The following is a 72,089-nucleotide window of genomic DNA, read 5'->3' as shown; positions in this document are numbered from 1 at the left end:
AATCTCCATGGCTGTTTCAGTGGTGCAACGGAAAGTGACTTTGCTAGTTCACAACTCCTTAAGTGTCACAGCAGCAGCTGTGGCTCCATTTCATAGTGGCAGCCTTTAAGGGCCTGCAACTGTATAGTCAGGATACTTCACAACTCTGCTTGTGATACCTCACTTTCCACATCTGCAAAATCATCTGACAGACAATAAGGGCTTCCTGTTAGCATTTTAAATGGTAATGCTTTTTCTGACACAATTTGCAAGGGCGTTGCCAGTTGCAGCAAAACACCGAAGAATTTTGTAGCCCTTGTAAAACTAAATATGTTATGTGACAGAATTTTCTATAAATCGGGACAGTTATGGTGCCCGGTCTTTTCTTCTGTGCAAGTTTTCTCATGTTAAAAGGGGGCAGGAAGCAGCCATGATAGGCTGCTGCATCAAAAGTGTAAAGTGACTTTTGGTATCTTAAAGCTTATGGCTGCATTTCATCTGGTTGAAGAGAATTCACTGTATTTTACAAGCCAAGGAAGCAGAAGAAACAGGCAGGTTTAGAGGTTCTTATTATGCAGAAATTGCCAACTGATTTCGCTGCTCCTCCTCATCCCCTTGAGCTTTTCATTTACTTTGGTCTGAATCCTGAACAGCAACCTTCCACAATTGTATTTTCCAAAATCACTTTGGGGCTTCATGCAGCCTAGAGGCATCCTTGGAAATAAAGACAACAGATGTCTTTATGTATGTTTGCCCCCGTGTAATTATTTTTAATTAAAATAATGTAATATTAATAAATCAGGCGAAGAGTCTTGGGTGGCTCAGTGGTAGCCAGCAGAATTGCAGCCAAAACTCTCCCCACGACCCAAGTTCGATCCCAGCGGCTGCTGGATTCTCGGGTAGCCGGCTCAGGTCGACTCAGCCTCCCATCCTTCCAAGGTCAGTAAAAGGAGCACCCGGCTTGCTGGGGAAGGTGGAGACTGGGGAAGGCAATGGCAGACCACCCCGCTATGGTCTGCCAAGAAAACATTGAGAAAGCGGCATCCCTCCAAAGGGTCAGACATGACTCAGTGCTTGCACAGGGGACCTTTCACTTCACACAATAAATCAGGCAGACAGGACAGGGGTCCTGGAGGATGTTGTGCATTATTATGAAGTATATAAGGAATGCAAGATGTAAAAGGTGGTATGTAATCCCCATCTTGTGTGGAATATCAGAAGGTACCTTACAAAGTCTATTCTACTTTGCCTGGATCAACTGGCAGCAATAGTCGGGAGCATTTCTATTTGTACCAGGATTGATGAAGTCAGGAGTTTTTGCAGGCAAAACAGAGGCCATATCCCCAAGATTAGCCCTCGGTTTTGCAGACCCTGGTATGACTGTCAGTACTGCACTCCTAATCCATCTGGGGAGATGCAGGTGCAGGGAGACAATTCAGTGTCTGCACTTGATTTAAGTCAATGTAAGATTGGCTTGCAATAAAATTGGATGTGGTTTTATGTACGTTGTGCTGCCTCATCTCTTGGTTTAAAAAAATGCTTGGCTTCAGTGGGATTGGAAACCAGTTTGCTAGCCAGAGTCTCAGGATGGAGAAGTAGGAAGAAACAACTGTCCAGCTTTCTTAGTGGGAATGCGAGGGAGACACAAATGTTTTCTCTGCTAGATACATGCATGGATAGCCAATTAATGCCACTGAACAAGGAATAAGGTAGGTGATTGTCAACTGATTAGCGCCATCTCCTGCTGGAATTTCTGAACTGCAAGGAGTTGATATCAGGATTGCCCCTCCTGATCTGATCCTAACAAAGGGGTTGAAGAGGTAAAAGGAAATGAGCCCCAACGGGGGTTTAGGCTACAACAGAGAGAAACTGGAGCAGAGTTTCTGCATACTCAATTTCAAGAAAGCCAATTTTAAAAAGCTTCAAGAAATTAGGTGGGATCCCACGCAGACCGTTCTGATAATAGAAGTACAATTGCACAACATTCTAATGGGGAAAATGTATGATACCTTAGAACACCATTGTGGGTGTCTAGGGAACTTAGGTCATCCAAGAGCAGAGAATTAAAAGGGGCATGCATAAGAAATGGAAGATGGGCGTAATCACCAAGCAGGCTTAGTGAGGAAAAGGAATGTTGGCTCACAACGGAAGCTAAAAGGAATAAAAAGGAAGTGGTGGCCCACTGCTTGGAGAACATGATAGGGCATTAACAGGTGATGGGAAGAAGGCAGAATTCTATCTCAAGTCTTCTCTCCAAAAGGAGCTGTGCTCAATAGACCTAAGTAGAACAACTGATAAAAAGAAGGAACAGCAACCCCAAGTAAGTAAAGTGATAATTAGGGAGCCCCTGGCTACCATGAATGAGTTTAAGTCTCCAGGACCAAATCCACTACATTTGAAAGAAGCTTGCAGGTGTAATTTCAAACTCCCCTTCTGTGATCCTTGAAAAATAATGGAGGACAGACATATTTCCAAAGGATTGGAGAAGGATAAATACTGTTCCTATCTTCAAAGGGGAAAAAAGAGGACCTAGGTAACCACAGACCTAGCAGCCTAAGATCAGTTCTAGGCAAAACTCTAGAAACTATGATTAAGTGGTTGGTTTGTGAATATTTTCAAAAAAAAATGCATGGTGTGGTAAAAACCAGCATGTGTATCAATACTAAATCATGTCAAACCAGTCTGATTTTTTTTATAGTGACCAGTTAGCAGGAATTTCCAGCTTTCCATTATATTTGCCATGTTACTGTCTTCATTGTACTTTTGAATGCTATAATGAGAACAATCATTCTCCCTTCTTTACAAAGCACCGAACACTTGTCATCTGCTCTTGGCATGTCCCAACCTCACTACGTTGTGGCACCTTTGTTGCCTCCCATTTGATGGGCAGTGCTGGGTCTGGGTTCCTAGACACCAAGACTGCAACTTGGTAATATTTAGAACTGGGAACACTGTTGTTCTTTGTGTCCTATTTCACTTGTCCTTTGAATTGTTCTATGATTTTAGATTATTCTGTTAAAGTAGAACTGCCTGCTGTCTCTTTTAAGAAAAAAGACTTGAAATAACATTACCTTATCTGTCCCCTTTTCATAAAGAAGCAACAGGACTGGGCAGGGTTCTGTTTGCAGGTATTTTAAAGCGGAAGAGCTAGTACTGAGGAACAACCTCAAGGAGAGGAGGATAAGGAAACAGAACTAGAACCAGCCATTCTTGATGAAGAAGTCAAGTGGGCAATGAACCAACTGCCAACAACAAGGCCCCAGGAGTCGACAACATCCCTGCAGAATTGCTAAGGCCAGTACCAGCTGCAATTATCAGAGCTTTGTGCCAGGAAGTTTGGGAAACCAACACAAGGCCACATAACTGGAAACAATCAGTGTTTCTTCCATTGCCAAAAAAGGGGGATTCAAAGGAGTGTTCCAAGTACCACACCGTTGCTCTCGTATCTCACACTAGCAAGATTCTACTGAAAATCACACAATAACGCCTGGCTCCAGTCGTTGAAAGGGAACTGCCAGATGTCCAAGCTGGTTTCCGACAGGGTCGTGGCACCTGTGATCACACTGCAAATGTTCGATGGATAATGGGAAAATGTCATGAATATTAAAAGAACATTTTTACATGCTTCATCAGCTACAGGAAAGCTTTTGATTGTGTTGACCATGACAAACTATGGAGAGCCTGAGCAGACCTTGGGGTGCCACTACATTTGGTGAAGCTGGTGAAATCACTGTATGCAAATCAGGAAGCCACTGTAGGAACTCAATATGGAGACACTGATTGGTTCAAGATCGAAAAAGGTGTGCGACAAGGTTGCATTCTGTCACCTTTCTTATTCAACTTGTATGCTGGAGATCATATTGTTGGAGAAAGACGTTACGCTTGGAATGGTCAGTGGCAAAAGACAACGACACCAAAGAATGTACTGGTTGGATGTAATCAAAGCAGACACAGGGCAAAATATAAAGCAACTGAAAGAAGCTGTACAAAATTGGAAATCATGGAGAGAGCTGGCTTATGGAATCACCAAGGGTTGGATACGGCTGAATGGATAATTCTCTTCAATTCGATTTTAAAGTGAAATTATTGTCATTCCTGGCAAAGAAGCACAGTAAAATCAAGGTTAACATAGTAAATCAAAAAGACAAACTATTGAGAGCCTGTCTGGTGGCAAATTGCTTTAAGAGATTATCAGCTTTAGCAAAGGCACTGAATAAAGAATTTAATACAGTATGTTGTTGTTTATTCGTTCAGTCGCTTCCGACTCTTCGTGACTATATGGACCAGCCCACACCAGAGCTTCCTGTCGGTCGTCACCACCCCAGCTCCCCCAAGGTCAAGTCCATCACCTCTAGAATGTCATCCATCCATCTTGCCCTTGGTCGGCCCCTCTGCCTTTTGCCTTCCACTTTCCCTAGCATCAGCATCTTCTCCAGGGTATTAATACAGTATAAAGATCTTGTATTTTCTGATTCTGCTCAAGTATCAGGGCTGACTTGATTATCATGACTCCACAGCACATCAGCCTGTTGGACTAGAGTGGCAAATTATAATAGTAAGTATCATATTATAAATAAATTTGGGGTGGGGAAGAAGGCATTCATTATGGTCAGATCTCAGCAATTGGAAGTTCCTCCACTGGAAGAACCCCATCAGTCCCTAACACAATGTGGTGGATATGATGTACCTTGACTTCAGCAACGTTTCCCATAAGATTCTAGCATGAAAGATGGCAAAATGTGGGCTGGACTATCTGAGAGAGCAAGTTGAACATCATACCCCCAAAGTGTACATTAACAGCTCTATATCAAGCTGGAGGGAAGTACTGAGTGGCACATCATGGAGCTCTTTCTGATAAATACTTATAAGTGATGGATGAGGGAACAGAAAATACAGTTTTCAAATGTGCAGACAACACAAAGATAGAGGGGATAGCAAACACCCTAAGGAATAGTATCAAGATTCAGGAGGATCTTGACAAGCTGGAACAATGGGCAAAAGTCAAAAATATTAATTTCAGCAGAGACAAATGTGTTTTGCTATATTTGGTTAGGAAAATCAAAGGCATGAGGATAGAAAGGGCATCTCTTAAAACATGGGAATAGCACAGATGGAGTGGCCAGGGTGCTCCACATGCTCTAGATAAACCCAATAAAATTAGCATAACAATATAATTAAAGCCACATGTAAAAAATTGAGAAAGTCTTGGGAAGGAGAGCACTCTTTGCCATGTATGGTCATTGTATGGGCATCTTGAAAGAAGATGGCAACTTTCCCAAGGGGCTTCCCTTCTCTAAGGATTGTGCCCATCGATAGCCTCATCTTAGACAACTCAAAGCTAAGTAATTGTCCTCCCCTCCATCCTTCCTTGTCCAACTAGGCATGCTTTAGATGTGGTTGATCACAGCTTCCATTTTCCTCATTTAATATTGCTAGGGTGATGGGAATCATACAGTCCAATACAATTGGGGCTGTTTAAAAATTTCTCTTTCTTCTCTGCCGTACCTAACTATGCTTTCTTCTCCTTATGAAAATAATACCACTTTGAGTGAAAAGAGCCTTTCCTGGAAAGAAAATCTTTACTAATAATTCTGGCTTACCTTAAAACAGATTTACTTGGTTACCTGCTCCTTAATTGGAGGATAGCATCTTGTTTTGTTCTTCCCAGAAGGAAGGAGATTTTTTTTCTGGGCCACCTGTCTCAAACTGGGACCCAGCTTAAATCCTGTTCTTCATATTCATCATGATAGCTAAATGGAATCTCCACATCCAGAGGTAATATATAAGGTTGCACTTATTTTTTAAACTTTATGAGATTACCAAGAAGACTCATCTACTTTTAACTGTTAAAAAGCTTGGCAAACTGTATTGACTTCTTGGAGATGAATCTTTGATGGTGCTTCCTGGAATGAATCTGTGATTGTGCTGTGTTGCCTGATCACTTTGTCAATCCCAGAAATTCTGGGGAAGGAGCCTTTCCTCTTAGAAGAGTCTACATTAAAATAAATGATTTGGATTTTAATACTTCCTTTAAAAAAATCTAGGATAGACTCTTCACCATCAGATCAGTTTTAGAATGTAAATGCAGCCTCCCTCTGATCCCAGGGTAGGTTTTTCTAGAGAAAATTTAACGCTAGGCAGATTTTATTCCAGGTCTGCCCTGCCATGAAAGTGCCATGTATCAGCTGCAACACAATTCCGAAATTACTTTTCACTCAGATCTCTGGGGGAATGCTTTTTATCCCTACTCATTGCCTCTTCTGTACCTTCACACAATCTGGAACTTCAGTCCAGCATATAATCCTCCATTCTGTACTTCGCAGTTATTCAGTAATGCAACAGATTGTTGTAGACAGTAAGTTCTTCTATTAAGTGTTTAACCCAAAGAACAAATATCTTGCTTCTTTTTGCCAGAGGAAAAAAGTTATGCCACTCTAAAGAAATGAAGACAGTCTGTCAACCTCCACACTCTGATAGCCCCCAATTACAACTCTCATCATCCTTGGCCAGCTAGACCAATAGTGGGGGTCTGCAGAAAATTCATCTATTTGGGGCCTGCAGAGATGGTGGAAAGAGGTCATAAAAGCACATCCTGTACCATCCTGACAGCAACAGTCTGAATTGTAAGAATGTTCTGGTTTACAAGAAGTTTTCTGCTCCAATGGCATCCCATTGATGGGGGAGGCAGCCATAGGCCTTCCCCATGAAGAAACCAATCCAAAATATGGTTTTACATGTGAAATTAGTAGCTAGATCAATTGAAGGCATAAACCCAATAAGTTTAAATATAGTCCCCAAAGTATTTAAATGTATTGGGTTTCCTTCCCTATTTGCTGGACCAGTGGCAATGAGAACTGTGGTGCTCAGAGTAGTATTTTGCCCACTGTGCTCTCCAAAGAGATCCTACATGTCACAGATTCTTCATCATGGCACCCCAAAATCTACTTGTGACAAGAGCTCCCTTTGCCAAACTGCAGGTAGAACTAGAGAGCTAATATGAATGTATGCATTGGGAACATACTTTCGAGGTCATCTAAGTCCAACCCACTGCTTACTGCAGGAACCCACTAAACAATTCATAGTAGCCATTCAGCCCCTCCCCCTTTGAAAACCTCTAGCAGAAAGAAGTCTGTCATTATTCTAAGACAGTTTCACTGCTTTAACCATCATAAAATTCCTCCTGGTTTCTCTTTTACATTCTCCCCATTGTTCTGATTTCATTTTCAACAGATAACAGATCTGCCTCTATTTTTACTATTAAACTAATTAACAAAAGAAAAAGATAGACTCATGCAAGAGTAATATATTTGAACATTACATTGAAAGGGGAAAGGGCCTTCAAAATTTCTAATAATATTGCTCAAAATTCTTCCTGGGTCCTTTTGGAAAAACAAAACAAAGCATGACCCATCTAACTCAAATGCTGATAAATCTTCCACAAATTAGGTTTATTTCTCCTTCTGGAACTGATAGCAATTCTTTGGGCCTGAATTTTCTCTTCAGCTCTTTCAGCTTGAGAAATGCTGATCATGTTTTTCCCCTTTGATTTTCTAACTCTAGGTCTCTGCATATTACATCATAATATTTTTCCTTATCTTTTCAAGCTGCCCTTTGAAATTTTCTATTTAGCTCTCTTACTTCATTCTTTCTTCCATTAGCTTTAGCTACTCAGTGTTTAAAAGCAAGTTCCAGAGTCTCATCTGACATTCACTTGGATCTTTCACTTTCTTCACATATTATGTTGTTAATGTCTTCCCACAACTCTTCTGGTCTTTGGTCATCAGTGTTTAGTGCATCAAATCTAATTTTGAAAATGGTGATACCCGTGGTTCAAAATTGGAAAAGGTGTGTGGCAAGGTTGTATACTTTCGCCCTACTTATTCAATGTGTACACTGAACAAATAATTCGAGAAGTGGATTGTTTGAAGAAGAACGGGGTATCAGAATTGGTGGAAGACCCATTAACAACCTGAGATATGCAGATGATACAATTTTGCTTGCTGGAAGTGAAGAAGACTTGAAGTATTTGCTGATGAAGATCAAAGATTGTAGTCAGTAAAACATTCACCTGAATGTGAAGATGAAGATACTCAGATGGACCAATAAACAATGTCACAATAAATGGAGAAGAAATTGAAGTTGTCAACAATTTCAGTCTACTCAGATCAATGATCAATGCCAAGGGAAGTAGTAATCAAGAAATCAAACGATGTATCGCGCTGGGAAAATCTGCCATCAAAGACCTATCTAGTTTTCAGAAGTAAAAATGTCAGTTTAAAAACAAAGTTGCGTCTGACTCATGCCATGGTCTTCTCAATTGCCACATATTCCTGTGAAAGTTGGACATTAAAAAAGGAAGATAGAAGAAGAATTGATGCATTTGAATTGTGGTGTTGGCAAAGATTATTGAAAATACCATGGACTGCCAGAAGAACAAACAAATCAGTTTTAGAGGAAATACAACCAGATATACTAACTTCTGGAAAATCAGAGACTAATATTAAATAGCCCTATAACGGAAGTGGAAATTTTAGAAGTTATAAAGAAACGTAAATTAGGAAAAATACCAGGACCTGATGGATTTTCAGTAAAATATTATAAATGTATTAGTGAATAGATTATTGGACCTTTTAAGGAATTAATGAATTCAGTTCTTACAGGATCACCTATACCAGATACATGGAAAGAAGCAAATATTAGTCTTATATTAAAAGGACAGGACCCCACCTTGACTAGAAACTATAGACCAATATCATTGCTAAATGGTGATTATAAAATATTTGCATCAGTACTAGCAGAAAGGCTAAAAATAATTTTGCAGGATGTTATTCATCAGGACCAAAGTGGATTTTTACCCGAAAGACAAATAAAAGATAATGTAAGAATCATGATAGACACTATAGAATATGTACAATACCATAATGGGTGTCAAATGGCCCTTATATTTTTAGATGCTGAGAAAGCATTTCATAATTTAAATTGGATTTTTATGTTTAAAGTATTGGAGAATATGGAATTTGGAGCAGCATTTATAAAGGGAATTAGATCAATATACACGTCACAAAGACCAAAAATAATTGTGAATGAGGAAATGACAGAAGACTGCACGATTGAAAAAGGAACTAGACAGGGTTGTCCATTATCACCCCTGCTCTTTATTTTAATTTTGGAGGTTCTTAATAGGGATATTAGAGGTGATGATCAAATAAAAGGATTAAAAAGGAGGTTTTCAAGTTAAGGGCTTTCGCTGATGATCTAGTTTTACTAATACAGGACCCAGTGAAATCAGCAGAATATCTGATGAAAAAATTAAAGGAGTATGGATCCCTGGCAGGATTTAAAGTGAATAAACAAAAAATGAAAATGTTAACTAAAAATATGACAATTAATAATCAAGAATTGCTGATGAGAAAAATGGGATTTAAGATTGAGAAAAAGATAAAATATCTGGGAGTAGTTCTGACTTCTAAAAATATTGAATTGTTTCAAAATAACTAATAAAATTTGGAATGAAGTGAAAAAAGATTTTACCAGATGGAAGAATCTACATCTATCCCTCTTGGGGAGGATTTCTGTAATTAAAATAAATGTATTACCGAGAATGTTATTTCTCTTTCAAACAATACCAAATTTCTGCAGATGTGATCTTCAGACAATGGCAAAAAGATATTTGAAATTTTATTTGGCAGGGTAAAAAACCTAGAATTAAATTTAAACTATTACAGGACACAAAAGAACGAGGAGGTTTGGGGTTTCCAGATCTAAAATAATATTTTGAGGCATGCTGTTTCATGTGGATTAAAGACTGGATAATGCTAAAAAATAAAAAAAATGCTACAATTGGAGGGGCATGAGCTAAGATTCAGATGGCATGCATGCCAATGGTACGATAAAGCTAAGATAAATAAGGAATTTAAAAATAATTATATTAGAAAAGCTTTATTAAGGGTCTGGGATAAATACGAATTAAGATTGTTACCTAATGTTCCAATGTGGTTATCTCCTCAAGAGGCATTCGCAAGGCGAGGAGAAGAAAAATGGCTTAGGTATAAAGACCTAGTAATTTTCCAGGAGGGAAAACCAGTATTGAGGACAAGAGAAAAACTGGAAACAGAGGGATACGTACCGTATGTCATTGGTTTAGCTATAGGCAATTGTTTCAACGCTTTAAGCTAGACAAAAAGAACACTAGATTCATAAATGAAGTATCGATTCTGGAGAAACAGCTATATATGAATAATCAACATACAATAACTAAAACGTATAAATTATTACTACAAATGAATCAGGAAGATGAACAAGTTAAGGAGTGCATGGTAAAGTGGGCTAGAAATTTTGGGTACAATATCAGGTTGAATCAATGGGAAAAAATGTAGTCAGAAGGATTAAAATTTACATTAAGTTATAATTTAAAAGAAAACTTCTATAAAATGACATTCCGTTGGTATTTAACACCTGATAAACTGTCAAAAATATTCAACAATGTATCAGATCTGTCCTGGAAATGCTCTCAGGGGGTGGGAACATTTTACCATCTCTGGTGGACTTGTAGAAAAGAGAAAATGTTTTGGAATCAGATTCATACTGTAATTCAGAAAATATTAAAAATCAGGATAACAAAGAAATCAGAACTGTTCCTATTAGGTATTATGGATGAAGAACTGGAGAAAAATCATGGAAACCTGCTCCTATACGTGATCACGGCCTCCAGAATGCTGTATGCTCAGTGTTGGAAAGATCCACGAATACCATCAATAGAAGATTGGATCATTAAATTATTGGATTTAGCCCAAATGGCTAAATTAATGGATTTGATAAGAGACAAAAATACTGTTAGCTTTATAGAATCTTGGCAACCATTTGTGGATTACTTGTTAGAGACTGAAAAAGATGAAGTAATGACTATGGGTTTTTCATAATAAGGACTATATGGAATAGAAATAACGGAAGATCGATGCTTTTGAACTGTGGTGTTGGAGGAAAATTCTGAGAGTGCCTTGGACTGCAAGAAGATCAAACCAGTCCATCCTCCAGGAAATAAAGCCAGACTGCTCACTTGAGGGAATGATATTAAAGGCAAAACTGAAATACTTTGGCCACATGAGAAGACAGGACATCCTGGAGAAGATGATGATGCTAGGGAGAGTGGAGGGCAAAAGGAAGAGGGGCTGACCAAGGGCAAGATGGATGGATGATATTCTAGAGGGGATGGACTCGACCTTGGGGGTGCTGGGGGTGTTGGCGACCAACAGGAAGCTCTGGCGTGGGCTGGTCCTTGAAGTCACGAAGAGTCGGAAGCAACTGAATGAATAAACAACAACAAAAACCTACTAGTAGGGGTCCTTGGGCAAAGACCCCCTAACGCTTCACCTGCCTACCTCAAATATGAGAGGGACACAAACTAAGAGAGTCATGCCAGCTCAGACGTCACCCAGATTAACAAGGTCCACGTCAGATATTGGGAAACCAGGACAATCTGACAATAAATGGACTACTGAACAAACCATACATTGACAAGACAAGAGAATCTGGAATTGATGGAATGCTACTACAACAATAGACCTAATGAGAGGGGAGATATGAAACGCATGAGGGGACTATGGATGGACAGAAGACCTGCATCCACACTGAGAAACAGCTTCAAAATAGTGAAGAGGAAGCTGCTCTCACAACTTGAGACAGACCAACTACACATCATACCCCAGACTCAAGAAGACCCAGAAGAACAACTGGAGGTGCAGCCAACACCTGAAGCTGAAATGTCACTGCCACCCGCTCCATTAGAGTACAACAACTGATATGAGGCAAATAAAAAAAATTCCCTTCTCACCCCTATGAGTGGTATGTGTCTTCCTCAACCTCAGGTCCTCTACCAGAGGCCTGGGAGTTTGCGGGTTCTGCGCAGTATCTTAGCTGTTCCTAGCACCGCACTCTTCTGGACAGAGAGCTCTGATGTTGTTCCTGGGATCTTTTGGAGCCACTCTCCCAGCTTGGGAGTCACAGCTTCAGGTGACCCTACCACCACTGGGACCACTTTGGCCTTCACTTTCCACATCCTCTCTAGTTCCTCCTTCAGGCCCTGGTACTTCTCCAGCTTCTCCTTCCTCCTGATGTTGCCGTCACTTGGCACCACTACATCTATCACTACCACTGTCTTCTGGTCCTTGTCTACTACCACAATGTCTGGTTGACTGGCCAGTACCTGCCTGTCTCTCTGGATCTGGAAGTCCCAGAGGATCTTAGCCCTGTCATTCTCTGCGACCGTCTGTGGAATCTCCCATCTGGACTTGGGAGGGTCTAGCCTACATACTGTGCAGATATTCCTGTACACAATGCCAGCTACTTGGTTGTGCTGTTCAGTGTATGCTGTTCCTGCCTGCATCTTACCCCCTGCTACTATGTGTTGGACTGTCTCTGAGGCCTCTCTGCACAGTCTTCACCTTCCTGTCTAGTGTGGTAGACCCCTGCTTCTGTGGATCTGGTGCTTAGTGCCTGTTCTTGTGCTGCTATGATCTGTGCCTCAGTGCTGTCTTTTAGTCTAGCCCTTTCCAGCCACTGGTAGGATTTCCCAATGTCAGACACCTCAGCTATCTGTCAATGGTACATCCCATCCAGGGTCTTGTCTTGCCATGGCACTTCCTCTGCTTGATCTTCCTTCTTTGTCTGCTGCTGCCTCAGGCAGTCTCTCAACAGCTCATCTTTAGGAACCATCTTACTGATGAACTCCTGGATGCTCTGGGTCTCATCCAGGACAGTGGCTTGGACACTCACCAGACCCCGCCCGCCCTCTTTCTGCCTGGTGTACAATCTCTGGTGTTGGACTTGGGGTGGAAGCCTCTGTACATTGTAAGGAGATTCCAGGTCTTCACCTTGGCAGCCTCCATGTCCTCCTTTGGCCAGCTCACTATACCAGCAGGGTATCTGATAACTGTCAGGGCATACATGTTGATGGCGTGGATCTTGTTCTTCCCATTGAGCTGGCTCTTCAGGACTTGTCTTATCCTTTAGCGGTACTTGGATGTTGCTGTCTTCCTTGCCTCCTCATCATGGTTCCCATGAGTCTGTGGGATACCAAGGTACTTCTCCAGTCCGAATGGCATCCCAAGGTCCTCACTGTAGATCCGTGTCAGGTGGATCAGTGAGTTGATGTCTCATTCACTCTTAGCATATATACTGTGTATGTATGTGTGTATGTGTATGCGTGTGTGTGTGTGTATATATATATATACACACACACATACATACATATATATTACACAGAAGTCTAAAAGAAAAGAGAAAAAAATCTAAAGGGAGGGGTAGGAGCATTAGATGGGTGTAGGGGAGCATAAAGGTTAGTATATCTGTAAATACAGTACTTTAGTGTGATGAGATAAATGCTCATTAAATTTAGTTTATAGCATTGGTCATCGTCTGGCAAATTTTAAGTGCTGCTGCGCAGAACCTGGCAACATTGTAGGTTGTAACGGGGTTGGTATCTGACAGCAGCAGGGAGGTGTAAAATCATCCTGAGTTTCCTGGAGTGTTTATACATTAAGATGAAGCTAGTACGAATGTCTCTATAAAACAGGCACTGGAGGAGCACATGCTCTGTTATTTCTGTGTGACCAAAGTCACAGGGGCCTTGTCTCTCTGGGTAAGTTGACATCGTGCCAGAGTGAAGGCCCTCTGATTGTTGGGTATCTTGAGTTTAGTTAAGTAGGTCATGGGGAGGCAGAATACTTGCTGGATTCCCTGGCAATAAAGGTTGGAGACCTGGCTAAATCCAACTGGCACTCTGTGTCTGCTACACTGTTTAATGAGTGCTTTGGCCTGATCATACAGTATCCTGTGCTAAGTAGTAGACTGGAGAGAAGCCCAGGGATGAGTTTTCAGTTTCCACTACCTGTTTCTACAGGGAGGTTTTTAGTTGTCCCAATAAAGAGTAACATTTAAAAACACAGCAACCAGATAAATACAAAGCACCCTCTTCCTAAAAGATAAGAGGAAGAGGGCCATCCCAACTCTGAGAACAAACTGATTGAGAGGGTTGGTGCCATCAGGTCTGCTTCCTAGGCCTCCTGTACGCTCACTAGGTGGGCAGAGAATCAATTGCTCTTTCCCCAGGGAAACTGCCCAGGAAGGGCAGAATCTACATGGAATCAATGGTCCTGGCAGTCAAAGGAACCTGAGCCCGAAAGGCACTGAACCACCAGGAAAGAATATCATGATTGGTTGTGTGTGTCCCAATGAGCAGAATTATTTCAGTGGATTCCTTTGTTGACTTCAGCAGAGCATTTCCACCAAAGGAATATGAACCCAAGATTATTCTGCTTGCTACCCATTACTTTTGCTGCAGGTGCAGCTTTGACATTCGTATCGACTGGCATAAATCCACTGGAGTAGCCTTGTCTTCCAGCAGGAGAAAAGGGGGACTTCTTGTGACCCTATTTTTGTCCATCAGAAGTTTGACAGAATTGCAGCATTCATGGCCCCTCCTCCTCATCTGAAATCCTTAGCATATTTTAAGCTTATTTTCATGGCTTTTAGAAAGAAGATTTAGATAGTAATGCATATTTATGAGGCCATCAAATATAAGAGTACTTTAAAAAAGAGAGAGAGAGAGAATTATCTTTAAAAGTGGAATTTTATATTCATGCTAATGTGTATCTTTTTTTATAGATGGGTTTTGTGCTTCATCCTGCAGTATCTGTGGCCTCATTAAGAAATTCTAAATTTGTACAAAAGTGAAGTCAAAAAATTGCTTCAGGTGAAAATGATTTATTTCTGAGGGGCATGCCTGGCTTCCCTCCTGGTGAAACTTTCTAAACAACCCCACTCCCATGCCAGCCATTATTTGGTAGTTGAAATAGTATTTTGTACTCATTAAAATCTTCCAGAAAATTAGAAACATTGGAGGTAAATTCCAGGCAAAAATGGGTATGATCAAAAACAAAGATGGCAAGGACCTAACAGAAGAAGAATAGATCAAGAAAAGGTGGCAAGAATATACAGAAGACCTGTATAGGAAGGATAACAATATCGGGGATAGCTTTGACGGTGTGGTCAGGGAGCTAGAGCCAGACATCCTGAAGAGTGAGGTTGAATGGGCCTTAAGAAGCATTGCTAATAACAAGGCAGCAGGAGACGACGGCATCCCAGCTGAACTGTTCAAAATCTTGCGAGATGATGCTGTCAAGGTAATGCATGCTATATGCCAGCAAATTTGGAAAACACAAGAATGGCCATCAGACTGGAAAAAATCAACTTATATCCCCATACCAAAAAAGGGAAACACTAAAGAATGTTCAAACTATCGAACAGTGGCACTCATTTCACATGCCAGTAATGCTTAATGATCTTAATGCTCAAGATCCTGCAAGGTAGACTTCAGCAACTCATGGAGCGAGAATTGCCAGATGCACAAGCTGGGTTTAGAAAAGGCAGAGGAACTAGGGACCAAATTGCCAATATCTGCTGGATAATGGAAAAAGCCAGGGAGTTTCAGAAAAACATCTATTTCTGTTTTATTGACTATTCTAAAGCCGTTGACTGTGTGGACCATAACAAATTGTGGCAAGTTCTTAGCGGTATGGGGATACCATCTTGTATGCCTCCTGAAGAATCTGTATAACGACCAAGTAGCAACAGTAAGAACAGACCACGGAACAACGGACTGGTTTAAGATTGGGAAAGGAGTACGGCAGGGCTGTATACTCTCACCCTACCTATTCAACTTGTACGCAGAACACATCATGCGACATGCTGGGCTTGAGGAATCCAAGGCTGGAGTTAAAATCGCTGGAAGAAACATTAACAATCTCAGATATGCAGATGATACCACTTTGATGGCTGAAAGCGAAGAGGAACTGAGGAGCCTTATGATGAAGGTGAAAGAAGAAAGTGCAAAAGCTGGCTTGCAGCTAAACCTCAAAAAAACCAAGATTATGGCAACCAGCTTGATTGATAACTGGCAAATAGAGGGAGAAAATGTAGAAGCAGTGAAAGACTTTGTATCTCTAGGTGCGAAGATTACTGCAGATGCTGACTGCAGTCAGGAAATCAGAAGACGCTTAATCCTTGGGAGAAGAGCAGTGACCAATCTCGATAAAATAGTTAAGAGCAGAGACATCACACTGACAACAAATGTCCGCATAATTAAAGCAATGGTGTTCCCCGTAGTAACATATGGCTGCGAGAGTTGGACCATAAGGAAGGCTGAGAGAAGGAAGATCGATGCTTTTGAACTGTGGTGTTGGAGGAAAATTCTGAGAGTGCCTTGGACTGCAAGAAGATCAAACCAGTCCATCCTCCAGGAAATAAAGCCAGACTGCTCACTTGAGGGAATGATATTAAAGGCAAAACTGAAATACTCTGGCCACATAATGAGAAGACAGGACACCCTGGAGAAGATGCTGATGGTAGTGAGAGTGGAGGGCCAAAGGAAGAGGGGCCGACCAAGGGCAAGTTGGATGGATGATATTCTAGAGGTGATGGACTCGTCCCTGGGGGAGCTGGGGGTGTTGACGACCAACAGGAAGCTCTGGCGTGGGCTGGTCCATGAAGTCACGAAGAGTCGGAAGCGACTAAACGAATAAACAATAACAAACTCATTAAAAACCTCTGAATCGTTTTTAAAGGAGAATGCAGGATTTCACTGCAAAGTCATCAATGAACAAGAGAGTCACTAATTAATATTGAAGCATTCTGTAGCTAGAAACAATACGTTTAATTGCAAGCAATCATGAAATGCAGTTGAACACTGGAAAACAAGTGCTTAATTTCAGTCATCTTCAGCTTTCCATGCTAATGTAGTTCTACTATTCCTCTTGGGGTTTTATGTTTTTGTTTTGTTGCTTTTGTTTTTAGAGGGTGCCTTTGAATCAGTGTTGACTCCTGGTGACTGCCTGGATAAGTCCCTGAAGTTTTCTTGGCAAGGTTTTGCAAAACTGGTTTGCCATTGCCTGCTTCCCAGGGCTGAGATGGAGTGACTGGCCCAAGGCCGCCCTGCTGGCTTTGTGCCCAAGGCAGGACTAGAAGTTGGGGCCTCCCGGTTTCTAGCCTGGTGCCTTAACCACAACACTAAACTGGATATTACTCTTGTTTAGCCATGTATAATTTATCTAAAGAAGGACAAATATAATCCCCACATAAAACAAACTATTTCTAAATAAACCAAAGGGTAACTTTGTTAGCAGAGTGTTTTGATGTCTGGAGATGCTGCTCCAGTCAGGATGATACTTCAAAGGTGGCTGACACATTATTCTTTATACCTCATGAAGGAGGAGAAGGAGGAGGAGGAAGAGGGGGGGATGACATCATATCATAGAGATTGAAATACAGAATAACTTCAAAAACTGCCACCTACTGACAAAACCAAGCAATACACTATAGGACACAGTACAGGTAAGTTACAACAACAAATGGGATCAGGATTGCTGTTGCTAAGTGATGCAGTCGTAAAGTGCAATGTCCATGTGACCGTATTGCTTAGTTATAGCAATCCCAGGCAGTCCTGGTTGCCATTGTAATCCCGAGATGCCGGGGTCATTAAGTGGGAAGTGGCGGGAGTCCCAGGCAAGGAGTGGGGGGTGCCACAGGGGGATGGAGAAGGCCCAGTACAGGCCATGTGCGGGCTGGGGAAGGGGCTGCTGCAGAGTGGCAGGAGCACAGGAAGGCTGGGGGGGAGTGGTGCATGCGAGCGAAGAGGGGAAGGAGGCCCTGCTCATGGTTACTCATGCCTTGGTCACCTCCCAACTGAACTACTGCAACACTCTCTAAATGGGGCAGCCCGTGAAAACCATCCAGAAGGTTCAATTGGTCCAGAATTCAGCAGCATGGGTGCATCTCATTATGCCTACATGACACCACTACTCTGCGAGCTGCACCAGCTCCCAATAGGCTTCTGGGTGTGGTGGTTACCTTCTTAAAGCCCTGCATGGCCTGGGACCAGCTTCTCCCAAGAACATCTCCCCACCCCACATGCTCCCACAGGAAGGGCATGCTCCAGGTTCCTTCTTTTAAATCTGGTCATAAAAGTGTGTCTTTTCTGTGGCTGCCCCTGCTCTCTGGAACGATCTCCTTGCCAATATACGAGACAACCCAACATTCCTTGCCTTTAGGAAAGCCCTGAAGACTGGGCTGTTCCCTCAGGTATTGGGGCTGGTTGTCCCAGATGGGTCAAATGGGAGTCCCCCCATGGTTGTTTGGTGTGTGTTTGGTTGCCATTTTACATTTTAGCTTTTGTGTTTGTATATTGGTTGTTCATTGTTAGTTTATTATTATTGTGTGTTTATGTTGTATGCTGCCCAGAGTCACATTGTCTGAGTTGAGCAGTCTTATAAATCTTGAAATAAAAAATGGAATTGAAAGGTCAACTCAGAGCTCTTTTGACGACCCCTAGTAGCATATCTCCACAGCTCTGCAAAAACTTAAAGGACTGCAAAACTGAGCAAGACCTGTTCAGTACTCTAGGCAGCTCCATCAGAAGGTCGAACTAATCATCCAATCTTACCAGCCTACATCAATGTCCATAGTAGTGAAGTGAGCAGTTGTCCAATGTCCTAATTTCATACAGTTTTTGCTTTAATGCTGTATAGAGTAACCAAACTTCATCTACCTTTTTTGCATTTGATCTGCTTAACCGGACTTTGATTTTGCCTGAGGTGCCTCATCTTTGCCAATAGTCTGGCTTTTGGATTAAATAGGACACCCATCACACCACTATTTTTCTACTGTTAATCACTGTAGAAGCTTTTTTTTTAAATAGAGCTATGTATTACAACTTCAGCAAAGGATCATTACCTTGTCGTGGTGCTGGAGCTTGAGCACTTCAATGATGCCATGAGCTAAACCGTGAAGGGCCACCCAAGATGGGAAGATCATGACAGAGAGGTCAGACTAAATGCGATCCCCGGGGAAGGTAATGGCAACCCACCCCAGTATTCTTGCCATGAAAACTCAATGGATCAGTACAACCAGAGATATGTCGGTATACCATCGGAAGATGAGACCCCCAGGTCGGAAGATGGTCAAAATGCTACTGGGGAGGAACAGAGGATGAGTTCAACTAGCCCCAGACGTGATGACGCAGCTAGCTCAAAGCCGAAAGGACGGCTAGCGGCCGACGGTGCTGGTGGTGAACGGCGAATCCGATGTTCTAAGGATCAACACACCATTGGAACCTGGAATGTAAGATCTATGAGCCAGGGCAAATTGGATGTGGTTATTGGTGAGATGTCAAGATTAAAGATAGACATTCTGGGCATCAGTGAACTGAAATGGACTGGAATGGGCCACTTCACATCAAACGACCACCAGATCTACTACTGTGGACAAGAGGACCACAGAAGAAATGGAGTAGCCTTCAAAATTAATAGTAAAGTGGCTAAAGCAGTGCTTGGATACAATCCAAAAAACAATAGAATGATCTCAATTCGAATTCAGGGCAAGCCATCTAACATCACAGTGATCCAAATATTCGCCCCAACCACAGATGCTGAAGAAGCTGAAGTAGAGCAGTTCTATGAGGATCTGCAGCACCTACTGGACAACATGCCTAAAAGAGATGTTATTTTCATCATGGGAGACTGGAATGCTAAAGTGGGCATTCAAATGACATCTGGAATTACAGGTAAGCATGGCCTGGGAGAACAAAACGAAGCAGGACATAGGCTGATAGAATTTTGCCAAGGCAACTCACTCTGCATAACAAACACTCTCTTCCAGCAACCTAAGAGACGGCTTTATACATGGACTTCCCCAGATGGACAACACCAAAACCAGATTGACTACATCCTTTGCAGCGAAAGGTGGCGGACATCTATACAGTCAGTAAAAACAAGACCTGGAGCTGATTGTAGTTCAGATCACGAACTTCTTCTTGCACAATTTAGGATCAGACTAAAGAGATTAAGGAAGACCCACAGATCAGCTAGATATGAGCTCACTAATATTCCTAAGGAATATGCAGTGGAGGTGAAGAATAGATTTAAGGGACTGGACTTAGTAGATAGGGTCCCAGAAGAACTATGGACAGAAGTCCGCAACATTGTTCAAGAGGCGGTAACAAAATACATCCCAAAGAAAGAGAAAACCAAGAAGGCAAAATGGCTGTCTGCTGAGACACTAGAAGTAACCCAAGAAAGAATGAAAGCAAAAGGCAACAGTGATAGGGAGAGATATGCCCAACTAAATGCAAAATTCCAGAGGTTAGCCAGAAGAGATAAGGAATTATTTTTAAACAAGCAATGCGTGGAAGTGGAAGAAGACAATAGAATAGGAAGGACAAGAGACCTCTTCCAGAAAATTAGAAACATCGGAGGTAAATTCCAGGCCAAAATGGGTATGATCAAAAACAAAGATGGCAAGGACCTAACAGGAGAAGAAGAGATCAAGAAAAGGTGGCAAGAATATACGGAAGACCTGTATAGGAAGGATAACAATATCAGGGATAGCTTTGACGGTGTGGTCAGTGAGCTAGAGCCAGACATCCTGAAGAGTGAGGTTGAATGGGCCTTAAGAAGCATTGCTAATAACAAGGCAGCAGGACGGCATCCCAGCTGAACTGTTCAAAATCTTGCGAGATGATGCTGTCAAGGTAATGCATGCTATATGCCAGCAAATTTGGAAAACACAAGAATGGCCATCAGATTGGAAAAAATCAACTTATATCCCCATACCAAAAAAGGGAAACACTAAAGAATGTTCTAACTATCGAACAGTGGCACTCATTTCACATGCCAGTAATGCTTAATGATCTTAATGCTCAAGATCCTGCAAGGTAGACTTCAGCAACTCATGGAGCGAGAATTGCCAGATGCACAAGCTGGGTTTAGAAAAGGCAGGGACCAAATTGCCAATATCCGCTGGATAATGGAAAAAGCCAGGGAGTTTCAGAAAAACATCTATTTCTGTTTTATTGACTATTCTAAAGCCTTTGACTGTGTGGACCATAACAAATTGTGGCAAGTTCTTAGCGGTATGGGGATACCATCTTGTCTGCCTCCTGAAGAATCTGTATAACGACCAAGTAGTAACAGTAAGAACAGACCACGGAACAACGGACTGGTTTAAGATTGGGAAAGGAGTACGGCAGGGCTGTATACTCTCACCCTACCTATTCAACTTGTACGCAGAACACATCATGCAACATGCTGGGCTTGAGGAATCCAAGGCTGGAGTTAAAATCGCTGGAAAAAACATCAACAATCTCAGATATGCAGATGATACCACTTTGATGGCTGAAAGCGAAGAGGAACTGAGGAGCCTTATGATGAAGGTGAAAGAAGAAAGTGCAAAAGCTGGCTTGCAGCTAAACCTCAAAAAAACCAAGATTATGGCAACCAGCTTGATTGATAACTGGCAAATAGAGGGAGAAAATGTAGAAGCAGTGAAAGACTTTGTATTTCTTGGTGCGAAGATTACTGCAGATGCTGACTGCAGTCAGGAAATCAGAAGACGCTTAATCCTTGGGAGAAGAGCAATGACAAATCTCGATAAAATAGTTAAGAGCAGAGACATCACACTGACAACAAATGTCTGCATAATTAAAGCAATGGTGTTCCCCGTAGTAACATATGGCTGTGAGAGCTGGACCATAAGGAAGGCTGAGAGAAGGAAGATCAATGCTTTTGAACTGTGGTGTTGGAGGAAAATTCTGAGAGTGCCTTGGACTGCAAGAAGATCAAACCAGTCCATCCTCCAGGAAATAAAGCCAGACTGCTCACTTGAGGGAACGATATTAAAGGCAAAACTGAAATACTTTGGCCACACAATGAGAAGACAGGACACCCTGGAGAAGATGCTGATGCTAGGGAGAGTGGAGGGCAAAAGGAAGAGGGGCCGACCAAGGGCAAGGTGGATGGATGATATTCTAGAGGTGATGGACTCGTCCCTGGGGGAGCTGGGGGTGTTGACGACCAACAGGAAGCTCTGGCGTGGGCTGGTCCATGAAGTCACGAAGAGTCGGAAGCGACTAAACGAATAAACAACAACATGTATTACAAGCTCAAATGTTACTTTACCTTAGTCCTTCATAACATTGCTCCTGATCTCATCACCCTTCTAGCCCTGAAATGTCTCCCTGCAGACATCTAGGATAACTATCCTACTAAAGAATTTAGGGAAACGGATGTTTTGGCTAATCCATCTAGAAGACTAATTGGGGTTTTGTTTTGTTTTTTTGGTTGGCACACCTTTAATAGTTTAAGCCAAGGTATGTGTGACTTTTCCTTAAATCAAACAGATTTAAATTATGTAAACCTTTCTTTATGTCAAAAAGAAATATAGGCCAAAGCACTTATTAAACAGCATGTAGCTGTAATGGTTGCCTATTCTAAAACACCATCAAACTCATGAACAGGAATTCAAAGATATCTGATTTATTAAAGAACAGCATGCAGGATCACAGAGAAAGCTGAGAATGATGAAAGCGCACCAAATTCAAACTAAAAACTCTTTGTGCAAATGAAATCCCTCCCCCCGTAGAATCTTCTCAAGTTCACAATCCCAGGTGCTCCTAACGGTTTCTGATGGTCTGTGGGAAAAGTCCTTGGACAGATAACATAACCCAAACACATTCCATTGTACCGATTTCACATACAGAGTGTGGTACAAGGTCTCACAGCAGCTCCCTCCCAAACAGAAACGTGCGTCAGCACCATGGCATGTGGAACATTACGATGTATAAACTACATTGAATCAGTGAACATGACAGTAGCAGACACAGAGCACCCACTGGATCTAGCCAGGACCCCAAATTTTATCCAGCAGGCACTCTGCCTCCCCTATGGCATACTTAAGGACCCAGCCATCGGAGGGCCTTTACTCCGGCACGTTGTCACAACCTCCCCTCAGCTGTCCTCGAGGGCCGATACAGGAAGATTCCTTCCCCAAAGAGACAAGGCCCTGTTGCTCTGGACACACAGAAACAACAGAGCGTGTGCTTCTCCGGTGCCGGTTCTACAAAGACATTTGCACTAGCCTCATCTCACCATTGCTACATAAATACCCAGGGCGCACAGGACAATTCTACACCTCCCTGCTGCTTTCAGATGCCAGCCCTGCTCCAACATACAACGTTGCCAGCTTCTGTGCAGAAGCGCCCAAAATTTGTCGGAGGATGACCTGTGCTATGAACTAGATTTAATGAGCGCCTAGTTCGCCTTCGCGGAGTGCTCTGTATAGTCTTCCACATACTAACCTTTTATGCTCCCCTATGCCCATCTAATGCTCCTACACCTTCTTTTAGATTTTTGCTATATACTGTATGTATACACACACACACACACATAAAGTAAATATATTTAGTTTTTAAGTCATATATCTTTTTCATAAATTTTATTTTTACTTTTGATGTATACTTTGCTTTTTTAATGACCGTACCCCCATCTTCCTTGTGCTGGTCTATGACCATAATAAAGATTTGTTTTGAAGAACTATATTATTAATTTTGTAATCTGTTTATAATCTCAGTAAAGTTGTCTGCCAAACACCTCTGCAAATGTGAATGAGCAGCACCAAAGCAATTAAAGCTCTCATGTTGTTTGTTCAGTACCTTACTCATGTGAAGAAGTTTGTTTTATACACACCACATAAACCCATGTGCACACACATTATAGTATTTTACACATATAGATTTAATGGGACTATAACGGCCAGGTCAGATTAATCCCACTGTAACATCCTTCAGCCTTCCATCCTTTTTCACAACCCAGCTGGTTCCTTCCCTTTCATATTTACATAAGCAGAGATGTAAATAAGCAAACCCTTTTCATATTGTGGGTTTGATGAGATCAGGTAAATTAAATGCACATCCCCATCCTGAGGTTAACATTTGTTATCATTGTCCTGTTGATACAACTGCCTGTGTTCTGTTCCTTCAAACTTCTCATCTGGACTGTTGCAACCATCTTCTCTACTGTGGTCAAAGCTCTGATTTCATCACTGTCTGTGGCCTTAATGAAGCCACCTGGAACTGTAGGCTGCATTACAGAAAGGACTAGAAGTGTGAACCATTCCAGAAATGATGGAGTTCTGTATTAGTCAGTTCTCATGTTATTTAGCCAGTGGCAGTACTGAGCCCTGTCTGCACTCAGAAACGAAGCAGGATTGGGTCTTGACATGAACCTTCAGGGGACACTGGGTCTCTAGGCTGGACCAGAAAGTGAAACAATGATCCAAGCAGCAGCAATGGCAAACCACTTCTGTTCTGCTGCCATATATTTATTTTTAATTAATCCTGTTCTGGAAAAAAAATACTTTTCCATACCAATGTCCATTCCATTTGATGAAAGAAAATTTGCTTTTGAAATTCCTTTCTAGGAAGAATAGAATTTCAGAACCTTCTTATAGGTGTTTGTCATCTTATTTAGCAACTATCTGGCCATAAGGTATCTAAATGTCCTGCCTTTCAATGCATAAGCCCCCTTGCGGCCCACTAAGCATGTTCTTCCAAGCAAGCATTTTCTGCAAGGCTAGCCCAACAGAGCCCACCCTTGCAGTGGCCAAGACAATCTCTTCTGGTGAAGTGGAGAAAACATTTAGTAATTTTGTCAAAAAAACAGCTTGCCTGAATGGCAGTGAATGTTCATCCTGTAGGCTGCTTTCCTTGCTAAGGAAAGCAAGCAAACCCATGCTAGGTCCACATGTGAGCCTGTGTGTATGCCAAGCCCACAGTTACGCAACAGCCGCTGATTGAGCCAGCAAAATGCAAAGACAAAAGATCAGCGGTCCAATTTCCTGCCAAACACAGTTCGGTGCAGACCACTGGTCCCAGCTTTCAGTTACCTCCCTATCATTCTGATATTGAGATGGAGAAAACCGTGATAGTTTGGTCAGCAAGAATGGGATTCCTGGATTTGCCTGACTTTCAGCACATAGTCCAATTAAGATATAAATTCTGATTTCTAAGTGGTGCAGCCTTTTCAAGGTCAAAAACAAGTACAGACACATACCTTCATTGTTACATAGTTGATTGCTTAATCTACATAAGAAATTTAACATAATTAATATTTATTATGCACGTCTCCCCACCACGATGCCCCTCCACCCACAACTCCTCTGTCAGCAGCAGGATAGCAAAGGAGTCCTGACAATCAGGTCCCAAAATCCCGGAGTCCCCCCAGCCAGGCTTGGGAAGCCTTACTGTTGGAGGCCCAGAGGACAGAACTGCCACAGAAAGTGCCACTTTCCTGGGAGCCAGTACCCTAGCAGCCACAGATTTCTTCAAGGAAATAAAATTGTTCACAACGTTGCTAAAGAAGCAGCTTTATCTTTATTCAGCATTCAAAGAAGTTGCAGAAGTGAACTAGATAGTCCAGCCCCCATACAAAAATTGTAAATGGTAGCTGGGATTCCCTCACAGTCAGAGGCTGAGAAACTCTGTAAGACCATCATCTGGATCATCACTCATCACCCCCCAGTAATGTCACAGCATCCAGGTTCTCCAAAAGATCGCCCACATATTGCTGCAGATCTGCCCACACAGCAGGGATTTCCTACCTCCTGCCTAGTGGTGGCAGCCTATCTGAAGAGGGAGGGCCATAGCTCATTTTTTGAGAGGAGTGAAGGTCTGTATAAGGTTCCCTAGACCTCCCTTCATTCTTCTGTGCCTCTGTCCAAGGACAGCTTCTAGTTTATATGCATAGAATCCATGGGGTATAAGTTCTGCAGTTGTTCAGGTCTCTTGCATCAGGATTTTATCAGTAAGGTCATTGGGGTCTGAAGCTTTGTGCCTGAGCCAGACTGCCAAATTCCACATATATTTACACTGGGATGGATTAAGTCACTTGGAGAGCACTATTTTGTGGACAGGGAGGCCAGAGTCTGGCATCTGCAGATCCCCAGTGGCAATCTGCAGCTCAGTTACTTTATCTGAAATGCAGCATCTGAATCTATACTCTGTTGGGTTAATTGCATGTCACGTTGTGTCAAAAAATGCCAGGGAACATAGACATTTTGAAGCGAACATGAATGGGACAGAGGCCTTCAGACAACTTTTCCATGTCATGGAAATCTGCCACATCCTGTCCTTCAAGGGCAGGACCAGCACAGGCCTGTTGAATTCTTGATTACCCACTTTTTAAAAAAATTAGCACCATGGAGACAATTTCTGGGACAAAAGTACATTCATACCAATATTGCAGAAGGACCTGAAGCCAGCACAAAGAGGCCAAGTGGTCCTGATACTTTTCCTTTGCAGAAGGAGCTCAAAGTCCCAGAATGTTTTTTCTTTGGAGAAGCAGAGCTGGAAAGATTTCAAGGGTCCCTGGAAGCTCCTGAATTGGTACCAACATATAGGTGATGCACACATATCTTTGTCTCCAGCTTGGAAGAATCTTATCTCCTGAACCCGTTTTGCACCTTTTGTGGCTAGATTCATACCTTGCACTAGCCTGTTAATTAAATGGAGTTTTTATGGCTGGGAGAATCCAGCCATTCTAATAACAAGTTGTATGAACTAAGTAATCAGAACACTATTAAGAAGCAAATGTATTTTTTTGTAAACTGGAGGGAGCCCAGCCTGTGAGTAACAAGACGTATGAACAGCAGCATATATTTACAAAACTGAGCTGAACTGCCTGAAGAGGCCTTAGCGAAAGGAAGGCTTTGCAGAACAGGGCAGTGTATTTCAAGGTGTAAGTGCCCACTTCAGATTTGTCTGGGCCACCAGAGTTCAGGCAATACCTTTAGTCCTGCTACCATAGAGGGAGTACTTGGCAGGCAGATCTGACGGAAGAAGCCCAGCTGCTACTACAAGGAAGAGATGTTTATGGCTTCGTAGGAGCCTGGAAGGGAACTGTCGCCATCCATTCCCCACAATTTTGCCATCTGCAAGAGGGACTGTGCTTGGGGCAACCAATCACAAGTGTCACAAGGAGAATGGACTACTTTAACCCTGTATACAGAGCAACTGACAAGCACGGTTGTTTACCTACCTGCTCAGTTCACATCAACAAAGGTCTTCAGGTTTTTGAACCAACGTCTGCATTATTTTAATCCTTCCCAAAGAAATAGAATGGGGGAAAGAAATTATGTAAATGTGTTCTGGACTCTGTCTACCCTTCAGGAGAATACAGTAACTCTCCAAAACTTGAATAGAACAAGACATTTGGTGCAAAGGGCCAAAGGAAGATCAAGTTCAAAAACAGATCCAGCTGGGGGCTACAGAGAAAAAAAGAATCCCCCAATGTTTCCTGATGGGGGGGCAGTTGTACAGCCTCTTGGCATGTTGCCAACTGCTCCATTCTAAGCGTCTTCCCTCCTCCCCGCTGCCCCCCGGGTACCCACAGCAGAGCACATGCAGCCTGCCCCGTGCTTCCCAGCACACGCACATACATGATCACACAAAGGCGCAACAAGAGGGGAGAGCAGAAATGCACACAAGCAAATGCGACTATTCACAGGGCAAAAATGTCAGTACCTCGTACAGGTACTACTGATAGAAGGGTCAAAACTAATTCCAAAAGACAGGCTCGTTCTTGTTCTGTATGCAGACAAACTACTCTTGTTGAATTAACATTGATGGTTAATTTGCTACCGAAATTTGCTAGCATCGTTTATTACCACCTCTGATAATTACTTCACTATTATTATTACTGGTGATGAAATTTCAGGCAGCAGCATTTGCAGGAGGGGTCAAAACGGTAAGAGCTGGTGTTGCAAAGCAAGCTTCCTCCTGGGTATGTATGAAAAGGGCAGGTGGGCTTCATATCCCGATACCACATCCACCATATTGCCCATTTTGACCGATCCCGTGGGTGCCACGGATTGTGGGTGACTTCTCAGTAGCAACATACACAAAGGAATGAGGAAATCCAGTCTAACAATGGCTATGGCTTTGCAATAGATTGATAGAAAGGTTAAGAAGGGAAGGGTTCTTCCTTCCCTCTCCAATGATAAATTCATGAAAGAGGAAGGGAAATGAAAGCATCTGCAGGAACGAATGGCTTCCATTTGAACAGAAACAAGCCAAGGACGGGGTCTTTGCGCATTCCACTTTACCATGATATTTGTGCTTCACTTTACTTAGAAATACCAGCGCATGTCGGCCAGCACAACGTGCTTTAAACTTGCTTTAGAAAAATTCAGTCCAATGGCCAGAATTGTGCTGAGCAAACAGTCAGTGCAGAGAAGATCAGCCTCTGATCTATGGTTCAAATTACTTGTGAGCAGCAGCATTGCAAAAGGCAAGTGATGCTTTCTGGGCATCAGATTCCAATCTACAAACTTTAAATAACATTGACATTCTTTGCAGAGTAGTTGTCAGAATGCCCTAATTCATGCTGGAGGGAGTCATTTTGAAAGGTGGCATTTTTATTTTTTATTATTAAATTCATACACGTCCATCTCACTATAAATTATTATCACTATTATTAGGCTGGGGAATGAGACAGGGCAAAGGATTTCCCATCCCTTCCAGGGTGCAATGGCGTGCTGAGTTTCTCCATGTTTCTTTCTCTTTCCTTCTTCCCAAGGTCTTGGCCCTGCACATTTCCCTGATATCTTCGTTACTAAACTGTGTTCTTTATGACGCAGAACAGAGAATATTCCCCAGGATCAAGCAGTCATCCCTCTGAAAACCTGACCCAATAGCGCTGCAGTGTGACTGCCTGATCTAAGCTGCAAAAATCCAGTGATAGGTTTCTGCATCTGTTTGCTTCCATCTAGTGGTCTTCCAGATTTTTGTAACTCAGATGTGGTAGCTCTAGCAATAGGTCTCTTTCTTGTAAAGTTTATAAGACGAAGATTTACTTCATTCTTTCTCACATAATCCTCATTAACAGTTTGTGGAGCACAGGTTTCTTGAATAGTCTCTAAAGTTGCCTGAGGCAACTCCACAGGACCTGTACAGCTGGATTCCAACTCAGAGTGAATCTGACTTTATCTGACAGATGCCTAGAATAATCCTCACAGCAGCCCCACAGTTGTTCCTGCAGTTGCTCCTTTCCCAAGAGGGCCCAGGTTGGCACCAGAGAAATTATTTAGAATGCACAAAGGCACTTCAAATGTATGTTGGAAATGTGAACAGCACGAAGAGACATTTTATCATGCTTGGTGGAACATGTAAGAGAGATAAAAAAATTTGGATTCAAATTTTTATCTCACTTTGATACAGAAGATTTTAAAGATCAATATTCAGTTGAAGCCAGATTTTTTCCTTTTAGAATTAAGCGAGTTAGAAAAAGTCATGGAAGATTGTTTCAATGTATGATTACTGCAATGAGATTACTATATGCAGAGTTGGAAAGGTTCACCACTACTCACTATGGAGGGATGATTGGTGAAGTTGACAGATTTTGCTGAAACAGATAAATTGACTTGATTAGAGAAATGACACTATCTACATTTATTGGTAACTGGAAGCCTCTTAGGATTTTTGCATAAAAATGAAAAAAAAATGAACTTATGGTTTAGGATAGAGTATTATATGCCATTAGAGAGGTTGAAATTCATTGTACTTATAACTGCTATGAAGAATATTGGAAGCCACTTCCTTGTATTTATTTTTCCTTTGTCCATTTCTTTTTCTTTTCTTGTGCTTTCTGCTTTTTCCTTTCCTTTTCCCACCTTACTTTGTATTAGTGTGTGTTCATTTTTATTTTAAAAGCCTTAATAAAAATTACATACGAAAACCAGGGAGCCCTCCAGAAGCCATGCGATCCAAGGCCAAAGTCGCTCTCTCATTCCAAGTGGTGACCAAAGCCTCAGTTGAACCATGTTCCAGAGCCTCAAGGACAACCCCAAACTCCCTCTAGAACGCAACAGGGTCCATCACATGCGTGGGGCGGCCATTCGAACAGGTCCTGAGCAAGGAGGTGAGAAGCAGCAGGCAGCACTGAACACACATTGGATCTGTCCCCTCCACACCTGTGGTTTATTGCTCTGTTCATCTACCAAGGACTCTTTGGTAGTGGTTATTTCCTTCTGAGGTGAGAATGTATAACTGATTATTTCAAGTGAACTTGAAATAATCATTAAATTCCAAGGCAGCCAAACAGCATGTTCTTGGAAGGGTAAACACAGAGAACAAAGTTGATGAGAGCCCAGCTGTTTGAGAGAGCTTGATTGCCATACTTGAGCAATTTCCACCCACCCACAGCCCCCTGGAACATGAAATCGTTGTTTTCACAGTACTTAACAGCTGTCATGTTAAGGAAGAGAACAAAATGTAGCGGTTACAAAATCAATATTTTCGCAGGCAACAAAAGGATAAAGGTCCAGAGATGCTCAGCAAAGGAAAGTGCCTGCCTGTTTGGGTTTACTGTACATAGCTGAGAAAAAGATTAGTTTACGCAGAGCATCACCCAAAGGAACCCAGAGCATGCCAACCCTCCTAGATTGAACCATCCAGGCAGATGCTATGGGAGACAGGCGGTCCCTCAAGTAACCAGGCCAATATGCCACGTAAGGCTTAATAGGTAGCAACCAGGACCTTGAATTGCACTTGGAAGCAAACTGGCAATCAGTGCAGCTCACGAAGCAGATGTGTTATATGGGCATACCAAGGCATGCCCATCATTGCCCATGCCACTGCATTCTGGACCAGCTGCTTCCAGGTGGTCTTCAAAGGCACCCCGTGTAGAGTGTGTTGCAGTAATCAAACCATGAGACTCTGCCCAGAATCCCTCTTTTGCAGGAGATGGGCAGTGACGAAATTTGGTAAATAAGTAAATGAGGTGACCAGTGACTGTTTGAAGGGCTCCCTGAGCTAGGAAAAGGCACAACTGGTAAAGTTGTGTATTTGTATTACTGTAGTACCTTTAGATCCAGAAAAAGCCTTTGACTTGGTTCCAATTAAATACTTAAAGCAAGTGATTAGATACAGCTCATGAATATTTTGGCCTTCAGAATGCATTTGCAGAAGGGAAGGAATGTGCTGAAGGGAAAAGGGAAGCATTCAGTTTTGCAATGCTCTGAATGAAAGGAAAATGCTTCCTCTTAATATGGCCAGGGCAAATCAGAAAGGGCACTGAATGAAGGGAGCTACGAATGAATTTTTTATTTGCAAATTCAGTTGAAGAAATCACAACAGCTATAAGACCTGTCACTACACAGTTGTCTAATCATCCTGATACACTAAAATTCTGTATAGCAAAGAACCTTTCCTATTACTTCAACTATAAGGCAGGAAACAAAACTGTCAACTTTCCTGTCTACTGTCTAGCTGACTCAAACATTCCTGGGGAAAGCACTGCAGTTTTAATGTAAAGTCAAAAGACAGCTGTTTCTAAAAGCAAATTTAAAACACTATCCAGAGATTCTAAAGTGCATGATGACAGCTGAATAAATAGTAACATTTTTAATTCATTGTCCATAAGCATGGAAAGAAGTATTGAGGTATGAGAAGAAAAAGGGGGCAGGAACTTTCTTATACAGAGACAGAGAAATGCATAAAATAAGAAAATGAGGTCATCTTCCTCAAAGCCATGATATAAATGAGGGTCAAGAGAGGCACTTTTTATTAAACTTCCCTTTTGTCATTGTCTAGCATAGCCAGCTATGTAGCCTGAAACTTTGACTAAGCAGCCCCAGCAGAAATCCCAAAGCTTCATGGTTTCCTCCGTCTGCAAAGAAAGAACAAGGCTGTTATCCCGTCATGGTCAAGAAACCTACAATTCAGTACAAACTAACAGAGAACTTAAAAGTGGATTGAAAACTGAACTTATAGAAGAACCCTCCCAACAGCAGTCCTGAGAAGTTTTTCAATTCCCAGGGCAACTCTGCAACCCCCTGGCACATGACTCTCTTCCCCCACAGGAGTGGCACTGTTCCTCAATATTTGATCACCAACAGTTCTCTCCACTGCTGCCCCAAGTTCGGTGAACATTTCCCCAATGCCGTCGCTTGGCTCAGGGGGACAAATGGAACAATGTGCCAAGGGGAATCAGCAACCCAGAAGGACTTAAAGCCCAAAAAGCGGCACCATAAGGTGAAAGGGGTGGGAGCAATACAAAGCTCCGGAGCCACCGGGAAGAGTTGCACAGCGGACAAGCAGGTGTCAGTATCCAGCCCTCCCTGTAGCTAGAAAACAGCTGACTTGTGGGTTTGCCTGAATTCTGATGGTTGCCTTTTACTCTAAAGAACTTGGGTTAACCTCTTTTTACCTCTGATGCCCTCTTTCCTGCCTGTTAACATGTCTTGCACAACTGACAGTGTTCTTCCCTGAGCTGAACAGACCACCTCCACAGCACAGCCAGCATTTATCTGCAAGAGGCCAAACCTCAGTAGTGAAGTCTATTTTCAGTCCTAGACACCAGCTTTTTCCCCATCTCCCCCACCCAGCACCCACCACTTCAGCTTCCAGACCTTGCCAGTGCCCAGACCCACTCAAGAACACTGAAGGCAGTTTTCAGGATGAGAGGGGAGGCAGAGACTTACTTGGGCTGAGCATGATGTTGATAGCCAGGTCCAAGGTGGGAACCTGCCTTCATCTCCACTGCGACTGAGCACTGACCAAAAAAAAGGCAGGCAAAGCTGTCAAGAGGCAACTCAGGAGCATCCACCCCATCCCCTGCCAAAGAGACTCCTGACTCACTCGTGTTTCTACATCAGTCCATTCTGACTCTGAGGCCTCCTCGGGTAGGCGAGGGCTTGAGGGAGAGGATCGCCGCTTGCGACTGGGATCAGCGTGTTAGGTATAGAAAAGGAGAAGGTTAAGGTTTGAACCAGTTCAGAGGCAGGACTGAAAATTCCGAGGTCCATCTCCTGCCTGAAAGTACCCAGACACAGACTAAGAGGGGGAGTCGAGACAGGTCTCTTATTTTACATCAACCTTGGGATCTTTCCCATCTGTAAGTTGCTTACTCTGCATTTTTATAGTTTTATCCATGAGCAGAATAAACCCAGTGGAGTTCTGGCCTTCTCTGCAAGAACCCAATTTACTCCGTCACACACATATGGTCACGTTCTTGTCCTCACCTCCACTAACACCCAGGAATCTCATCGGCTTCCACTCACACTGATCTGAGACATGAAAGGGCAAGAACCCATTTGGGCTGTGAGTGACTCACCCTGTTGGTGACTCTTGTTTCAAGGTCTCTATTTCAGTGAATTGAACAGCCTGTCCGCCTCCCCTGGTCTTGAAAACATCACCCTGAAAACAAAACCTGTTTAAGAGTGTCTCTGAACAGAGAATTTTTTATTGGCACAATTGACACTGTAATGAGCCAGTTTTGCTAGACTTCATTTTTATGCATATGTAGATTAAGCTGCATTAAGCCTTAAGAAAAGGCTTTCTTTTGATCTCCCACAAGTGCAGAACAGCTAAATTACACCCATTTCACAGGAATAAAGCCCATAGACAGGTCTATAAGCTCCAGCAGATTTCCACCACTACTTGCCTACAGACCTAAGTAACAAATTATTTATTTATTTTATTCAAATTTAATGACTGCCCATCTCCCCCCAAAAAGGAACAATTATACAATTTGGCACAGTCTTGCCCCAGTTTAGCACCTCCACCCAACAGCCCAAGGAATTGTAGAAAAACATTACTGGTCACAGTAATGGAGAATTAGTGGTAGCAGAATACAAACCCATCTATTTTGCAGTCAACAAGCCTGTTTTCTTGGAGGACTTCCTTAGAAACCTGACAAACAACACAGAATGCTCCCGGGAGGACAGACTTCTAGCAAAAGCCCCCCTGCTAGCCAACCAGTCTTACCTTGATCAGTTTTGTCTCAATCTCCCCATCAGATGCCAGCTCCTGGTGAGTCAGCATGTACTTGTCACACTTTGCCAGTGCCTTCTCATTTGCAGAGGTTACCATGATGGCATGGGGGACATGCGGCTGCATGACTGTTTCAGTCTGGACGTTGGAAGGTGGTTTATGGTCCACCCACCTCTCCCCTGCTGAGCGGGAGCGTCTGTGGTGAAGACGAACAGGAGGAGCATTCTGGGGGATCACAAAAGGAATTTTATAAAATTAATGGGAAAGTTCCCTAAGCTTATCCCTGGGAAGTGCATCTTTCAGGGCTTAATCAATGGCCGGGCGAAGTATTTCTTTTGATTCCCAACATTTATGATTTGCTATTTATATCCTGTATGCACTTCCAATATAATTATTTTTCTTATTATAGGAAGAGGAAAAATAACGATACAGTGTAGATAACTGCAGGTTAGCTGAAGCCCTCTACTGGTAAGTTTGGGCTAGTAGTTTAAGATCCTCCCAGGCTTCAGTGGGCAAAATCAAAGACACTGTAAGCCACAACAGAGCAAGGAGTTTAGACTTCTGAGCCAGACCCTAAAGGTCCTGCTTTTTCCTTCTGGCCTGTCCAGGGTACCCCTGCATCCCCCAGAAATGCAGAAGAGCAGGGGATGGCCCAGGAGCCACTCAAAGATAGGCCTGTACACATGCATCAGGTATAAAGCAGAGCACTCCCTAGATTATGAACACACAAAAAGGCCAGGGAATGATGAACAGTTCCCAAGCTGCAAAGCCCAAGCTGCAAAGCCTCAGGCCTAAAGGATCCATCCCAGCATTTATCATTAAGGCCAGGATACATCCCAGGATTTCTCTGGGGTCCCAAAGTAAACAGTTTTTTAATCTGAGGTTTATTTGAAAAGCTTAACAGTTTCTACTTCGTTTAATTCAACCCAGTTACCCAAAATTAAAGGCTTGTTGTGAAAACAAGTATGATACACAAAAACGTCAGTTAATGTGAAGACATCCAGACAGGGTCCAAATGACAAGGACAGGGACAGAACCTCACAGGACCACCATTCAGTGCTGATGGAGGACCACCAGGTGCAAAACAGGACTGGGCAGCAAGAGGCTAGTGTGGGTCAGCCCTTCTGTCTTTTAGAAGTGTGTGGAATCCACAGCTCTGCCAATAACAGCCCCTCTCTTGCTTCCTGACTACAGCTCCCACTATGGTGAGGTGTGTTTCTCAGCAATGGCAGTGCCCACAATCACCAGCCATTCACTTCGGGGCAACCACAACTGAGGCATAGCACTAACCCTGCAGCACAAGTCCTCTTCTAGCTCTAGGGGCCCTCTAGCGCTGAAGGCTGCTGGGACTCCTGTCCAGCACGTGCCCTGCCGTCTCTCTGACACAACCCAGGGCCTGGCTTGCTCTGGCTCCTGGAGTCTGCTCCTGGCTCTAGGGAGGCCATTGTCCCCCCTGCCAGGAGGCTTGCTGTGCTGAGTAGGTGTTCTCTGCTCCCACTCCGAGATGCAGGAGGCCACGGAAATGCTGCTACAAGAATTTGAACGCCTGTGCAGCTGTGGCTGGCTTCTGGCGGGCAGATCATGGTTGTTAGGCAGGTGAGTGATACAGTTACTAGAAAACTGGAGAAAGGTGCAGTTAGCAAACAAGGCACAGAGAAAAGAAACCACCACAAAATCTTCATAGGGATTCAGCCCCATGTCCTTCCCCTCTATGGTAAGCAGATTTAGAAAGAGAAAACATGCACAAACAGAAAGATTCAAAGTCAATTCAAGGAACTCAGATGGCTCACAGAGAATTCTCCTGGCTGAACTCTAGACTCCCAGCCTCATTAGTTTGACTCCTCTGATTCACTTGCCATAGCAGTGAATGTGTGAATGCAGGCAAAGAGACAGAAGCGCACGTTCGGCCCCAGAAGAAACTTACAGGCATGGGGGGAGGTGACAATGATCTCTGCAGAGCTTTCCCTCGATCCTTTTCCCGTGAAGGCCTCTCAGGTCTGCTACTCTTAGGTTCCGTGACAATGGCTTTTAGCTGCTTTAGTTTCTCATCTTTCACCCAAAGCTTATTCTGCATCTCAAGCTGCTTGGCTGCCACACGCCGCTCCTACACAGTAGAGCAAAGAAGGGCTACAATTACACTCTATCCTAACCAATGCAGAATTAACTGGTTGGTGAGTTTTCAGTTGCAAGAATATGTTTCTAAAGTGAAGTGGATGCCTGCTGAAATATCTCTCTTTGAAAAATTATCAGCTATGTTAGTATAACAAACTGCAGAAAAATAGTAAAACCTGTAAGTGTAATGGGCAAAAATAAAGAGATCCTCTTCTTTCACATTAATTTTAAATTAAGATTGGAAGATTGGTTGGAAGAACACATACCACTTGCCAGAAGTGGCATGGGTAGACACCTACCAATTCCAGCCCTGGCCACATATTTGTACCCCAAGGAAATGCAGCCAGTAATTCAGTAATGCTGGCTACAATTGCCTTAACAGAGGAATGGCAATACGTCCCTCTTCAGATGTTGCTGAATGACTAACCTTCCAATGGCCTTAGCCACTATGGCAAATGACAGAGGCTGCAGTCCAACATCTGGATGGCAACTTGTTGCCTGCCCCTGGCTTAAGGTGTACGTTCTGGTTGACGACCACTGGGGTGGCTAATATTTCAGCAGTGCTGTTTTAAGTCTTTAAGTACTGCAAGGGCACAGCAATGATGCAGTAACATAATCAACAAGGGCAAATTTCTAGCAATTGCATTCTATGTTAGGTGGCTCTGAGCAGCTTTATTTTGTTTCATTGCTTTTAAAATAGCGGGGTCCGTTAAAGCTTAGTCGCTAAGGGCATTGGTCAGAATGCTTAATTTTATCCACCACTGCCCCAAAGCAGAAAACTGTGCTAACGTAACACAACAAGGCAATCTTGTGGAATCTGGGGCTACAAAAGAAAGGGTGGGGATTCACAATCTTACTGAATTCAATCTACACATAAAACTGCCATGAATTTAGATAAACCATTAACGAGAGGCTTTTCCACCAAAGAAGACCTAGCAACTTCTTCAAGAATTGTTCCTGGCTGATTGTTAGAGCCAGTTTGATGTAGTGGTTCAGGCATCGGGCTAAAACCAGGAGACCGTGAGTTCTAGTCCCACCTCGGGCACGAAGCCAGCTGGGTGACCCTGGGCCAGTCACTTTCCCCCAGCCCTGGGAAGGAGGCAATGGCAAACCACTTCTGAAAAACCTCGCCAAGAAAACTGCAGGGATCTGTCCAGGCAGTCTCCAAGAATCAGACACGATTGAATGGATTAAAAATACAACAACCCCTAATTAGGAACTATAAATTAGCAGCAAAGAAGCTGAGTTTGTTTATAACCCAATTATTTAGGATTTTTAAAACAAAAATGGACAAAGAACTACAAAGTTTTTTCATGGTAAGGTGATGATGAGGTGATGATTATTATTCTGTTTTACATTTTTTGAATACCAACCCAGTCATAAGCACTCTGAGTAGTTTTGCTACTTCCTATCATATCAGAACTCAGTGGGGTCTTCTAAAGATGCTGAAACTCAGGAAAGACAAAACAAAGGATTTTAATAATGGGATTCCTTTCCATCAGCTTTAAAATATTAGGCAAACTAGTGGGGGACTATCACTGGCTATTGAGAATTTTTTGTTGTTTTTTGTTCAGTCGCTTCTGACTCTTTGTGACTTCGTGGACCAGCCCACGCCGGAGCTTCCTGTCGGTCGTCAACACTCCCAGCTCCCCCAGGGACGAGTCCATCACCTCTAGAATATCATCCATCCACCTTGCCCTTGGTCAGCCCCTCTTCCTTTTGCTTTCCACTTTCCCTAGCACCAGCATATTGAGAATTAGGACTATATATTTAGGAAACCAGTGATTTCTTAACACCTGGAAACCCTTCTATAGCTCCTCTGGTAAGTTACATGAGAACAGTTCAAGGAATGCAAAAGTTCCTACTTTCCAGTTTAGATATGTAATGGTTTCAGGATATAGCAGTGGATGAAATGGGTAAGTGCATAATACATAAAACTGTTACATTTTTAATGCCTTTGAGTCAGTCTTGACTCCTGGAAAATACTTGGACGAGTCCCTACATTATTCTTCGCAAAGTTTTCAGAAGTAATTTGACCTTCCCTTCTTCCTAGGGCTGAGAGAGACTGGCTGAAATTCACCCAGTTGACTTCCTGCCTAAGGCAGGATTAGAACTCAGTCTCCTCGTTTCTAGCCTGGTGCTTTTAATTACTACAACAAACTGGCTATCTAAAACTACAATTTATTTTTTTTCAAGGTCAAAATTAACCATGTGAGCATACTGACAAAACAAAACTTGAAACAGCTGATGTTTCCCCAATGATATTCCACTGGGGAAAAAAGTGAAACCTTTTGAGTGTTCCAGCCACAGGAAACAGTAGGAACTCTTAATGAGTCTCTGTATTTCATCTTGGGGCTAAGGTGTGGGATAGTTCACAGTTCTCTAGTTCTGGCCAGCCAACTTGCAGAGAAACTAGCAGAAGAGATTTTTTTTTTAAAGTAAGGAAAAGATCCTCACAGGGAAGCACTGGTTTGGGAAAAATACAAGATCAATTCTTGTTAGATTAAGTTATCAGAAAAGCCCTCCTCTTGACGAACACAGGCCTCCTCCTTTTCTTTAAATGTCCTCTGAGTTGTTAAAAGAGCAAATTATGAGATAAAAAGAGACTGAATTCTTTAATAGTTATTCAGTAGCACTATTCATAATATGTGTGGCTGCTGCTGGCTTCTACAATTACAACATTTACTGTATATGTTTCCATTATGTGTTGTTGTTTTTAATTTTAAAAAACTACTGTTGCCAACCGTTTACTTAAATCTTGCATGAATAAATTATAGCAATAAAGTACTCCTCTGGTAGAGAAAACCATCAACAGGAAAGATACAGCAGATGCCCACACAAACCCGCAACAATCTCCAATGGAGTCTGGAAGATCAACTTGCACCCTATGCAAGAGTGCACACAGGATACACTCCCCAAAATGCTTAACAACAACACAAAGCAACGTTGTATATCTCTGCATTTACAGCTTAACTCTTGTGTGGGAAAGAACTAGGCACAGAAAGACATACCCCGTGTTCACCTGCCTACCCAGCTGTTTTTTTGCACTCTACACCATGCAACTCACCTCAATTAATTCCAACTTACTCAGAATGAGGACTCTTTATACAAGAGCAGCCCTATCTGAGTGCAAGAAACCCTCTCCCTCTCTGTGCTCTGCACTGCTGCTGCCCCTGGGATTGTTCCCATGTAGATAATGCAACACGTGCTGTGGGATCCTGCCCCTTCTGGAAAGACAGCGGAGCCAAAAGCATAAAGAATTCCTCTCCATCTGGGAGCAGTCAGGTAACTTGGCCAAACTTTCCAGAGACACCATTAAACCTTTTCAGCTAAGTCTCCTACCATGAAAAGCAGGGAACTGCTGAACCTCTTCCCAGCCCCATGGTTCAATAAATCAGCCATACTCACACATTCCTTCTCCCATTTCATTGTCGTCTCTGTCACCATGCCCTGTAAACGAGCTTCTAGTCTGCGCTTGTCTGAAACTTGACGCTGCAGCTTTTGACTCTTGCTTTCTAGCTCCTGCTGCAAGTTGCGTTTCTCTTCTTCATAAATTGCTGTTGTTTTCTCCAGGATGTCAATCTGGTATGAGAGATTGCAATGCAATTCCTATTCTGAAAACGCACCTCCACAAAATTTAGCAGAAGGATTTTTCTCTTTTTTGGCAAAGCAAGTTCCTGCATTGCAATTGATACCACAAAAATAATTAGCAACTATGATCAGACAGAAGTAGTTAACCACTGCTTGCAAAAAATGTGTCGTCAGTCTGTTGTGTAAATCGAGGTATCTTTTTTAGTTTTTAAATGCTGTAAGCAGTTGTGGTATTCCGCAGAACTGCATGATGCAGAACTGCATGATTCTATCTTAAAAGTCTGCTAACCCCTGGGTAGCAGAATAACCTCATCTCAGGTCTGCCTCATGTCAAGAAGTTTGCCACCTTGCAATCCATCAAAAAATGGAGAACTACTTCAACAATCCAAGATTTTCCTTCTGAGCAGAAATAGTGACCAAATGCAAGACTTTCACAAATCAGTGCATATACTTAAACATCAAGCAGTAAACAGAAACCTTATATTCCAGAGTCTTTGCTTTCTTCTCTAGCCGCTCAATCTCAGTTTTCTGTCCTGTTATGATTTTCTCTCTTTCAGCTATTTTCACTTGTGCAAAGTTCTCTTTGGATACAACGTTAGTATCAAGTTCTTGCAACATGTTCTTTACACACAGGACTAGAACAGAAAATGAAGATATTACAGTCCTTTTGATAAGCCAAATTTACTTGAGAAGATTGGACCCTTTCGTGGCCCCCAGATTTACAACAGACATAACATGGAAATTCCAAATAGAGGATCCTGGACAAACACAAATTCTAAGAGCTTTTTGTGGAAGGCTTACTTCTGATTATTTTTCAGGCAACAAAACACCTCCGCTATGTATTTGCTGCCTTCAATAAGCAGTTAGTTCTTTCCCTCCCATGAAGACTCCCACAAGCCATTCACTTATGGCCAGGATGAGACAAGCTGGTGCCAAGTATTTACCATTTTTGGCAAACTCTTCTGACAGCTTCCGCCGGATTTGGTGCCGTTTTTCAAGCACCTCAATCAGCCGAGGCAGGGTCTGATCATCATTGATGTCCAAAAGTTCACAGGGAGGCACTGGAGGGAAGCTCTGCAGGAGCAACTCTGTGGCCAAGGGGCCTCCGTCTAGACAAACCAAACAGGCCACTTAGCTGAGTGGCAATCCACAAAGCTCAGAATCTGCAAGGCTAGCAAAGGCGGAAGAGCTAAGCAAAACAAATGCTGGAAGGGGAAATTTCTATGCTATCAGTCACAGGTGGTCTAACTAACCTATCAAGATTTACCTCCATCAACTGGTCCACCTCGGATTTCCAGCTGCCGGGAGAGCTCCTCTCTGAAAGCCTGGTTCTTAAATCGCCGACCAGGAGTTAGCCCATACAGAGGTTTGTCAGCAGGTCTTGCAACCTCCACTTCTTGGGTGATTTCTGCAAATCGCATGACTTGCTACCAAAGGATAAAAAAAGAGTATTAGGAGAGTGGAAGCCCCAGTATTTAGAAAACAACAGTAGTAATTTGGATCTAGTGTTCAATAAAATCACATAGGCCCTGGTTTTTGGCTGCTGCTGCTAAATGCCTAAGTCAGTCTGTAACAGATGAGGGGGCTGACCTGGCACATATTACCGAGACCTAGCTGGGTCCAGAGGGGGGAGTTCCGCTCTTGGAAATGTGCCCAGTTGGGTTTTGGGTGCAGCATCGGCCGACACTCCAGGGCAGGGGTAGAGGTATGATGGTTGCCATCTGGGAGTCTTTTAAAGCTTTTAGGGGCACTGCTCCACAGGTTGCTGGATGTGAAACCCTGTTCCTTAAGTTGGGCTCTAGAGAACAGTTGGGACTGTTGCTATAGTACCAGCCTCCCTGCTGAGTAGCAAACTGAGCTCCTTGTCTTGGGGTTGGCAGTGGAATTCCCCAGGTTTATGATCTTTATTTACTTATGCACCAAATTTATTCCCCACTCATCTCATTCAGAAGAGCGAGGACAGCACACCCATCCTGGCTATACTTGATCTCTCGGCTTTTGATACCATCGACCATGGTATCCTTCCGGATCAGCTCCAGGGGTTGGGAGCAGGTGGCACAGTATTGTGCTGGTTCTATTCCTTCCTAAGGAGCCGATACCAGTCGGTGTTGATCGGGAGTGAGAGATCCTGCCCTTGGCCCCTACTATGTGGGGTGCCTCAGGGCTTGGTGCTCTGTCTACTCCTGTTTAACATCTATACAAAACCCCTGGGAGAGATAATCTGTCACCATGGGGTGAGGTATCATCAGTATGCTGATGATACTCAATTATAGCTCTCCGCTCCAAGCAACCTAAGTGATGCTGCTGTTGTCTGGAAGCTGTGGGGGTCTGGACGGGGAACAACAGGCTTCAGCTGAACTCTGGCAAGACTGAATGGATCTGGGTTTTGGGGCCTTCTGGATCTAGGACCTTACCACCTTTGGTAATGAAAGGGGTGGCTCTGCCCCAAACAGACTTGGTGCACACTCTGGGGGTCCTTCTGGATTCATGACTCCTGCTCAACAGGCAGGTGGCAGTTGTAGCCAGGAGGGCCTTTGTGCAACTTTGTGTTGTGTGACAGTTGTGCCTGTTCCTGGATCACGGGGCTCTGCTCACAGTTACTCATGCTCTGGTCACCTCCTGAATAGGCTACTCTAATGTGCACTACATCAGGCTACCCTTGAAGAGTATTCGGAAGCTTCAGCTGGTGCAAAATGTGGTGTAGGCAGTTATGTGTGCCCCTACAAGGGCACATGTTACACCTCTGCTCCGTGAGCTGCATTGGCTGCCAGTTTGCTTCCGGTCCAATTTAAGGTCTGGTTTTGACTTTTAAAAGCCCTACATGGCATGGGGCCTGGTTACCTGAGTGACCACCTCTTCCCAATTATATCTACCCATCCCATCAGGCCCAGCAGGAAGGACCTGTTGCAGGTTCCATCTGCGAGGGAGTTCCATCGGGCAGGACCCAGGAGACAAGCTTTTTCTGCTGTGTCAGCTGCCCTCTGGAACATCAACCCTCCTAAAGTGAGGGTGGCACCAACCCTTGTGATCTTCCAGAGAGGTCTCAAAACCTGGTTTTTCCAACAAGCTTGGGGATCCTCTGGTGAGAGGGAGCCTGTGCACTGGCTATATTATACATAACATCTCCCCTCTTGTGATCTTGCTTTATTTATTTTGTTTTTATCCATGTTTATTGTTTAACTGATTTTATTGAATGTTTTAATTTTGGTTTTATTGCACACCACCTAGAGTCACTTGGAGGGAGATGAGAGGCCATATAAATTTGATAAAAAAATAATACACATATACTGAAATGTGAATAGCAAGAATATTCCAGCATTTTAAAAAGTTTGTATAAGGGACACCTAACTCAGTATCAAGGGAGATGCAGACTGTGCTACCAGTTTTTGTAAATTCAAGCAAATGAAGTTAAAAAAGAGATTTAAATTACCAAACTCTCATCATAGTCTTCTGCCTTTGGATTCACGCAGACAATCATACGCACTTTACCCTCACCATCAAAATAGTTCTTAAAAAGATGTGTCAATTTGGAGTCTCGGTAAGGGACCATCTGAAGGATTAAGCAATAACAAAACATTCTCAGGGTTTACGAACTGGGGAAGGGAAGGATGGAGGAAAACACCCTACAGAAATAGGTAACTACAAACCTTATTGATCCCATAAGTTTGGTTCTCTCGCAAAGCTTCAATACAAGTTCTCAGTGTCATCAATGATTGATTGATGTTACCTGGAAGAGTGAATGGCATTTGTCTAACAACCATCTAACATGAAGCCTAGCCATGAAACAGTTTGACTATGCAAGAATTTCTTAATTTCCTGTTTCTGAGAAGACAATATAAACCCTTGGGTTCACCTATCCTATCAAAAGGAAACAGAGCCACTTTGCACTTTCAATAACCTTGCTTGGCAGGCGCTCATATCCTCTAAGACAAGACTAGTGAAGAGAAATTCCCAATTTCAATATAAGGACCATTTTAGCTAAAATTTGCTGTGATCAAACCTTAGCTAAATTAGAATTAATTTACAGTAAGTGCCACACCTGGCCAACCTTGGTTGATCCAGTACTTGACTACCAGGAAATCCCAAAACTTTACACTAGACTGGAAAGTAAAACAAATTCCGGAAGACTGTGACAAACCACTTCCATACTGTTGCCAAGAAAACTGTTATGGTTGCCTTAGGGAAGACACCACAAGTCAAACTTGACTAAAAAGGAAACTTTGACAAGAAACATCCCCCAAGGATAACCCGAACCTTCTTCCTGATGCATGCTCATTCTCCAAGAAAGGAGGCCTAGAAAGTACCACAATGGATAGGTAAAGATGCTCTCCTTACTTTCGTCTGCTAAAAGCAGAGACTGAGAGTGTTCCAGATCCTTTGGGTTTAATTTAAAATAACATTTTCCATCTGGATAGTTTCTCAAGACTAAAGGAATTCCACACTAATTTTTTCTGCAAGATTTATCTATCACCTCCAACAAGGAAAAACAAGAGCCATCTTACAAACAAAACACACAGAGAACCAAGAGCCAGAAAAAACCCTTCAGGCTAGAGGGTATTTTAAAGAAATTTCCACATATCTGGAGGGCCCTTGGCCTCTGTAGTCAGTCCCTCACATACAGTGAGTCTCATTTCTTTCTGCTGGGAGGGGAAATCAAAAAGGGAATCTCCTTGTTTGATCGGAAACCACTGTTCCATTTGAATCCAAAACAGAAACCCCTGACTGAAGAGAAGACTTTGTAGGGTCTGGGTACCAAAGCACCCACCTGCTTCACGGAGTCTGTTGCCTTCAGCTTTGGTTCTGTTTGTTCTCTCACTCCCTGCTAGGTCAACCAGGGATAACTGGCTCAAGGATATTAACTCTCTTTCCTGCAAGAGAAGAGATGTGCTTCCTGATTGAAGACCATGAGAACAACTACCAGCATGTACATACACACACATCTAGCATGCTGGGAATGGAGCCAATTTCTTCTGGCCCTTTTAAGCTGCAGCCAGGATTCTCAGCAACCCTTCTTGTGAGTTGTGCACTGGTCAGACAATTGCCACTTTCTGAAAAGTTGTCCTCTTGCCCAAAGAAAGACACTGCCTGTTTGCTAGCCCATCTCAATTTTACCTGCAGAACATTATCTCCATCGGCACTGAGAGGAGCCTGAGCCAGTTTAATTAGAAACACACTGTGTGAACGACTAGATTCTCGATTGAGCTGTGTATGTGCAATGCGCCTCTTCTTTTGGCCTGTTGAAAGGAAAAAGTATCTATTTAGATCCAGCAGAGCCCAAAACCACACGGAGAAGCATCAGAATGCAGCCAAGGCAGAATTTTAGTTATCATCTCTCAAAAGGATATTGTGGACCTGGAAAAAATGGAAAAATCAACCCAAACCACCAAAGATTAGAGCACCTTTCCTATTGGAAAAGGCAAAAACACTGAGGCTGTTTGCATGCTCTTTGGAACACCCTCCCCGCCACAGAATTGGCCCGGGCCCCAGGAGCCTTCAGGAAGGCCCTGAAGACACGCCTCTGCCACTGTGCGTGGGGGAACCGGCCACAGTGGGGAGCTTTTACGGTGGCTTTGTTGAGCCTGACGCAAAGATGGATTTTGCTGCTGACCATGGTTATTTTTGTTTTCAAGTGGTTATTGATGGTTTTTATGTTTGCATTTTGGTTATCAACTTACTTTTATTGGATTGTTTTTAACTGCTGTGAGCCACCCAGTTACTTAGGTGAGATAGGCAGCCATAAAATTCAAATCAAATAAATACATTCTAAATGGAAAAGGATTACAGTTAATGAATGAATGATAGATGTGTTCTGTTACAAATACATCTTCCAACTTCTGTAATTTACTAGTGAAACTGACTGGCAAATACAGACAAAAGAGAAATGCTGCACCTTACAAATGAGTTACGAGGTTTATAATTAGAGCCACTAGAACAACGAGGTGTTTAAAAAGAAACAAACTAATTAATGGGACAATCCACCCAAGACTTTTAGCCCATGGCTCTGAACCAGGGAAACTTCAATACTGTGCCCAAGCCCTATGTGGGGGCTTTTCAGGGGATGGCAGAGTATCTGGTTGGCTAATATGGGAACAGGATGCTGGACAAAATGTGCTTCCTTTGGCCCATCATGGCTCTTTTACTCAGTAACACTGTCTTCAAGCCAAACGTTTTAACATGAAGTGGATGACACTTTCAAGAAATAGCTCAATTTCTTACCTCTCCAAAAGACTTCAAAGGCTTCCTCTGTAGTTTTGACTTCCACCTCGGTGCAACCTGCAACATACATGTTGTGATTTTGATCCTCACGGAGAATTTTGGATTGAGGAAACCTGCAACAGGGTGTTCCAATGAAATCAGTCACCAATATTTTACTGTTACAAAGACAATGTCAAATTAGGTAAATGCATTCTAATTTCAGCTGAGACTAATTGCCAGCTACCATTAGCTTAACCAGCCAAGCAAAGAGGATAGAGGGAAACACAGATCATCCAGACTGTACACATGGTTACAAGCATATTCTCTTGTCCATGCAAACTACCAGCAACAAAGGGCAACAGATACACTACCAGCTTCACCAGGTGGAAAAGAGCCATCCTAATTGCTATAAAGTTGGGGGGGGGGGGAAGTCCACATACGTGAAGTCAGCATTCCGCAGTGGAGTGCCACAGTTGTTCCACCTACCAAAGAAATTAATTTTCCCACAGTTGGTGACTTTCCTTGTTATTAAATATGCAGCTGAAGAACATTTTTTTCTAAGAATTGCTGTTAATGTGACAGCTACTAAGTCTGGAAAAAACATTCCTGTGCCTTGTTAAAGAATTGTTCAAATTTTGGCAGCAAGTAATAGCTATGTGAGGCTGAGCACAACAGTATCAACAGGAGACAATTCCAGCCTTAAAAGCAAGTCACATTCAGTGATGTCTTTGCATACAGCAGATTTCCAATACATCGTTTTGAAAGCTATGAACATGGGAAAGCTATGTCTGTCTGAATTTAGAGTGCAAAATGGTATGATGCTGTTTCTGAACTATTGTATTTATAATGTCTTCTTAGACAGGCCTGGAACCAGACAGAACCTCTTTCCCCCCAAGCCATCAACCACTGGATCTATAATCTACTATATACCTTAACTTTCCTTGAATCTAAATCAGCAGGCTACAATTTTACTTGCATTTTCTGTAACTGGGATTGTTGGCATAGTTCCTGACTGAAGAAAAATCACTCACTTTGGTTTGGTGGGATCAAAAGGGGATTCATCCAAAAGGTCATAGATGTAGTTATTATAGATCTCAATGTAAGACACAAACACACTGTAGACACTGTCTTCGTCAACATCGTCCAGCTTACAGTTATCTTGCACATTGATCATGTCAGCAATTTCAGGGTCTATTTGTCGCCTGCTAATAGAGAAGAGCCAAGATGAGAGTCATCTGCAGTCATTCCTTCAACAAAGCATCCATAACATTCCTGAGCCAAAATTATCTTGGCCACTCGGAGCCACTTACTTGCCCACTGGTGTCTTGGGGACTGGAAGTGCTTCTCTTTTCTGGCGTTCAAGTAAAGCATCAACTTCACATTGCACCTCAACTCCATTCTTATCATCAAGGTTGAACACCTGTGGGTTAAGGGTCACAGGAATAATAAGGGGGTCCTTGCCAAGAGGCACCCAGGAAGTGTTATTTGACCAGTTGTGCAGCAGTGATGAAAGCAGGTATCAGCCCCCAATCCTGGCTAGAATTGCCTGAGTTCAGCTGAAAAAAGGAGATGATTTTAGCCCAAGACTGGCAGGCCAGCCTGTCTCACTCACAACCATTCAAAATGTATCAAGTACAACCTACTTCAATTGAACTGTTCTTGGAAAAAGGAGGGTACTTCATCTCCATTTGCTTTTCACAAACTGCAGTAAATAGATTTCCCCCTCCCCAATTTTCCTCCTCCTTTAAAAGGCTCCTCCTTCCTTTCATCAATGCATTAAAATAAAATTTGGCTGGCTTTTATTTGTGTTAACCTGCCAATTCCCAAGGCTTGGAAGTTGACTCACATAGCGCTTGGCCTGAAAAGGCCCTATGCTGTTGAAGATCATGTCCAAGCAGCGAGGAAGCAGACCTCCCTCACCAGGGGATCCTGTCATTGTGTGCGTTTTTCCACTCCCAGTAACTCCATAAGTAAAAAGGAGACCTAGAATTCAAAAGCACAGAGCCATTTGTTATGTATGAGAATACTTTATCAGACAATTTGTTGCCATCTAATGAGAAGCTATTAAATAATGCAAGTTATTTACCAAGATGTCCAAATCATCAACTGTCAGTGGACTTTGCAATGCAGTTAACAAATACAATCAGTATGTGTGAAGGAGCAGATATGAGATGTATCTTCTGGTCTAAAATCTAATGCACTCAATCTATCCTGTGCAAAGACATTCAGGTAAGGGCATACTGAAAAATTACTTTGTTTGTTTTGATGAAATGGGCATAACAGAGAACTTGCAGTTTTGAAAGTAGTTTTTTAAAATTGTATCAAGTGTTCAAGTGGATTTCCTGCTGCATCAATACCAGAGACAGCTTATAAACAGATTATTTTCAAGCCCTGAGCAATATGATTTAAGCACATTTCATTTTAAAGGAACAGAGCAAAGAAGATCCATGCAGTCTTCTTGGCAATGATTCAGAAGGTTTTTTTTTCCCATTGCCTTCTTCCAGGATATTTTTTTATTTTTCAGTCTAACTGACAGATGAGATCTCTTACTACCCAGGTTTAATCCTATTTCTATGCTGGAAAACCTTTGATTCAAAACATTTCGAATTTGAAATGGTAATCCTGAGCTCAAAACATGTGTTCTGAGTTATATTTTTCTCATTCTGACCACTATGATTAGACTATTTTATCCTTCCTTGGTAATTTTCCAGCCTAGTCTGTTCCACAGTAGGAAATAGGTTGTTCCTACTGTTCTTTTTTTAAATTAATGTTATTACACCTGACAAGGGAAAAAAGGATAAATACAAGAGTATTAACAATCTAATGTAACTTTAAAATTAGAAAGAAAAAAGGTTTGGAATATTTAACAGAACAATTCCAAATTTTGATTAAATTACTCCAGTCTTCTTCCCTGTCTCTTTTTTGAGGAATGAATGAATGAATAACTTTAATGATTAGTCAAATGACCATATCAGAAAGTTGGGCATCAGCCACTATAAGATATAAAATATGATACCATAAAACAGCTAAAATACAATAAAATTAGATAAAATATACTATGGTGAGATAAAATACATTCAACATTTAACTTTGGGAATTTTTTTTCCCCTTTTTTGAAGAAAAAAATAATTCCCAAAGTTAAATGTTGACAATCACACAACAATCCACTGTTGCAAATCAGACTTTTCCTACCTGTATTGCATGAAAGTGCTTGAATTGAATAAATTGCCATGAAACATTCTGAAGTAAATCTAAATCCAAATCCAAAATTTTTAAAATGGCTTCCTCAGAACTGACTTGATTCAAAGTAATAATATTGTGACAGGCTTAGTTTACTCCCCAAATGATTTACCTGCTATTTTTAAGGTACATTATACCATAAATAACACCTTGCATTGGTAGAAGGATCAGAATTAAATCAACAATCTAATAGTTTATGCATCTATAGCTTGTACCATTAAATGCTGATACTGAAATTGAGTTCTGCATAATGCGAACAAATAATTCTCAGACTGAACCCAAAGAGGAGTTAAATTCTTGAAACTCTTTTTTCCAGCCCTCAATTATAGCAAGGATAAATTCCAATGGTAAGCCTAAATAAATTTACTATTGCCAACATGCACCTTTAATTTGTGCAGTGATAATCACATAGGATGCCCTCGTAAGAGAAATGTATTCAATATCCTATTGAATACAGGGGGAACATTAAAATTTAAGAAATTCTTATACCAAGATAAACAACAGTCAGGAACCTACAGTACATCACAATTATTTTATTTTATCAAAATTATTCTTTTGACCTAGTTCCATGATGTCTTAACCCACTTTTAGAATAAGTGGGCTAGACACAAAAATTATGAAACAAGTTTAGAAATTAAAAAGTTCTGCTCAGAGTATAAAACCTATTAGGATTGTGCGGTGATCCTGATTCAAAGGGGAAAAGATGATTCATCCTGGTACACTTGCTGGCACCTCCTAAAAATCAACTTATCTTTTCCAGGGATCATGCAGCTGCTGCCATCTGAGCCCAGGACAAAGGCAGCCTCTTTAAGGAGTTGCCGCCCTGTGTGCCATGAATACCCACAGTCCCTCTGGATCACTTTTTCTCTTTTTGAATCCAGGTCACTGCAGTCCTGGAATGTGTTATATGTGCATATACTGTATACAGATTCAAAATATCAAACTCTGGGGAAACACAAAGTAAGCCAAAGCCCAACTCAAAAACACCCAAGAATCTCTCAAAGGGCTTCTCTTTGTCCAAAGAAATAGCTACTGACTCCTCTCTGATGTGGTGAGAAGCTTGCTGACCCTGCTGGTCCAGCCTGAACTGGGTGTGAGATAGAACAGCAAGCCCAATTTACAGTCCAGCTGGTTGCTAAAGAATTATCAACAATTATCAGGAAAATAGCTCTATAATTAGAACCTTTATTATGATCTTGGTCAAGCTGAAGAGTAATCATTGTATCATTCTCAAACAAAAGGGCAGGTTTCATCCTGCCCCAAATACTTAATCCATTTCAATCTACTTGGAAAACACTAACGCCAAGAATCTTCCCGTACTTAATAGATTTAGTCAAGGATTTCATGAAGCAAAAACAGCAAAATGAGATTAATCACCTGGTCCTGCGATAAACATATTCATGCTTTCTACAAAAACAAATCTCATCTTCTCTTGATGAAAAATCTGAACTATACAATTTAGAATAACATTCAAAATATTGTTAATAAATCTGGAACCCATACATCCAAATAGATGGTACAATTACTGCAGGAGGTTTCTGCAAAAGGCCTGATCCTGCTTCCACTGATGTGGTGGCTGGTCTGCAAGTCAAGGAGCACAGCAGCCACTGCACAGCACCAGCCGACCAGCAAAGAGGCTGCTGATAGGCCAATGACCAGGACATCCCACCCCCACCCCCACCCCCACCCCTTAGAACTCTGCTCTGGAGATCTGCCGCCCATGGTACTCATCCATTCATAGCTCATGGGCCATACAAAAACAGGTAGCAGACTGGGTTTGGCCCCAGGCATAGTTTGCTGACCCCTGCTCTATTGCTTAATTGTCTGAGTTGGAAAATCAGCATTATTTATTTATCAAATTTTGCCACCGCCCATCTCCCCCCAAAGTGGGGACTCTGGGCAGTTTACAACCAGGATAAAAGATTAAAACACCATAATAAATATAAATACAAATATAATATTCAAATACATACAGTATGAAATCCAGATGACTATGCTAGTTGGAAAATCACTTTCAGATGTCTCAGAAGCCATTTAGGGCGCTAACCATCTCCAGGAGTGATTACTCCCACTCCCGCCCCAAGAGAGGCGGCAAAACCAGGTTTTTAGTTGTTTACAAAAAGCCACAAGAGATCGTGCTGGACTTCTCCCCCTTTTCCCAATAACATTGCCTGGTGCAATGCAAAAAGTGTTCTGCTTTCAAACTCTGTTATGAGATAAACAGATAGACAGACAGAACCCACCACCCCCCCGGTTCAATCAAGTCCGATTCTTGGAGACCGCCTAGACAAGTCCCTGAAGTTTTCTTGGCAAGATTTTTCAGAAGTGGTTTGCGATTGACTCCTTCCCAGGGCTGAGAGAAAGTAATTGGCCCAAGGTCACCCAGCTGGCTTCATGCCTAAGGCGGAACTAGAACTCACGGTCTCCTGGTTTCTAGCCCAGTGCCTTAACCACTACACCAAACTGGCTCTAAGATTATATTAAGCATTGATTAAAAAAAAAAAAAAAAAAAACCAAAACTACACTGTCCAGAAGATAGAGTACATAAGAAGTTAATATTGATTTTATTTTAAGTTTTAGCTATTTTTTAAAATTCTTATGTGATGTATTTGTGATAATTCAGCCTTGTATAAATGCTACAGGATTGTAATAATGTCTCCATTAAATAAACAGAAAATTTCCATTTCTGGTTCCATCTGCTTAATAAAATGTTTATGAAAGACCACTTAAAAGGTGTATTTAAATTTTGATGAAACAAAGTAGTAAGTTTCCCAGGAACACTATAATTTCAATAATGTTCTTGTCACATACTTCCCTGTAGATCAGAACATAAAGATAGAACCAAATGTTGCTTGTAATGTGCCATTAAGAGCCAGAAATCAAGCAGGAACAGCAAGGATGGAAGGAGGAAAAAACTCCTCCTTCATAGGAACATAGAAAGGCAAGCTAAGTTTCAGCTGCCATACAATTTTGGAACAATTTCAGAATATCAAACCCAAATATAGCTGATAAAGTATAATTCTTTTCTTTAACAATATTTCTTCCTGTGCTAAAAATCTTTCTATTGCTTGAATTTCTCTGGGAAAAACTTCTCTCTCTATTCAACTATTTGAGTAGCTCTGGCCTTCTACAAAATTTCATTCCTTGTGGCAAATATTAAAAGAAAACCTCATAGCGCATAACCAAGGTTCACCAGCTCTATGAAAAGTAGAAGGCAAAATGGAGTGAGCCTTCCCAATATTTAGCTGATAACTGTGAAGCAAAAAACCAGGACTTTGCTTTGGTCTTGCATATCCTCAAAAATCATAATAAATCATTTATACACATACCTGCAGTAGAATTTTTTTAGGGGTACATTTGAACCAGAGACCAGTTAACATTAGATTGAAACACAAATTGGTATATTGACAAGTTGGGTGGGTTTTTGTTTTTTTGTGCCTTTGAGTCAGTGTTGACTCCTGGCGACTGCCTGGACCTATCTCTGCAGGATGGATATCTTGGCAAGGTTTCGGAAGTGGTTTGCCCTTGCCTCCTTCCTAGGGCTGAGTGTGTGTGATTGGCCCAAGGTCACCCAGCTGGCTTCATGCCCAAGATGGGACTAGAACTCAGGGTCTCCCAGTTTCTAGCTTGGTGACTTAACCACTGCACCAAACTGGCTCTCCATATTGACAGTGCTGGAGGCAAAAACAGGTAGAGATACAGTCCCTCATTATGTAAATTAGCATATACATGTGATTGTACATAGCAGCCATGCACTTTACTGGTCGCAACCCGCCATGTGCCTAGCAAGGTCAGTAAGGCCATTGGGATGTAACTATGAGGAAACGAGGCAGAACTAAAAAGTGAATGGGACTTTGAAAGAACATCTCAGGTTTCTTAGTCTCCTAAATCTTCTATGGCTCACGTGACAGTGTAGTTTTCCTGGAAAAGTGGTTTTCTGTAATGGGGAAAGTGACCCAATTAGATACCATACAGCTGAGCCCCTGCTGTTTCTCCTGGGAAGATGTGTTTGGGTCAGGTGCTTTTAACTTGCCCTCTCAAATCTCCTACATGCCCACAACATTCCAACTGAAATATTCTATTATGAGCTACATCTCACCTAGTATGCATAATATTAATAGTGCTTTCAATGGCTTTTATACCGTCTCTTATTTCAGGAAGCATTGCCACTTCATTTCTTTTCAGTAGTTGCTGAAACTATTGCCTTGACAGAGAATGACAGGGGCAGAACCTCCCAAACAAGCCCTCTCTGATAATGAAAACTGACTGATTATATACTATCAATCTGTTGTTGACTCTTAGTGACCACATCAATAGATTTTCTCTCACCATCACCTTACAACCTGAGAACTTAGAGAGGGTCCCTTCTGAGCCTCTTGCTCTGCCCACTATGCAGCTGTGGGCTATGCTGCCTCTTATCTGACTGATCCCTAGGCAGAGTCTCTTCACCCCATCTCCCAAGGTCTTTCCCACATACCATTACACTTATTGACCACAATTGAGACCAGCAACTCTGTTGCTAAGCGGCACAGTCGTTATGCGCAACTTCAGTGATCGCACCAACTTACATCAGTTCCAACTGCAGTCGTTAAGTGAATCACTGTGGGTCATTAAGCACAACATCACGTGACCATGATTTGCAACTTTCCGCTGGCTTCCCCATTGACTTTGTCAGAAGCCAGCTGTGAAGGTCACAAATGGCAATCACATGACTCCAGGATGCTGAAACCATCATAAATGCGCACCAGTTGCCAAGCACCCAAATCGCTATCATGTAACCACAGGGACGCTGTGACAGCCGCAACTTTGAGGACCAGTCGTAAGTCTCATTTTTCAGTACCATCGTAACTTTGAATCATAACTGAAAGAGGTTGGTAAGCGAGGACTTCCTATATGTAAAGTCACTTTTTGCTAGATTCATGTCTGGTAAGCAAGCTGACATTATTTGACATAATTATGTCAAATAATAATTTGACATAATTATTGCTTGAACTTGCTATGTAAGTGAGGTGGCAATCCAAACTGTTCATTAATATAATTAAATTAAAAACCCTAATAGGAAACAATGGAAGCTGTTGTTTCCTATTAGGAATTTTAATTAACAAACTTAATTCTTTGTTGGAAAAAAATCCACATTGCTAGTTCAGAGAGACCTTGCAGCATACCATTTTTTCCATGGATAAGATCTTCCACTAGAGGTTTAGCAACGACATCAAACACCCGTCTCTGAGAAATGCTGGTACCAAACACTTCTTTAAATGAATACTGAACCTGGAAAAAAGATTAGCAATCTGTTAAGAAGCTCCTAACAAGCATTTTTACTCATCTGCTGTTTCTCCTAGTTCTGAATGTACAATTCTGCTTAATGCTTAATCTAATCTACCTAATGCTTTAGCAATGATACCTGTCATCCTTTTCCTATTTTCTTGGGAAAAAGTAACTAGTATAAAAAAAATCTGAACATTTTTGTCCCTCTGTAATAATGTTGGATGCTATATAGGAGGAGAAACAGTACTGGCAAAAGCAAGGTTTTCTTCTTGCATTATATATTTCCAACAACAGAATTTACTAAATAGAACCCTAGTATGATCACAAGCTTACTAATAAAAAATTGAAAAAGATGCTGCAATCCTATACATGCAGACTACGATAAGCCCAGTCGCCTTAAATGACACAATCCTAATAAGAGTGTAGATTGCAGCCCATAGTTAACAATGGCTAAGGTGCTGGGCTAGAAACCAGGAGACGGAGAGTTCTAGTCCTGCCTCAAGAGTGAAAGCCGGCTGGGTGACTTTGGGCCAGTCCCTCTCCCTCAGCCCAACCCACCTCACAAGGTTGTTGTTGTGGGGAAAATAGGAGGAGGAAGGAATATTAGGTATGTTCCCCGCCTTATTTGTAAAAATAATAATGGTGGGATAAAAAATCTGAAAAAAATAAATAAAATAAATAAAAGCACATTTTCAACAAGAACTACCTCTTTATATTCCCCATTTCGGGCAATGCGGTATCCATCAGGTGGGTGGACCTGTACTGTTGTTCTGCTGATCACTTCTATGCAACACTCTTGGTCTGGCACACTGACTGGACGCACCCGGCAATACACCTGAACAGAGGGAAAGACTACTATTTAGATACACCAGCTTAACATATTCTGTATCGCATGGACTTGACAGGCAAGAAGATTGCTTCCTGTTCATATCCAAATAAAATATGCTTTGTAGTAGTCCCAAATGGAAATTAATTCTAGGATAAAGAAGTGAGGTGCCAATATGACACCTATCAAAGGTCATTTAAAGAGCTGAGTATCTACATCATTAAAGGAGATAATTTTGGGGCGCAGAATTTCAGAACTTTTTCTTGTGCCAGTTTAGTTTTCTAATGAAACGCAGTAAGACACAAGAAGAATAAGCCCAGCCAATATATTCTATAGCAGAAAGGTAGTCCTTCCATGTTCACAGAGCAAATATGAGAATGGAAAGTGTTTACTAGCATCAGAAGATCAGCCAAATGGTTTGCAGTTCATGTGTGAGCATCTATTTAGGCTGGCATATATTAATAGGCAGACAGCAAGCTCTGAAATCACTTTGATACAACATCTGCTGTTCCAGGGTTTAAAAAAAACCTTAGGCAGCAAAGCAGGGAAAGGAATCACTTCCACAGAATCAAGGAAATAATATTAAATACTTTCTAAATGAAGCTTTCAAAAAAGGGATGTGTGTGTCAACCGTCATTTGGCTTTACAGATTTTGCCCTTTCTTGATATCAGAAAAACATAGTATATTCATATACAAAAGCATTCATAAAATAAGAACTGGGTCCTGCTTTCCTAGTCAAATCCTAAAATATACAAGAACACATTAGAGAACTAATTCTGCTATAAATCAGCACTTACCCCAACAGGATCCTTCAAACTATTGTTAGATGCCTTTTTTAATGCAAGTTTCTTAGGAGTTTTAGTTCTTCTGGAAGTGAATAAACATCAAACAAGTTATACATAGAATCAAAGATTCACACTACACAAGGCAATCAACTGAAATACTCTATGACAGAAGTGTAGAGGAAGGTCAAAGCAGCCGCAGAGGCCTTTAAGAGCATCCAAGATCCTCTGTCTCTTGGAATGCATTCTAATATCCATAACTAATTGCATCCAAGATCCCCTACTTGGGCGTACTCACTGCCACCACTCCTGCTTTATCATATACTCTCAAGACAAAAAATACACTTGGTTCTTCCACATTTCTGGATTATCAATTGTGAACATAAAACTCAAACCCACAGAGTAAATCCTCAGGCAGTAAAAGAAAGAGCATGAATGTTAGAAAGATGGATTTATTTTCCATCAGAATTTTGGTATTGTGTGAGACAAGAGATTTAGAACCCATCATTCTCCTACTACCTCAGGCAGGCCAAGCCTTATTAATTGTGAGAATCCTGTCAGTGAGTAGCTGCTGTGCCCTTCCTCCCCAGTATATCATAAAAGCAGGGCCCCCACTTAACAAAAAGTTTTTTAAAATCTACAGCTAGAATCCCCATACATGATTATCAAAATGATGGGTGAAACATCTGAACTTATGCAGCAGTGACTCAGTTTTTAAAAATGATGTTTCTTAAATTCACATTTCCCCATGGAAAATGCCAGGTATAGTACTGCAATTTGTTTACAGGCATCCTATCTTACCTCTATATTATTTCTATGCTCTTTATCATTTCCTCCATTAGGGGCTGGTAATAGGTTACTCATAAGCACTGGAACATCCATATAATCTGATTATGCTCATCTCACAAATCAAATACTGTAACAGCCAAAACACTAGATCTATTTTACAATGTTTTTGGTCCTATTTTAACACTACAAATTTGTATGTTAATACTCATTATCTGAAAAGGCTGATCGCTAAAGTCTTATACCTGTAGTTGAAAGTTAACTATTGTGGCAGATCCCATTGCTTCCATTTACAACAGCACATAGAGTACCAAATGCACCAGTGGTGAATGGGGGTGATGGGAACTGTATTTCCACATCTAGAAAGCATCACTTGGGGGAGGTAAACACTAACAGGACATTTAAATGATGCAGGCAACTATCGATATAGAGCTCCAATCCTTGTCTTTTGCAAACGCAGCACACTTCCTGAGAGAGGCGGGCAATCTTTTAGCCTAACTCCCACAAGTGACCGGCAAGCCTGGATCTCCTGTAAAATCTGCATATAAGCAAGCAATTCAAAATTCCAGTTAGAGCGATGCGTCCTTTTCCTAGCAACCTACTTTATGGGAACAGTAAAAAAGAATCAGAGAAGAACAGACATTAAAGTGGGTATCGGTCGGAGATCACAGGAGTTAAGAAATACTTTAGAACGTTTTGTTCAACTGAAGAGCGACCCCTTTATTCATCGAATGTTGCCAACAGGCAGGAAAAGAGGCTCTTAGAAACGCCTCTCGTAACCGGACGCCCGACCCCCGCCCACCCGCCTCCGTCCCAACCGGGCTTTTCTCCTCGCCCAAGGGCCGGGCCGGGCCGGGCTTCTCCTCCGCAACGGGCGATGGCTCGACAGGACCAGCGAGCCGGGCGCCTTCACATCGCGGCCAGGGCTGCCCAGCCCCCGGACCCCAGGCCGGAGCAGCCCCGCGCCCCAACCGGGTCAGCGCAGCCCTCGGGTCACGCCACACCGCGAAATCGGGCAGAGGAGCCAGGGGACGTCCCGGCTTCGCCGGGGAAGAAGCCTCGGACCAACGCCCCGGCCCTCCGGAAGCAGGGAAAGCACTCACGCGGCCGCCTTCATCGCGTCGCCCCACACCTTCGCCCAGGCCAGTTCAAACGGTCCCTCGCCCTCCCGGCATCCGTCGCGCGGCCCTGTTATTCAAATACAGCCAATCAGGAGGGGGGCGGGGCGAGAGAAGCCGCACCCTCCCTCTTCCGCCGTGTTTGGCTTGTGACGTCATAGAGGCCGGCATGCGCCCGCCCCCCTCCCTCCCCCCCCCCGCGAGGGCGGGGCTCCGCTTCCCAGCGCGCTCAGAGGCTGCTTTTGGAGCCGCGAATTTGCTCCAGGGAAGGATTTTGTGGCGGGCTCCCCCGACGCGCGGAGGTGGGCCACGGCTCGCCCAGAGCGCCTCTTCCCGGAAGCGGGGACTCGCGCTTGGCCTGCGGCTCCGGCTCGCGGGGCGGACGCCACGTTCGGCGCCGGAGGAACCGCCCGCTGCTGGGCGGAGGGGCGCTTCCGCCATGAAGCTGCTGCTTTGGGACGGAGACGCGTCTGGTAGCTCGGCGGAGGCTGCTTACGGAGATAAAACTGTTTTAAATATTTTGTGAACGTTTTGTTATCTGTGCATTTTTGAAACAGCCGCATATTACTCCTGCGTGGTAGCAAGGTCGCGTCCGGCTGTGCTGTCTTCCGGATGCTTAAGGCCGCGAACCCCGCGTGCCGTGGAAAAAGATCGGCCATTACCCCTGTCCAGCGCTCGGCCTTTCGGCTCAGGCCAGCTGGGTCAGACGGAAGAAGGGGACAGGCGCCCTCGGGCCCAGGCCGGCGCTCCTCCGAGGCCCTTCGGTTCTGGGCTCCGTCGCGGCGGCTGCCGCCCCCCTCCCCACTCCGGGAGCCAGGAAGCCTGAAGGGGAATCCTCGCCCCCCGCCCTGGGCCTGGCTAAGTACCAGAAAGGGAAACCCAGCAACGGCGTCAGGAGTCAGGAGCTCAGGCCGGCGGCCGCATCCACTTCAGTGAAAGAAGGGACGACGACGCCCAAGCCACACTCACTTCTGCCCTTGCCTGGGGTGGCCCCCTTCTTTCCCCCCCCCCCCGTTGGCTCCCGGGGTTCAGGTGACTCCTCCTGGGCACCCATGGTGGGCTTTTCATTGCTTCTTAGTGGTACAAATTCAAGAGACTAAAGTTACTCAGTTTCTTCACTGAGATCTGAAACTTGCAGTCGTTCTGAAGTACTCAAACTTCCTAGCCTAAAACTAAAGAGCAAACTGCTAGCTGTGTGGTACTTCAAAGTTCACATGAGAGCAAACCTTAAGTTGAATCTGAAGTGCTTTAATGTGCCTTACAAAGAGTATTCATATTTTCTTTAGAGCAGTACCTCATGTTGTGCCTTTTATGTTAAAATGGTAGAATTTGGTAGAATTTTGGTGTTATTTCTAACAGATGTATTAGTCCTAGTGTTTGCTTCCTTCCTTAGGGAATTTGGGCATGGAATAGAGTGTCTTAGAGAAAATGGCAATGAGTACAAGATTGACAACAAAACCCACTGTTTGTGGGAAGAAAGTGGAAGGTAAGGAAGCCTTGCTCTGGTCTGCCATGTCCACACCAAGGGTTTCCATTTGGAAATGAGTCCCCTTAACTGCATAGATACGGAAGAGCTGGTGGCTGTGCCCTGTAAGAAATCAAAGGAGAACACTCAGCAACTTTGTTAAGCTGAAGGCTGGCAGCATCACTAGATGGTCTGTTGACCTACCAAATGCTTAAATAAACATCTCATAAAGTAGGTACATTGTGAAAGATCTCTCTTCACAGATGGAAGCTCGTGGCTTCTGGCCATTTTTATTTATTTTTTATTTGTCACATTTTTATTACGGCCCACATCCCCCACTCAGTGGAACCTGGGCAGTTCACAATAAAATAGTATAAAATTCAATAAAATCAGAATAATATCAATAAATATACATATAAAATATAATAAAATCCAAGTGATGGCAGATCTAATTCCACCCAAAGGGGACAGGACCGGTTCCGGTGGGACTAGGGAACCAACCAACCCCAAGAGTGGCTGTTCCTCTTCCGATTCCAGACATGGTGACAAAACCAGATCTTCGGCCGTTTCCTGAAGTCCAGAAGAGAGGAGGCCAACCTCACTTCTGGGGGAAGGATGTTCCAAAGGGCAGGAGCTGCTGCAGAGAAGGCCCACCTCCTGGACCCCGCCAGATGGAATTCTCATGCAGACGGGTCTGCAGCATGCCCTCTTTGCATGACCGGGTGGGATGGGTTGATGTAACAGGGATGAGATGATCCCTTAGGTAACCTGGACTCATGCCATGTAGGGCTTTAAAGGTGATAACCAGCACCTTGAATTGGACCCGGAAGCAAACTGGCACCCAATGCAGCTCGCGGAGCAAGGGAGTAATATGTGCTGATCTTGAGGCACCAAAAACTCCCTGCGCAGCTGCATTTTGGACCAGCTGTAGCTTCCAGATACTCTTCAAGGGTAGCCTCATGTAGAGCGCATTACAGTAGTCTGTATGGGAGATGACCAAGGTGTGAGTGACTGTTCGAAGGGCCTCTCCAGGAAGGAGTGTAACTGGCGCATAACCCGAAGTTGAGCAAAGCCCCTCCTGGCCACGAGTGCCACCTGCTCTTCGAGCAGGAGTCCTGAGTCCAAGAGGACCCCCAAGTTAAGCACCAGATCTGTCTGGGGCAGTGCAACCCCATCCAGAACCAAAGATGGCAAATTCCTAGGAGATTTTTAATTTTTGTTTTATCTTTATATTTAGTGCCTGCATTGTTGCATGAAACTATACAGACACACTGACTCTTTTGTTTCTATGCTGCATGTTCAACAGTAATTCTCTCTTTGGAACATTCTGCAGACTTCCAGGGAAAGCATGGTGAAATGAAGAGGTCTCCGCAAAAGCAGAGCCGATGACTGCAGCAAAGACCAATAAACTGGTGAGTAGACCTGTTCTTCAGAACCTCTCCAGATAAGGAGAGGACAGGAGATCACCCACATGTGTTCTGGACAGCTGCTTCTTGGGAGATTGCAGGACAGAGGTCTTCTGCAGGTTTGAGCACCAGGGGTCAAAGGGATTAGCCATCTTGCTCAGATGTGGAGCAAATTTTGTCTGACAAGACAGAAAGTACTGAAAGTGGAACTACAAATGACAGGCTAAGAGAATCATTTGGACAAGGATGCTGTACAAAAGAAGTTTTAAAAATTAAAGGGGAAATACAAATGATAAACCAAGAGAATGACCTGGAAAACATTTTCTTATTGGATCTACAAAAGAGTCTTGTTAAACCCTTGAAGAAGTCTGTGCGATGAGATAAATCAAACCCAGAACAATATTTTTAACAAACTAAAAATTATTAGAAGTAAAAGGAAGGAATATAAAGTTGGCTTATTTGATCAAGGTTAAAATATTTTATATCACTATCAGAACAAACACAGCATCTGAAATGTATTTTGGGTATGGATAAAAGGACTTCAGCTGCTGCAGTTAGAGCTGAATTGGGAATTTATACAATTTGTTCTTTGTCTAAAATCAGGGCATACAATTATTGGTGCAATATTAATGCTATGGAAACTGACAAGGCTCCCAAAATTGTCTGTTAGAACTGACAAAATCTCAGTTACAGACTTCTTGGATTGTACAACTGAGAAAATTATATTAGGAGCTGTGGTCTCCCTGTCTCTTGTACAAGCAAAAAAGATGGCTGCACAAAGAATCTTGGATATAGAAGCACAGAAAGATATAGCCATCCTTAATAAAGTCGGCACACTGAAATGGATGAGCCACTACAAACCTACCTTCCAAACTGCTAAGTATTTGCCTAAACATCCTAGGGCAGTATTTACTCGAGCAAAATTTGAGCAGCTGGACACAATGGTTAAATATGGAAGATTTAACCAAGTCCCTTAGAATTAACATATATTCATATATTTTATAAGAATAGATTAGATTCTGTGCATAATTTGCAATTAATTAATTGTTTATACTGCCTGACTCCCAGCAACCCTGGGATAAATTGATACTACATGCTTTAATGATTATGTGAACTTTGTGGGGGTACGTTTGAGTCCGTGGTGACTCCTGGTGACTTCCTGGACAAGTCCATGGAGTCTTGGCAAGATTTTGGAAGTGGTTTGCCCTGGCCTCCTTCTGAGGACTGGAGAAATGACTGGCCCAAAATCACCTAGCTGGGTTTCTGCCTAAGGTGGGACTAGAACTCATGGACTCCTGGTTTCTAGCCTGATGCCTTTAACTATTACAAACTGGCTCTCCTGACATATTTAGATAATTTATATTAATTTAGTATGTTAATTTTTAGGAGGTTTTTTCCTGTTTATTTGTAATTTTTGTTTGTTGCGGTAATACAATTTCATAACTAATTTGTCATACGTTATTCTTTTAATTAGATTTCATATATTGTTTTTTCTGTATTTCTCTTTTTAAAATTGCAGTAACTTCTTTTGTTTAAGAAAAAGCATGCAGATCCCCCCACCACCACAACTGGAAGACACGAGAGGCCCCGTGGTGAAGGCAGGGGACTCGAGAGGAGGTGGGCTGCTTTCCCTGCTTACGCCTTCAGCTGGTTCATTGTCCCAACCCTCGACCATGAACTCAGGATGACAATCATAAGCCAGATCCATATCCTGAAAAGAAAGCCAGCAATACCTGGAATAGCAGGAAAGGCTTGTGGCAATCACTGTGTTGGAAGAACTTTGGACAGAGGTTTGCAACATTGTTCAGGAGGCAGCAACAAAATACATCCCAAAAAAAGAGAAAACCAAGAAGGCAAAATGGCTGTCTGCTGAGACACTAGAAGTAACCCAAGAAAGAAGGAAAGCAAAAGCCAACAGCGATAGGGAGAGATATGCCCAATTAAATGCAAAATTCCAGAGGTTAGCCAGAAGAGATAAGGAATTATTTTTAAACAAGCAATGCACGGAAGTGGAAGAAGACAATAGAATAGGAAGGACAAGAGACCTCTTCCAGTAAATTAGAAACATTGGAGGTAAGTTCCAGGCAAAAATGGGTGTGATCAAAAACAAAGATGGCAAGGACTTAACAGGAGAAGAAGAGATCAAGAAAAGGTGGCAAGAATATACGGAAGACCTGTATAGGAAGGATAACAATATCGGGGATAGCTTTGACGGTGTGGTCAGTGAGCTAGAGCCAGACATCCTGAAGAGTGAGGTTGAATGGGCCTTAAGAAGCATTGCTAATAACAAGGCAGCAGGAGACGACGGCATCCCAGCTGAACTGTGGGTGACAGCAACTAAGCCCAGTTGTGGTTCAGTGAGAACAGTCCCAACCACATCTGCCATGTGGTCAAGGTCCTGAGGTAAATGTGACAAAGCATTGGCCAGAAAGTTTTTCTTTCCCGGAATAAATTTTAACTGGAAGTTAAAGCGACTGAAAAATTGAGCCCAGCAAATTTGTTTAGGACTGAGACGCCAGGGGGTGTGGAGGGCTTCCAAATTCCTGTGATCGGTCCAAACTTCGAAAGGGCATTTAGCGCCTTCCAGGAGGTGATGCCAGGCTTCCAAAGTGGCTTTTACAGCAAAAGCCTCCTTTTCCCAAACATGCCACCGGTGTTCGGTTTCAGAAAATTTTCTGGACAAATAAGCGCAGGGTTTTAAGTGATTTTCAGAATCTCTCTGTAACAATATAGTCCCAACTGAGGAGTCAGAAGCATCAACTTGGACCACAAAGTTCAGGATCGGGGTGCTGTAGAATAGGCTCAGCAGTGAAGAGGGTTTTTAACTTCTCAAATGCTGCCTGGCATTCAGGCGTCCAATTCAGCACTGCCGCAGGGTTTTTTACTCTGCGTGTCTCCCCCAAGCCCTTGGTATGGAGTAAATCAGTGAGGGGCAAAGCAATCTCAGTGAACCCCTGGATAAATTGGCGATAGTAATTACTGAACCCAAGGAAACTTTGCAATTGCCTCCGGGTGCGGGGACGTTCCCAACTTAAAATCGCCTGAATTTTTGCAGGGTCCATTTCAATACCCTTGTCAGACACCCTATAGCCCAGATAGTCAAGATGGGTCTTGTGAAACTCACATTTGGAAAGCTTGGCATAAAGTTTGGCATCTCTAAGCTTGCTTAACACCTGTTTGAGGAGGTGTTCGTGTTCCTCCTCAGTTTCCGTGTAAATGAGAACATCATCTAAATAAACCAGGACCCCTTTAAACAAATGATCATGTAATACTTCATTAATCAATTGCATGAAGACTCTGGGCACCCCTGCCAACCCAAAAGGGAGGACTTTGTATTGAAATGAACCCAGTGGACAATTAAAAACGGTTTTCCACTCATCTCCAGCTCGTATGCGGATGCGGAAATAGGCTTCACGAAGATCGAGCTTGGAGAAAATCTTGCCCTTAGACAAGTGAGCTAAGATGTCCTTCATGAGCAGAAGAGGGTACTTGTTGCAAATTGAGATGGAATTTAACCCCCGATAGTCCATACAGAATCGAAGCGCCCATCCTCCTCCACCTGCCCACAGGTGCTCTTCATGGCAGGTGGCTGGTATTTCCCGCCGGCTCCTTAGCGTTGTCTTCAGCCTCTCCCGAGCAGTAGAATACTTCCTCAGCGTCGACTGCCCCCTTGGCTGCTGTCATCCACCGTGAGGGGGGGTGCGATTTGGCCGGCAGCTTGCCTGCTTGACCTCCAGCCTTGGCTTTTGGGCAATCAGCTGCTCGATGCCCTTCCTTTCTGCATCGGAGATACTGACCCCTCGCATAGCACCGATCTCTCTCCTCTTCCCAGGGTCTATAGCCTGGCCAGGCAGCAGTTGCAGCACTTCGGGGTCCCCTCATGGTGGTTTTTCAGGTCGTCTGATTTGCATGAAGGTATGCTGGGCGTGCTCAGCCTTGCCGGCCAGACAGATCCATTCATACAATGACTCTGGGTCGTCTCTACACAACACCCATCATAGGACGTCCCAGTTGAGTTCCTCTTTAAACTGTTCTATTAAGGCTGACTGAGACCAGTCGGGGATTTTCCCAGCTAAAGCCTTAAACTCCAGGGCGTAATCAGCTACAGACAGCTGGCCCTGGGTAAGATCCTTCAGCGCCTTCTTAGCTCTTGCCTTGGCCAGAGGATCCTCAAAATGCAGCTTTAACGCCAACATGAAGTCCTCGAAATATTCAAGTTCAGGGGAGTCAGCCTCACTAATTGAACATACCAGTCAGCTGCTCGACCCTTCAACTTGGTGGCAATGGCAGTTATCTTAGCCTCTTCGGAAGGGAAGTATGCTCCAAACTGCCTCGTAACTTTTAGCATTGGCTAGAAAGAAAGATAACTTGGTTGGATCCCCATCAAACTTGACAGAAAAGTCTTTCACTCCCACTCCTGTTGGAGTGGAACCGGCAGCTGCCTGAGTGTTTGGGCCCCAGGTTACAGTAGTTGGCACTCTGCGGGGTGGAGATTCATCCTGGAGCCGTCTCTGGCCCCGCTCCACCAACGTTCTGGGTGGGAGGATGGGGGATGGTTGCGTGAAGCTGAGACCTCCATCGTGCCTCCCCTGCCCCCCCAATGATAGAGACAGGTTTCTTAACATGTACTCCATCGCTTCTATTTTGGCCTCCACCACTCTTAGCCTTTCAGGGGTTTGAGATTCCTCCCTCCCTCGCATGTTAGGCTGTCTCTCCATTGATACCGTGGTAGATTCTACGTCTGGGGTCAGTGGGAACCGATGCTTCCAGGACGCCTGGGACGTCCCTGGCTGGGGTTCTCCCATTGCATCCCAGGTGATCAACTCTGCGGGCGATTCACTGGGTGCCAGTTGCTCTGGTTCTCCCCCATCATTAGATTCTTCCACCTCAGGGCTGGAACTTGAATCCTGCCAGATATCTGAAGGTTCTGGGGTGAGGCTCAGTTCTCTGCTCTTGACTGTCGACTTGGGCATCAAGCTAGCCGGCTCCTCAAGTCCCCCAGTCATGAGCTTGGACTCAGCCATCGTTAACTATTTTCCCTCACAAGAAACTGATCTTGGTAGGACCTAACGGTACAACTTTGGTGATTCTCAGCTTTATGTAATGAATGCCTATTCTAAAACACTCTCAGACTCATGAGCAGGAATGCAAAGATATCTGATTTATTAAAGAATACTATGCAGGATCACAAAGAAAGCTGAGAATGATAAAAGCACGCCAAATGCAAACTAAAAACCCTCGGTAGAAATGAGATCCCTCCCCCTGTAGAATCTTCCCAAGCTCACAATCCAAGGTGCTCCTAACGGCTTCTGATGGTCTGTGGGAAAAGTCCTTGAACAGAGCACATAACCCAAACACATTCCATTGAAATGAACATAGATACAGAGCTTGGTACAAGGTTTCACAGCAGCTCCCTCCCAAACAGAAACACGCATCAGTGCCATGGCATGTGAAACATTACGATGTACAGTGCACATTGAAACAGTGAACATGACACTGTGTAAGGCAAGAGGCCTTCCGGCCGTGCGTGGTGGGATCCGCCAGCTGGCACGTGCAGCATCCTTGGCAGGGGGACTGACAACGAGGTTGAGGAAATTCCTCCTCGGGCACCGCTAGCCCTCCAGCCCACAATTTTATTGTCCACCACTTCCACCACAGAGCAATTTCATAACCCAACTTAATGTAATTCATCGTATGACTTTCAAATCAATTAAAATGCCACAGGACAAGGCAAGCTACTATGTAATTTCCACAGCTTACGGCAATGTGTTTCAGATACTTTATCTGCAAAAAAGCCATCTGACTGGTAACAAAATATTGGATAGCAAACCCCTGATTATCGTGGTAGGTGACCGGCAGACGCCTCCCTAAACTCTCCAAGGTTAGGATCCTAGCTACAGAATAAAGCATAATGAACAGTGACCTCCACAAATACAGACAATGTTTCTAAATACGAAGGCTACAAGCCACTGCCCAACTTAAATTATACCAGGAAAATCCTGCTAGTTGGATCATTCTCATGTTTCGCTTTTATCCAGCCGGAATAACCAGTCACATACAGTCACCTTAAAATCCTGATGGATTTGATCCAATGTCAATGTATGCTGGGCAAGTCTTTTCTGGCAGATTTCAATCCTGCCACACTACTCTGAACAGCGCAGCTTGGCCAAGCAATGGCTACACGTATCCCCCACCTTTTAAAATAAAGACCATTTCATTTGCCCTAATCGTGTGAGGAGGACACTGGGTACTGCTGTCCAATGGCTAAGTGAACTAGCTATCTGGCCATAGGCTTAGATACTTTAGTAACTGCTCATACATAATTTATTCATCATTTCATTCATCATTTGTACTGTGTGTTTTTAAAATAATTTATTGTCCCAATGTCCTATATTTTATACACTTTTATATATTGTTTCTCTGATTTTTATGCAACCATGCTGTCAGATCCCCCAATCAAAAGTTTCACAGAAACCTTTATCAGGGCATCTCCCATCATTTCATTCTCTCATGTTGCCAGATTGGGGGGGGGGGTGAAGTTGGAGTGTGAAGTGGTTTATTATGGCTATGGAGCACATCAAGGATGCGGGGTTGAGATACGCCAGGAATACCATCTGGATGGGAGGGGGAGTGACATGCTTCATGGGAAAGAGGACTGACTAAGGGGATGTAGTTTTAAATTAGGTTTGAGTGGGAAATCTTTATTCGCAGCTTGCCTTCTGTACCATTCATTACGCTTCATTAAAACAGTTCAAAGAGATCCAGCTTCTTGACTGTGTATGTGTGAATGCTCGAATGATCAGGTGCTGACATTAAGCTGCGAATCCATAATTCAAAAACTCTTCCTGAGCAAGCAATCAGCTGAGAGTTGATGAATCATGCCTAAACATGGAAAGTCCAGGGCTAAGCAGCCATCGCCTCTGCCGTCATCGGACAGAACTGTGCTGTATGCCAAAGGGGCAGAAGAAAAAATTGAGACGGAGGAGAGTTTGGGGAGCGGAGATAGTGAGTGCGAAGTGGAAACCCGGCTCAACCAGATGGAGTTGGAAAGTGCCCTCCACTCCCTAAATTTTGTGACAGAACCTCAGACGCTGAGTGTTATTATTGAAGAACCACAGGCAACACCTTCCCAGGTTGGTGCCAGAGAAGAAGAAGGAAGACCCCCTCTACCTGTGGACATGCAAATAATAGTTTGAAGTCCGGGGTCGCATGGAACCATTCCAGATCCTACTGGAACTCCCCAAGACATCTGCAATTTGGAAGCCAGGATGTCTGCTATGGCGTACCCCTTGGCAGAAATCTCAACTCAGCTGTTGAGAGCAGAGTCACCAGTCGTGCAGGGAAGACGGCATACCCTAACCCCAACCCGGGATTTCGAGTCTCCAGTGAGGCGCAGGCAGAGTGGAGGCCACCCAGAAAGCCAAGGAGATAGGGGGAAAGCGCTGCCCAGCAAGGCAACCCAGGGTGCAGCCCCAAAGGATATACAAGTCAAGTTTGATGGTGACCCATGACAGTTGGCGTTTTTCCTGACCACTGTTTCCGGAGTATGGTTCCTGCTTCCCTACTGAGTACAAGAAAGTCAGCCAAGTGGGTGCCAGGCTCAGAGACCCAGCTGCTGAATGGTCTGTGCAACTGCATGATGCTAGTGCCCCAGAACTGGGTAGCCTGCAGGAGTTCATGAGAGCCCTGAGAGACCGGTTCAAGGACCCACTGGATAAGATGAGAGCAAAAACAGGTATCCAACAACTTAGGCAAGGCAGGAGAACTGTGGCAGAGTATGCCATGGAGTTCAAAGCCCTTGCTGGAAAAGTTATGGACTGGTCAGAAACCAATAAGATTGACTATTTCAAGGGGGGATTGCAGCCAGAGATCCTAAGGTGGGCACTCTGCCAAGGAGACCCCACCCTCACTCTGAAAGATTGGATCTGCCTTGCAGAGGAGGTAGAGAACACCCAGTACCAATTCCACAGGCAGCTCCAAGCTCAAGCAATGGGGAAAAATACAGTAGCGCCAAGTCAATTTCCTTTTGCCCAGCAAAGACCATTCCGTGATAGGGATGATCGGAAAGACAGAACCAGGAAGAAAGGACCCTGTTTCAAGTGTGGGAAGGACACAGAGCAGCCGAATGCCCAGAAACAATGAAAGGAGCAATTAAACCAGCTAAAACCCCACAAACCAGATGCAAGGCAGCAGCTGCAAGTGCACTGGCTCGAAAAGAACCCAAACTGGAAGCTCAGCTGTACTCCAGCGAAGACGCCGAACAAGAGGTTCTGGAGCCGGCGGGAAACGAGTTTCACCTGTTCTAAATCGTGCCCGCGAGCAGGTGGCAACTCCAAGGCACAACATGCCTACTTCTGACAATGATGACAAAGAAGACCCTTTGGTGAGTGATGATTGCCCCACCTTATTGGTGAAAGTAGAAGAAAAAACTTAAGAACCTGGCACAAAGCCATTTTGACAGCAATGTTAGACTCTGGGTGCACCAAATGTTTAATACACCCTGCCCTCATTGACACTCTGAGCCTTAAAACCAAGAGACTTAAAAATCCCATTATTTTCACACAGATGGATGGCTCAGTTGGCCACGGGGGTCCCATGGAATTCCAGACAGAGACTTTAGCCATGAGGTTGGGGCATAAGGAAACCTTGCAATTCATTGTAGCCCCTACAGCCAACTACTCATCATACTGGGACTCCCATGGCTAAAAAGCAGAGAGCCACAGATCAGTTGGGACTCAGGTGCTTTATTGTTTAACAAAGGAGTTGGCAACCTCTTTTCTGTACTCCAACAGAGGGGGGAGGTGGCGGGAACCCTTCTCAACCAGTCACCTTTGCCTGCAGTTTTGCCACAATCTGACATTCCACCTGAATATGCAGACTTTATTGATGTCTTTGATGAGAAAGAATGCAATCTCTTGCCTCCTCATAGAAAAACTGACTGTGCCATTGAAACAGACCCAAAGGCTAAACTACCCAAGCCTAAAATGTATGCCATGTCCGAGACTGAAAAAAATGTCCTAAGAGAATTTATTGACGAAAACTTAGCTCAGGGGTTCATTGAGCCTGCCAATTCACCTTTGGCTGCCCCTGTGCTTTTTCAAGCGAAAAAAGGTGGTTCTTTGAGACTCTGCACTGACTACTGGGGAATAAATGCCATCTCAATTACCAATCAGTACCTTCTTCCCTTGATGAAGGACATGCTTTCACACCTATCGAAAGGGAAATTGTTTACCAAACTTGACCTCAGAGAAGCCTATTTCCAAATTCAGATTCGGGAGGGGGATGAATGGAAAACTGCGTTTAACTGCCCTCTTGGTTCATATCAGTACAAGGTCCTCCCGTTTGGGTTGGCAGGAGCGCCTGGCGTGTTTATGCAATATATCAATGAAGTCCTTCACGAGCATTTGTACAAAGGGGTCCTGGTTTACTTAGATAACATTCTGATTTATTCTGACAATTTCAAAGACCATGTTAAACTTGTAAAAAAGGTTTTGAGCAAACTGAGAGATGCTAAACTGTATGCCAAACTTTCTAAATGCGAGTTCCATAAGTCACAACTAGACTATTTGGGCTATCGTATTTCCTCCAAGGGGGTTGAAATGCATCCTGCCAAAGTCCAAGACATCATGGGGTGGGAACCTCCACGCACCCGGCGTCAACTTCAAAGTTTTCTCAGCTTTGCCAATTACTATAGAAATTTTATCCCCCAATTTGCTCAAATTGCTTTGCCTCTCACTGACTTGTTAAAAACTAGGGGGAGGGGAGAAACCTGCAAAGTTACCTCCCCTGGGGCTAAACTTACATGGACTTCTGAATGTCAAACAGCTTTTGACAATTTGAAACTGCTTTTCACTAGTGAGACCATTCTCGCCCACCCAGACCCAACTCGCCATTTTATCATACAGGCAGATGCTTCTGACTCAGCTATTGGGGCAGTTTTAGTGCAAAAAGATGACAGGAGCTTCCCCCAACCTTGCGCTTATCTGTCATGCAAGTTTTCTGATGCTGAGTGCAACTGGCCAATTTGGGAAAAAGAGGCTTTTGCTGTAAAAACTGCTCTTACACACTGGAGACATCTATTAGAAGGTGCCCTTTGACCCTTTGAAGTGTGGACTGATGATAAAAACCTCCAAGCCTTGCAAACTCCCAGGAAATTGAATGGCAAACAGATTCGTTGAGCTCAATTTTTTAACCGTTTCAATTTTACCCTTAATTTTCTTCTGGGAAAAAGAAACGTTTTGGCTGATGCACTTTCTCGCCTACCTCAGTATCACACAGCACAAACACAAATCGTAGACATTGTTTTCTCACAAAAGCAGCTTGGAATGGAGTGCATAATGCGCAAACAAGCAGTAGCTGGGAAAGTGAAAGTGCAGGCTGACTTAAAAGAGGAACTGCTCCGGGCACTGCCTAACGATCCCTGGCTACAATGTAACCAAGCCCAATTAACTGAAATTGACAACGTCTGGTACTCTAATGGCAGAATCTACTTTCCTGAATCTCTTCGCAAAACCATTTTGCAGCACTCCCATGATAGTAAATCTGCTGGTCATTTTGCCTTTACTAAAACTCTCCACTTGGTGAGATGCCAATTTTGGTGGCCCTCCCTTTGTGCTGATGTGCAATCCTACGTCACATCATGCCACGTCTGTGCCCAAGCAAAGAGGAAGGGGGGGAAACCGCAAGGGCTGCTCCAACTGGTAGCCTCCCCAAAGGCTCCCTGGAATGAAATAGCCATGGATTTTATTGTGGATTTACCTGAGAGTAAAAATAAAACTGTAATTTGGACTGTCATTGATTTGTTTTCCAAACAGGCTCATTTTATACCCTGCACTAAAATCCCGACAGCTCAGCAGTTGGCCAAGCTCTTTCTCACGCACATCTATAAAATTCACGGGTGTCCCACGTGTGTAATTTCTGATAGAGGTGTCCAATTTACTTCCAAATTTTGGCGCACATTTTTGAAATTAATTGGTGTCCAACAATCTCTCAGCTCGAGCCATCCAGCCACAGATGGGGCAACTCAACGAGCTCAATCTACTCTAGAGCAATTCCTCCGCTGCTACATTAGTTTTCAACAAGATGACCGGGTCAACCTTCTACCTTTTGCTGAGATTGCTTATAATAATGCTGTTCACCAAAGCACTGGGTTTTCCCCTTTCCACATTGTCTATGGCCAGGACTTTGTTCCAATACCTGAACTCCAACTGCAATCCTTGCCTGACTCCTCCGTGGCAGACTGGGCTGCACAAATTGCCACTAATTGGCCTGTCATCCACCAGGCATTAGATCACACACATGAGACTCAGAAAAGGTTTGCTGACTGCCACAGATGCCCTGAATGGAATTTTAAAGTGGGAGACCTAGTTTATCTCTCCACCAAATTCTTATGCTCCCAACAGCCTTCAAAGAAACTTGCTCCCAAGTTTGTTGGACCATTTCCCATTACTAAGATAATTAACCCTGTGACTGTTCAGTTGCAATTACCCCCTACCCTAAAAAGACTTCACCCTGTTTTTCATTGCAGCTTCCTTAAACCTGCACTGGACCATTCTAAGTGGCACCAGCCTGCAGTAACCCCTCCACCCATCATGGTCAATGGCCACCAGCATTTTGAAGTTAAAGACATTCTGGACTCTCATTTCTTTCGCAAAACTTTACAGTACTT

At 43.2% G+C, this 72,089-nt stretch overlaps 1 protein-coding gene across 9 annotated transcripts; it reads right to left on the bottom strand.

The window, feature by feature from the left end:
- Positions 1–30,943: 30,943 nt before the first annotated feature.
- KIF23 (kinesin family member 23) lies at positions 30,944–57,614 on the bottom strand. 9 transcript variants are annotated; one of them, XM_063314004.1, is made up of 24 exons: positions 57,536–57,614; positions 55,662–55,731; positions 54,744–54,872; positions 53,935–54,040; positions 47,376–47,512; positions 46,840–46,949; positions 46,561–46,734; positions 45,970–46,011; positions 45,551–45,663; positions 44,447–44,568; positions 44,100–44,202; positions 42,982–43,061; positions 42,765–42,884; positions 40,602–40,761; positions 40,279–40,443; positions 39,812–39,969; positions 39,152–39,325; positions 35,556–35,735; positions 34,922–35,251; positions 33,626–33,856; positions 32,973–33,055; positions 32,498–32,579; positions 32,341–32,411; positions 30,944–31,526 (listed from the first exon to the last, which is right to left on the bottom strand). In XM_063314004.1, the coding sequence occupies exons 1-24, from the start codon at positions 57,547–57,549 to the stop codon at positions 31,511–31,513; spliced, it is 2,970 nt and encodes a 989-aa protein (XP_063170074.1). In that variant the 5' UTR covers positions 57,550–57,614; the 3' UTR covers positions 30,944–31,510. The 9 variants fall into 9 exon arrangements, with proteins under 9 accessions (XP_063170074.1, XP_063170075.1, XP_063170081.1 ...); XM_063314005.1 differs by having other exon boundaries at positions 46,561–46,731; XM_063314006.1 differs by lacking the exon at positions 30,944–31,526 and adding an exon at positions 31,988–32,166.
- Between the last annotated feature and the right edge of the window lie 14,475 nt (positions 57,615–72,089).

This window comes from Candoia aspera, chromosome 13 (genome assembly GCF_035149785.1).
Source record: "Candoia aspera isolate rCanAsp1 chromosome 13, rCanAsp1.hap2, whole genome shotgun sequence".
In the NCBI taxonomy this organism is placed as follows: domain Eukaryota; kingdom Metazoa; phylum Chordata; class Lepidosauria; order Squamata; family Boidae; genus Candoia; species Candoia aspera.
Note: the sequence above shows the minus strand (reverse complement) of the source record. Positions and strands in the feature narration are given on the sequence as shown.

Coding starts and splice junctions, on each gene's coding strand:
- KIF23 (XM_063314004.1), bottom strand. Junction 40,444..40,601: donor AGGTGGACCAGTTGATGGAG/GTAAATCTTGAT, acceptor TGGTTTGTCTAG/ACGGAGGCCCCTTGGCCACA. Junction 32,412..32,497: donor GGACTGATGTAGAAACACGA/GTGAGTCAGGAG, acceptor TTTTTTGGTCAG/TGCTCAGTCGCAGTGGAGAT.